This window comes from Astatotilapia calliptera, chromosome 7, assembly GCF_964374335.1.
Source record: "Astatotilapia calliptera chromosome 7, fAstCal68.1, whole genome shotgun sequence".
Taxonomy (NCBI): domain Eukaryota; kingdom Metazoa; phylum Chordata; class Actinopteri; order Cichliformes; family Cichlidae; genus Astatotilapia; species Astatotilapia calliptera.
The window spans coordinates 69,723,251-69,788,058 of NC_137428.1; the positions used below are offsets into that span (position 1 = coordinate 69,723,251).

The window sequence follows — 64,808 nt, forward strand, 5'->3', positions numbered from 1 at the left end:
TCAAATTCAATAGGTCAAAAGTTTGTGATTGGTGCAATTTCGTCCTACCGCATTGTTGCAATTGTTCGTGAGAGAAGAGCATCCTGCCCTTCTGAGCCAACTCGGAATGGCTGTGGTTCGGTTCAAAGGGAAAGGCTCGCGATCTTCCTCATCAGGAAGAGATCCAGGTCTCACGATCCCATAAAAAAAACCTAGCCTGTAAACAACAGGACTATTACTAATTCAGTTCACACTCTAATGATATACATGGCCATATGCAAATAATGTAAGTGCTATAACAAAACAAGCACAAAACATTAATTCTAATTTCTAACTATAGTATATACAGTGCATCTTAATCATGAATGCAATCTTTAAATCACAATCAGCTTATTCTATCATCAATGTGCACATTTCTATCAGAGATCAGAAATAAACCATAAACTATGGTAGATTTTTTTTTTTACAGCATTGCCCTTTAACTGAATTACAGGAGCCTTGCTTTACACTGCACATCAATGAAGCAATATATTATTTACACTCAATGTACAGAATAAAATTACCAAAAGAATATACAAAAACCCACAGGCTATAGTTTTACAGTATGTGGTAACATATCAGCACAGTAAGAATACACACGGACATCTATCCAGTGCCGCTCGAGCATCAAATGTAACAAAATAAAGTAGATTCATGACCTTTAAGATCAACATTAACTTATTCCATCATCTAATTCTAGTGCATTTAATATTCAACAAGTAATACTAGAACATCATCAGCACACAAGCTGAGTGCTCAAAATGGCTGAATTCCGTGAGAAACCCCGTGTGTTCTCCCACAGTGAAAACGTGGTCAGCTACAGCTGCAGCTATGAGCATTAGGCTAGTTAGCTTTTGAATTAGCCTGATTCGCCCAGCCCCAGTTTAACTCACCAGCACACTTCTAATGTTCAACTCTCAGAGAGGATCTTGTCCACTTCATCCGCTCCCGTGCAGATCTACAACATTGAAATTGGGCCATTATATTCCCCGTTAACTTCTTGTTAGCTTTTTAGCTTCAAGGTTAGCTTAACAGCTTCTGACTCACCGCGATGGTTTCAAGGTCCAAAATGTTCACAAATCAGGTCCGTTTCTCCAAGGTCCATGCAGATCTCCGGTATGGATATTCGCTCAATTTATCAAGTTAATAGTTATTTTCCAGCAAAAAGCTTGGCGGTGAAAATCAGCGATGGTCTCGTGCACCTCCGTCTGTCTCTGTGTCTGTGTCTGAGCACATATGACGGCACAGAGCAGGGGAAGGCGGGGATTGTTCCTTCCTAACCAGTAGGGGTGTTAAATATACTCTTTGGGGTTTTATTCTTATATTTATAGTATTTATCTTTTATTATTGATTTATTTTTTGATCAACTCAGTGATTAACAGAGTAATGATAAATCCCAATTAACAATAACATGTTGTAGTCAAAGGAGCTTGCAAAGAAAAGCGTCTGGACTTCTTTAAGTTGCTTGAAGACGTTTCACCTCTCATCCGAGAAGCTTCTTCAGTTCTAAGGTCAAATGGTGGAGAGTCCCAGATATAAACCTAGTGGGAGTAACCCCCCACAGAGGGACAAAAGGACCCCCTGATGATCCTCTAATCGCCTGAGCCAAGGTGTGAAACTGCGTGTGGCACAACACAGAAGAGCCACCTCCACAGGACAAGACTCAGCAGTCCATCTGCATCTTAAGGATAAAGGACACTCTTTCGAGGATGCCAATGTTCACATTTTGGACAGAGAGGACAGATGGAGAGGAGTGAAAGAAGCCATCTATGTCCACTGTGAGCGACCATCTTTGAACAGAGGCGGGGTTTACGACACCAACTCTCTGCCATCTATAATCCAGTTTTGAGATCCCTTCCCAGACGCCTTAACGCCCACTCACATCCTGGGCCATCTGACCTCAGGAATTCGCATGATAAGGTGGGGCCATGTTTCACGATGAACACACCCGAAACTCTGGCTGATTGGGACCCACACCCAGTTTCACATCTTGGCTCAGGCGATTAGAGGATCATCAGGGGGTCCTTTTGTCCCTCTGTGGGGGGTCACTCCCACTAGGTTTATATCTGGGACTCTCCACCATTTGACCTTAGAACTGAAGAAGCTTCTCGGATGAGAGGTGAAACGTCTTCAAGCAACTTAAAGAAGTCCAGACGCTTTTCTTTGCAAGCTCCTTTTACTACAATGACCTGGATGACTGAGAACCTTCACAGACAACATGTTGTAGTGCATTACTGAGTCGTGTAAACTCACTGGGTTACAGAAACATAATAACTCCTCAGGCACAAACCTTCTGGAACTCACATATAAATATAAAGATCAGTGTCTGATCAATGGGAGACACATTTCAGGCACTTTAAGTGCTCTGAGATTACCATCCCATTGCTAATTGGCACATCAAGCTACCATGCAACATCTGACCATTAAAAGTAACTTTGAGGTTCATAGCACGGAGTCAGACTTGCGGAAGCATAAAGACTTATATATAAGTTAGGATAATGAACAAAAAATACCTTCCATGGCACTAAAAATGTCTCTTTATGTGGTTTTAAAATGTACGTTAACATTAACATGAGAAAGTTAACTTTTGTAACAACTAATGACAAGTGTATGCTGTTACAGTAGATGTCAATTAATCAAAATTCGGGAGGTTATAAAACCATTAAACTCACATGGATTTACATTTCGCCCTATTTATAAGCAATGTAATTTTTCACATTTGGTAAATGAACTGATTCTTATGTAACGCTTTTCTACTCACTTCTACTTATACAATATGCCACATTCACAAGCGCTTTCTTCTGCGTTTTTCAGTGCTTCCTAACTAACATTCACCCACATCTGCACTCTAATGGATGCTCCAGAGAGCACCATGGGGTTAGTATCCTGCCCAAGGGTACTTGGCATGCAGACTAGGGGAGCCAGTTTCAATCAGTAAGGCAAGGCAAGTTTATTTGTATAGCACAATTCAACAACAAGGTGATTCAAAGTGCTTTACAGAGACATTAGAAACAAGAACAAATAAAAAGGATGATTTAAAATTGATTAAAACAAGCAAACAAACTAACTAATTAACAAACAAACAAAACGGTATATAAAATCAAAACAGATAAAATCAGAACAATAGATAAAATCAGTAGTTAAATGTAAGTTTTGAAATTTAAGCTTAAAAGTGTGGATTTGGTGCTTTATTCAAATGCAGCTGAGAATAGGTGAGTCTTCAACCTGGATTTAAATAAACTGAGTGTTTCAGCTGATCTGAAGCTTTCTGAGAGTTTGTTCCAGATATAAGGAGCATAAAAGCTGAATGCAGCTTCTCCGTGTCTGGTTCTGACTCTGGGAACTGATAAAAGACCGGATCCAGATGACCTGAGGGATCTGGAAGGTTCATACTGGGTCAGGAGGTCACTGATGTATTTTAAAGTCTATCCTCTGACGGACAGGCAGCCAGTGTAAAGACCTCAGAGCTGGACTGATGTGGTCCACTTTTTTGGTCTTAGTGAGGACTCGAGCAGCAGAGTTCTGAATGAGCTGTAGTTGTCTGACTGATTTTTTAGGTAGACCTGTAAAGATGCTGTTACAGTAATCAAGCCTACTAAAGATGAACGCATGGACTAGTTTTTCCAGGTCCTGTTGAGACATCAGATCTTTTATCCTTGAAATATTCTTGAGGTGATAGTAAGCTGACTTTGTTATTGTCTTAATGTGTTTTTCTAAGTTTAGGTCTGCATCCATCACTACACCCAAATTTCTCGCCTGGTTTGTGGTTTTTAGGTGTATAGATTGAAGTTGATTGATTGATTGATTGATTGATTGAATCTTTATTTTGAACATGTTGAAAAAGTATTAAAAAAATAGAATTAAAAGAGACAAATGAACAAAGCAAACAAAAGGAAAACGAGCAACCACAACTCCAAATAACGTCCATGTTCAAAAAGGAGCAGGAAGAAGCATAAGCCCCTTTTCCACTATCTAGTATCAATAGACTACAGAAATACCTCCTTGCAATTACATTATATGTTATGTGTAATTTTTTTTTTTTTTTTAAATATATACACATATATGTTTCTATCTATCCATACATACGTATATACACACATACGCACATATACACATTTTCAATAACCCCATTAACACCTCAAGGATACACAGCCTACAATTATATAAAAAAAAAAAAAAAAAACACCCAGCGCGCCCCTGCGGGCGGTTTATCCTTCAAGCTCGGGTCCTCTACCAGAGGCCTGGGAGCTTGAGGGTCCTGCGCAGTATCTTAGCTGTTCCCAGGACTGCGCTCTTCTGGACAGAGATCTCCGATGTTATTCCCGGGATCTGCTGGAGCCACTCGCCTAGCTTGGGAGTCACCGCACCTAGTGCTCCGATTACCACGGGGACCACCGTTACCTTCACCCTCCACATCCTCTCGAGCTCTTCTCTGAGCCCTTGGTATTTCTCCAGCTTCTCGTGTTCCTTCTTCCTGATATTGCTGTCATTCGGAACCGCTACATCGATCACTACGGCCGTCTTCTTCTGTTTGTCTACCACCACTATGTCCGGTTGGTTAGCCACCACCATTTTGTCCGTCTGTATCTGGAAGTCCCACAGGATCTTAGCTCGGTCATTCTCCACCACCCTTGGGGGCATCTCCCATTTTGACCTCGGGACTTCTAGGTTATACTCGGCACAGATGTTCCTGTACACTATGCCGGCCACTTGGTTATGGCGTTCCATGTATGCCTTGCCTGCTAGCATCTTGCACCCTGCTGTTATGTGCTGGATTGTCTCTGGGGCATCTTTACACAGCCTGCACCTGGGGTCTTGCCTGGTGTGATAGACCCCAGCCTCTATGGATCTTGTACTCAGAGCTTGTTCTTGTGCTGCCATGATTAGTGCCTCTGTGCTGTCTTTCAGTCCAGCTTTGTCCAGCCACTGGTAGGATTTCTGGATATCAGCCACCTCCTCTATCTGCCGGTGGTACATACCGTGCAGGGGCCTGTCCTTCCATGATGGTTCCTCGTCTCCCTCCTCTTTCTTGGGTTTCTGCTGCCTGAGGTATTCACTGAGCACTCGGTCAGTTGGGGCCATCTTCCCAATGTATTCTTGGATGTTCCTTGTCTCATCCTGGACTGTGGTGCTGACACTCACCAGTCCCCGGCCCCCTTCCTTCCGCTTAGCGTACAGCCTCAGGGTGCTGGACTTGGGGTGAAACCCTCCATGCATGGTCAGGAGCTTTCTTGTCTTTATGTCAGTGGCTTCTATCTCCTCCTTTGGCCAGCCTATTACCCCAGCAGGGTACCTGATCACGGGCAGGGCGTATGTGTTGATGGCCCGGATCTTGTTCTTACCATTCAGCTGACTCCTCAGGACTTGCCTGACCCTCTGCAGGTACTTGGTGGTTGCAGCCTTTCTAGCGGCCTCTTCATGGTTCCCATTTGCCTGCGGGATCCCCAGGTACTTGTAACTGTCCTCTATGTCTGCAATGTTGCCTTCTGGTAGTTCAATCCCCTCAGTTCTGACTACCTTCCCTCTCTTTGTTACCATCCGACTACACTTCTCCAGTCCGAACGACATTCCAATGTCATTGCTGTATAGCCTGGTAGTGTGGATCAGTGAATCGATGTCTCGTTCACTCTTGGCATACAGCTTGATGTCATCCATGTACAGGAGGTGGCTGACAACTGCTCCGTTCCGTAGTCGGTATCCGTAGCCAGTCTTGTTAATGATCTCACTGAGGGGGTTCAGGCCTATGCAGAACAGCAGTGGGGACAGAGCATCTCCTTGGTAGATCCCGCACTTGATGGTAACTTGTGCTATGGGCTTGGAGTTGGCCTCTAGTGTTGTACGCCACATCCCCATTGAGTTCCTGATGAAGGCTCTTAGGGTCCCATTGATCTTGTACAATTCTAGGCATTCCAGTATCCAGCTGTGGGGCATTGAGTCATAGGCCTTCTTGTAATCAATCCAGGCAGTGCACAGGTTGGTCAGTCTGGTCTTGCAGTCTCGGCTGATTGTTCTGTCTACCAGTAGCTGGTGTTTTGCACCTCTGGTATTCTTGCCAATTCCTTTCTGTGTCCCGCTCATGTATTGACCCATGTGCCTGTTCATCTTAGCCGATATGATGCCTGACAGGAGCTTCCATGTAGTACTGAGGCAGGTTATTGGTCGGTAGTTGGAGGGGACCGGTCCCTTCTTGGGGTCCTTGGGGATCAGGACCGTCCGCCCTTCAGTTAGCCATTCCGGGTGTCTCTCGTTAACTAGCAGCTGGTTCATTTGTGCTGCCAGACGCTCGTGGAGTGCAGTCAGCTTCTTCAGCCAGTAGGCGTGAACCATGTCGGGCCCTGGTGCTGTCCAACTCTTCATACTGGAGACCCTTTCTTGGATATCTGCCACTGTGATGGTTACTGGACCCTGTTCAGGGAGGTCGCTGTGGTCAGCCCTCAGATCCACTAGCCACTGAGCATTGCCGTTATGGGTTGCGTCCTTCTCCCATATGCTCTTCCAGTATTGCTCCGTCTCCAGCCTTGGTGGTGCTGTTCTCTTATTGTTCCCTTGCCACTGAGAGTACACCTTTGCTGGTTCTGTGGAGAACAGCTGGTTTATTCTCCTGCCTTCTATCTCTCTGGTGTACCTCCTCAAGCGGCTGGCCAAGGCTGTGAGTCTTTGCTTGGCAGTTTCCAAGGCCTCAGGTATGGACAGTTTGCTGTATTTCTTAGGCACCTTATTTGTCGCACCTTTCTGCAACTCTGTTAGTTGGCTAACCTCCCTCCGTGCTACTTTGATCTTGCCCTCTAGCCTCCTTCTCCATGGAGGGTACTGCCCCTTGTGGCTGTTCAACTTGTAGCCAAGCATCTCACTGATCACTGCTGCCGTATTGTAGATCAGCTTGTTAGTGTCGGTAATCGTGGTTGTAGGTATTGCCCGTAGTGCTGCATTAACATCATCTAGCAGACCTTCTGAGGGTACTTCACGTAATCTTGGTAACCGGCTACGGGGGATCCAGGTTTCAAGCTTGGCCATGATCCTATTTTTCAGGTCAGTTCCTCTCGCACTCAACGATCCTTCTCCTATCGCACTTGGGGCTATGTACCCAATCTCGGGTGGGGGTGATGATATCTCCCCCCTGACCTGGCGTCCTGACTCCTCCTTGCCGTAGCATTTGTGTTGTACCTCGTCAATCTCTAGCTGTGAGAGCAGTCCCTTCTTTCGAATGTTGGAACACTGAGCTACTAGTTGTTTCGCCGTCATTGTGGATGTTGGGTATCGAAGAATCCATAGGTCCCTCATCCTATTCATGTAGCCCCTTCCGCCGGGGTTACTTGCGTAGTAGCATTCCAACAACGCCCTGTTTTCGTCCCTTGCCCACCGATGCCTTCTTGTTCCAGTAGCCCACTTTTCGTCAGGGTGCCCTGGTTCCTCAACACCTGACGCGGACCTTGTTGATCCGGGCGACGTCCGAGCCGGCATGCCTTCATATTTATCTGTCTCGCTCATGTCTGCGGTAGGCTTGCTTAGCATAGGGGGTCTAGCCTTAGGACCCTTACTGGATACAGACGCCCCAGGCAGGAATCGAACTTGCGATCCTCTGTTCCAAAGGCGTGTATATATATATATATACCCATACCAACAAACCCGTGCATGCGCACACACATGAAAATATTAGACAAGAACACCCTATCAAATCTCTACCTTTTCCCTGTACCCTGTAAAAACCATATCCTTAAACCGCTTTTTAAACTGCGCCATGCTTGGACATTGCTTCATATCTTTACTTAGTCTGTTCCACAGCTTCACTCCACACACAGAGATGCAAAAACTTTTTAATGTTGTACGGATGCGAGGATGTTTTAAATTTAATTCCCCCCTCAAATTGTATCCCCGTTCCCTTTTAGAAAACATTTTTAGAATATTGTCAGGAAGCAGGTTATTTATTGCTTTATATATAATTTGTGCTGTGAGAAAATGAACCAGATCTGTGAATTTTAGAATTTTTGATTTTAAGAATAGTGGATTTGTATGATCTCTGTAACCAGTTTTATGGATTATCCTTATGGCCCTTTTTTGTAATATAAAGATTGATGATAGCGAACATTTGTAAGTATTGCCCCAAACCTCTGCACAGTAATTCAAATACGGTGCAATCAGGGAACAATAGAGAATGTGGAGTGTTTGTGGTCCAGAATGTGTTTTACTTTACTCAAGATTGAGACACTTCTTGAAATTTTGTTATGTATATGATTTATATGAGACTTCCAGTTTAATTTATCATCTATAATCACACCAAGAAACTTATGTTCAAGTACTCTTTCAATTTCCACACCATCTACATGAATCTGCACTTGTGCATTTCTAAGGGAATTCCCAAATAAGATAATTTTAGTTTTACTTAGATTTAGCGATAGTTTGTTCCTGTTAAACCATTTTTTAATTTTGCACATTTCTGAAGTAATTGTATCCAGCAGCTCCTTTAGATTCCCCCCAGAACAAAAAATATTTGTGTCATCTGCAAATAATACTAATTTTAATATATCAGATGCCTTACAAATATCATTTATATAAATAATAAATAATTTTGGACCCAGTACAGAGCCTTGTGGAACACCACAAGCAATGTCCAAGCATGATGAGGAATGGACACCCAGCTTCACAAATTGTTTCCGGTCACTTAAATAATTTTTCACCCATTGCAGTACAACCCCCCTAATCCCGTACCGTTCCAGTTTATTAATTAATATGTCATGATTGATTGTGTCGAATGCTTTCTTGAGATCCAGAAATACTCCAGCTGCATACTGTTTCTGATCTATAGCATTCGTAATCTCCTCAATTGATTCGATTAATGCCAGAGATGTTGATCTTTTTGATCTGAATCCATATTGACTGTCAGAGAGTAATTTATATTTATCTAAGAATTTGTCTAATCGTTTATTAAACAGGTTTTCTAGGATTTTGGAGAATTGTGGTAGTAAAGAAACAGGCCTGTAATTTGTGAAGTGGCGTCTATCCCCGGTTTTATACAGCGGCACAACTTTAGCTATTTTCATTTTGTTTGGCACTTTTCCCGTCTGAAATGATAAGTTGCAAATATATGTTAGAGGTCCTACAATTCCTTCAATGACCTTCATGACGATTTTCATGTCAATATCATTACAATCAGTAGATGTTTTATATTTACACATGTGTACAATGTCAATTATTTCTTTTTCCTCCACTGATGTGAGGAACATTGAGTTAGGGTTCCTATCAATCAGGTTTTCACTACATTCTACTGATGGCAGTGACTCAGGAATTTGTTCTGCCAGTTTTGGTCCAATATTTACAAAATAATGATTAAAGCTGTTGACCTTATCAGCAGTGTTTTCCATAATATTGCCATTATCGATAAAGTATTGTGGATAACTTTGTTGTCCAGAATTATTTTTAATGATACCGTTTAAAACATCCCATACTCCTTTCATATTATGTTTATTGTTGTTCAATATTTTACTATAATACTCCTTTCTACATACACGTATAATATTGGTCAACTTATTTTTGTATTTTTTATATTTATTTTCAGCATCTTTTGTTCTTTGTTTTAGGTATTCCCTATAGAGTGTATTTTTCTTTTTACATGCATTTTGTAAACCCTTAGTGAGCCATGGTCTATCTGAATATTTGTGCTTTCTGTTGTATTTTATTGTTGGACAGTTTTTATCGTACAACTCCATGAATATTCTTAAAAATATGCCATATGCAATATCAATATCAGCTTCTTTGTACACATTGTCCCAGTCCTGATTTAATAGATCGTTCTTAAATGCAGTCATAGTTTCTTCTGTCCTTACACGCCTGTATCTCAGTTGTTCTTCATGCTGATTTTTCTTATAATTAGTGTCATAAACTGCAAAAACTGGTAGGTGATCACTGATGTCATTAGTTAATATTCCGCTCACAATGTTGTTTTCCATATTGTTAGTGAAAATATTGTCAAGTAAGGTGGCACAATGTGGTGTAATTCTGCTGGGCCTGGTTATTTTAGGATGTAAACTCAAACTGTACATAGTGTTTAGGAATTCGTCGCTCATTTTATGCTTTTTTGGATTCAACAGGTCAATATTAAAATCACCACAGATAAACATAACTTTTTGATTTGTTTTAGAGAATATTTCCTCTATGAAGTCATTAAATACTTGAATACTAGAGCCAGGTGTTCTATATATACAGCTAATTATTACATTTTTTTCTTTTTCCTTATAAATTTCAATTGTTATACATTCTAGTAAATTATCAATTACAGTTGTCATACTTTCTACCACCTTGTAGTTTAGGTTTTTATCCACATACACAGCTACTCCCCCTCCACTCTTGTTCCTTCTATTTACAAAATTCACTTCATATCCCTCCAGTCCAAAGTCCATTCCTTTCTCCGCATTGATCCATGTTTCAGAAATGGCAATAATTCCAAATGGATTTGTCAACTCATTTAGATATTCCTTTATATTGTTGAAGTTGGCATACAGACTTCTGCTATTAAAATGGATTATTGATAATTTATTTTCCGTGTTGATGGTGTGCTTAAACTGTTCATCAGTGAAGTAGCAGCAGTTACAGCTGATGTTGTAGAAGAAATTATTTTCCGGGTCTATATCCTTTTCTAAGTCTAGAACATTATGGTCTGTGTATCGAAATGTTCTCAGTTCCAGATTATCATAAAGAGAATTCCAATGAGTTATGTTGATATTGTTGCCGGATGCAGATGAAGTTCTTTTGGACTGTGCCATGTGTTGTGTTGTGTGTCACGTCACATGTGTATTCATACCTCCAGAGTAAGTTAACCTCAGTATTTGTCCAGCTCTTCCATATTTCTGATGACCAACACTTTGGCTTGTTCCGGTGTTCCATTGAGTTTAATGAATACTTTGCAGTTGGTGGTCCATGTATTTTGAATTTTTCCCTGTTTCTTCAAGTAACGTGCTTTCCTGGCAATGTCCGCATTTCTTTTTATCAGATGTTCGTTCATGAAGACATTGGATCCTTTCAGTTTCTTTCCTTGTTTTAACAGTGCTGTTTTCTGTTTTCTGTTTGCAAATCTCACAATGATGGCTGGTTTGTCACTGTCATTTTTTCGGGGTAGAGGGTGGCAAGCCTCAATGTTGTTATAATCCACTTCCACACCTTTGGACCGTAGAAAGGTAACCACTTGATGCTCCGTGGAGTTGACATCTTCCTCTCCTGGCCCTCCTACATTGTCAGTGGCGACCGCCCGGGCGTATGACCGGGGTTTGATGCGAAGCCCCGTGATGATAACATCGTTCATCCGGGTGTACTGCTGCAAATCCGCCACTCTGTTCTCCAGGTACGCCAGCCGCCGATCCTTCTTGGCGTTCTGGATGCGGAGAGCCTTAACTTCAGCGACCAGGTCCAGGATGGCTTTCTGCTGCAGTTTGACAGTAGAAATCTCCTCTGTCATAAACTCCAGCGACTTCTTAATATCGTCTCCTTCCTCGGCTGACAGAACTTTTTTCGGGCCCATGCTGAGACGCTCTTGTAGCTTTGCCGTGACGACCGGCTAGCTAGTTGATGCTAGCGTCCTTCCTCTCACTCACCGCTACGGTTCAAAAACATCAACTTATGAGTTTTCGAGAGGTCGCAAATGACGAGCCACCACAGGTTTAGTACGCTGATCTTCAAAAAAGTCTCGAAAGTTAGAAAGACGTCAAATAGGTGTTGTAAAAATGCTTTATATCCTTCTAGTGCCGAGAGCTCGAAAAAACACTCCTCTTCACGCCGCCATGTTATTTTTTTTATTTATGTGGATGTTCTCTGGTGACCTGTAATCGTTTTTCTTTGGTGCCAAAGACTATTACCTCAGTTTTGTTTTTGTTTAGCTGGAGAAAATTGTGGCACAGCCAGTCATTAATTTCCTCAATGCATTTACCAAGAGCCTGTACAGGGCCTCGGTCTCCTGGTGACATTGTGATATATATTTGTGTGTCATCTGCATAGCTGTGGTAGTTTATTTTGTTGTTCTTTATAATCTGTGCCAGTGGGAGCATGTAAATGTTAAACAGAAGGGGTCCCAAGATGGAACCTTGGGGAACTCCACATGTGATACTTGTCTGCTCAGATGTGAAGTTACCTATTGATACAAAGTATTTCCTGTTTTCTAAGTATGTTTTGAACCAGTTTAGTACAGTTCCTGAAAGACCTGCCCAGTTCTCCAGTCGTTTGAGTAATATGTTGTGGTCAACTGTATCAAATGCTGCACTGAGATCCAGTAAAACTAAGACTGACATTGTTCCACTCCCTGTATTCAGACATATGTCATTGAACACTTTGGTCAGAGCGGTTTCAGTGCTGTGGTTCTGTCTAAAACCTGACTGGAAGGCATCGTAGCAGTTATTCTGTTTTAAGAAGTAACTGAGCTGTTGAGAAACTGCTTTTTCAATGATCTTACTTAAAAATGGGAGATTTGAGATCGTAGATGACCTGTTGTACCTCCTGAGCTACAGCCACCCTATTTCACATTATAATGACATTTCAAGTCATTATGGAGATGAAATAAAGAATAAATAAATCTTGTATGAATCAAGTGATCAGTTAAAAATAAATCAGTAAAATAAATACATATTTTGAAACACACTTTAGTGTCATAAACATGTATTTTTTATTAAGCATTTTTCATTAACCAAGATAAATCACAACAGCTTTTTTGATGGTTAGATGTAGAAAAGAAAACAAAGCATTCACCCGAGCTGCTGAGCACATGGAGCATAAAAGCCTTCGATGCTCTCCTGCCTAACTGCAGAGAAGCAAATCTCTACCACTAACATCATCACAAAAACTCTACACCTGGAGTTTTTAAGTGTAATATGTAGGTGACCTAGTGCTTCTGTCCCATATTTTGCATTATGACTATTTACTGTGATGTGAACACAGCTTATATATTACCCCTACTAACGCTTAGTCAGAGGTGCTCAGTGATGGTTATTGAAGATGTGTTTGTTTGCTTTCTTGCTGCTGTGATTTTGCTCTTCCAGAAACATCTCTAGCAACGGACTATTGTGTAGCACACCCAGCCTCTTTCCACTTAACATCCCTCTCCTCAATGCTGCATTTTGTGTGAAAAGCACGTTGGCACACCCGTGGCAGTCTTGACATGCGTAAATGTTCATGTTGCCAGTGTGTGTCATTACCTCTGTCCCTCTCCTTCTTTCTCTCTTTCTTTTTTTTTTTGTTGTTTTTGCAACTGCCCTCTGTTTTCTTCTGTCTTCCTTTGGCTCTGCATGCACCAACAGACAAACACACACAGACACACTTACGACCCCCCATGTCCCATGTGCTGGTCCTGGCTACAGCTCCAATTACCTGGTGGCTGCAGCAGTAGGCCCCTAAATAGATTGTAGCACCAAACAGGCATGTCTGCAAAGGATTGCTCAGTGGGAGACGAGGAGGAAGTGGTGGGGGAGGAGGAGCAGAGCGAGGGAGAGGAGGAAGAGGGGTTGCTGGGCTAGAAAGAAGCTGGAGGACGAAAAAGCAAGGGGAGAGTAAGCAAGAAAGTTGGGCTACAAACGAGGCGAGAGAGAGAAGAAAAAGAGGTTGTCTAAGCATTTGGACTGAACAGGGAGGAAATGTCCCTCATTGCAAAGTAAGTAAAGATCAAGAAAAGAAGGCACATTTATCTCCATTTTGCTAAATCCACTTGACATGTCATACAAATTTAAAGCCATAACTTGCAGGTACATGTTACATAGTTGATTTGTGAATCCGTTTCTCTCAATCTCTCTGTATTTTATGTCATCGTCATCATTCCCACTCTGTATTTTGCTCTCCCGTCTTTTACCGTAATACCCCTTTTCTCCTCTCATCCCTCCCGTCTCGTTTCAGCTCGTGAAGGATAAGAGGAGAGAATGAGGAGGAGGAGGAGACAGAGGAAAAGGAAAGCTAGCAGAATAAGGGCCACGAGTGGGTGAGAATAAAAGGTGGGTGAGAATGAAAGGAAGCTGTCATTTCCTACAGAGCTTAAGAAATGATCTTACTGAGCCTAATGCACGATACAATTTGTGTGATTTATACAAAATAGAAATAAAAGCAAATTGGCATTATTGATCTATTTTTGTATCCAAAAACAAAACTGCCACATTAAAGCAAAAAACATCATGAAAACCTGCTGGATACATTCAACAGTCTTAATAAAACTGCAGCGAAAGCTTTTTATTTTTATTTAAATCTCTATCTTTAGTAATGTGTTTCAAAAATTAATGGCCAATGTTACTACAATCAGAAGGAGAGTAGCTGTTCTGTCTCTTTATGTTGGCTTGAAATCACATAAAAATAGAAAATTATTTGTTATTGACACAACATTATTTGAACAGCAATACTGTCCTATTAAGCAAAATCAGCCTTGCATTTATTACACAAATGCAGGAACACTTTACTTTGAATCTTTAACATCACACAATCACATTGATAATTGTATATTAATACACATAGTGATATATATCAGTGTAGTGTGTCAACAGTCACACACTTTGTATTGTTATTACATTGTGTTTTTGACTACAAGCCACATTCGCCCATTTGTGTGCTTTCTGTCACACACGCTCGCACTCTAACGGACGCATCAGGGCAGTTTGGGGTTCAGTATCTTACCCACGGTCACCTCGACGTGGGGACTGGTTTAAACCACCAACCATCCTGTGGGAAGACTGCCTGCTTAAAGCCAGACTTCTCCAGCCACCACATTACACGCCATGAAAATTATATCTTTAAATATATTTACATCAATACATCATTAGATATAGTGTAATAATACATAAACATTATGAATATATGAAATGCCACATTAATGTCAACTCCATCCATTTTCTAGCACTCGGGGGAGTAGCAGTCTACAAAGAAATAGACTGGCATCCTCCCACGAGCCACCTCCTCTAGCTGTTCTGGGGGATACCAAGGATTTCCTTAGCTAGCCAATAGTAATAATGTCTTATCATAACTGCACTACTGTATAGCTCTGTGTAAATAATCATTCTGTACATACGATAATTTTTAACCCTACAACTGTTTACAACTTGCATAGTTCCCATTTCTGTATAGCTGTATATCCCAGGTTCTGTAAAGTTATTTATTTCATATTCTGTATAGTTTTTCATATTTATATCCTGTTCATAGCCTGTACATAGCTTGTACTCACTACAGCCTGTACATACTTATAGTTATAGAATATTCACAACATACTTCATACCGTGTACATTATAACATACCATAATAGACCCATTTCTGTAATATACTTACATATCTATACTATTGCTAATATATATTGTAATATATCTATATCACTAAAGCACTTCTGGATGGATGCAAACTGCATTTCGTTGCTCTGTACCTGTGCATGTGCAATGACAATAAAGTTGAATTCTATTCTATTCTATTCTATTCTTTTATTGAGCATGCCTCCTAGGTGAAACACCTCACCTAAGAGGCAACCAGGAGGAATCCTAGTCAAATGCCTAATGTATAGGAGCATCTGCTCTACTCTGATCTCCTCTTGAATGACGGAGTTCCTCTCCCTGTCTCTGATGGTGAGCCCAGATACCTAATGCCTTGATTATATTCTGATGGACACAAACAGCTGGAGACCTGACGGGTGAGCAGTCATTCTTCTTTGAAGCCCACTGCCAGAGGCCATTGTGTATAGTCGGTACACTGTTTCTCCGAAGACAAGTCTGCGAGGTTCCAAGAAAACAGGCAGGCACACTGACCTTCCCCGTCTGATGACATAATTGATGTCACTCAAAAAGTAGACCCTAGTGGAATCACAAAACATATAATTGAGACTTAATTAGGAAGCTGATTTTCCAAATTCCATTCGCAGTTTTATTCACAATCTGAGAATGTGGGCAAGAATGTTGATGAAGCAGTAAATTCAGCAGCTTTGACACTCACCTTTTTCTTACCACAACAGACTGTGGAGGCTATGCCAACCCATCTGTCAGTTTCCGTTCCAATATTAACCCCACTAGTGAATGAGAACCCAAGATACTTGAAAAACTGAAATATTTTCATTTTCCACTTTTTTCTGAAAACCATGTCCACGTCCTCGTGGTTCTCCTGCCACTACACATTTAGCTGCAGACTGCCCCACATCATTGTTCATTGAAGCTCACGTTGTAGCTTCAAATAAGCCAGAAAAATCAGAGACTTGATGTTAGGAGCACCGTCTGGCTCTTGGCTGTGCCTAGAAATTCTGACCGTAACAGTTATGAAGAGAGCTTGTGATGAAGGGCAACCTATATCTCGATATCCCATACTCCCCAAGCACCTCCAACAGCCCAAAATACACAGTTGAATGACTTCTTCTAGTCCAAAACCACACAAAGAATGGTTTTTGTCCCATGAACCCTCCTGTATCCTCCAGAGGATAAAGATCAAGTGTTTTAGGACCAGGACGAAAACCATAATATTATTCCTGAATTTGAGGTTAGCCTAACAGGCAGACAGTCATCTTCAATATCCTGGCATAGACCTTCTCAAGGTGGGTGCTGTTATCGTGTTAGTCATGTATTATCTGTTGTATAAATACATTAGACATACATTAGAATATCTGTGTGCTCTGGTACCTTTATTGATAGCCATATTATGTAATGCTCACACATGTCTGAAACATCCTGATGTTGACAACATCTGGTGTTGAAACTCCTCCTGTAACAAGCATGCTCTTCAGTTAAAGGTCTGTTCCCGTAGCTCCCATGGTCAGTTAAAATTTAGCTGTGACAACCAAAACACACTGAACTCATTCAAAGATTCAAATATTCAATTCGATTCAATTCAAGTTATTTATATAGCGCTCTTCACAGGATAAAATCCACAAAGTGCTTCACAGCAATATAAAAGCAGATATACAAAAAAAAACAGCACAATCAAGCATTCAGCACAAATCTAATTAAAAGCTAAATAAATGAGTCTTAAACTGCTTTTTAAAAGAATAAATACAATCAAGGCAACATAATGATGGAGGGAGAGCATTCCACAACCTGAGGGCCACCGCTCTAAAGATCTATCTCCTCTGGTCTTAAAACGTGTTCGTGAGACTACCAACAGCCTTTGATGAGATGATCTCAGGCTGCGAGAGGGAGCGCGGGGTTCTAAAAGATCAGAAATGTAGGCAGGGGCATCACAATTCAAAGCTTTAAAAGTCGGTACCAAGATTTTAAAATGAATTCTGAAATGTACTGGAAGCCAGTGTAATGAATGTAAAGCTGGTGTAATGTGCTCTCTTTTTCGTGTCTTAGTTAAAAGCCTTGCAGCAACATTCTGGACTAACTGGAGACGGTCAAGATTCCTTTTGCTCAAACAAAGATGACGACTGTTACAATAATCTAAGCGAGAAGAAATAAAAGCATGAATAACCATTTCTTTCTAACTCGGATTTTTTTTCTCATACTTTACTGTGTCGTTACTCATGAAGCGATGTAGCTTCATGTGCCTTTGTAAGCACTTTGTGTTTAACAGTCAACATTTATTCCCTGTCAGGTCTCACAAAGAGATAGTTGTTCATCTTTGTGGTGGTTTGTCATGTCATACATATATTGTATTTCTACATTTATTTATATAACATATTCTTATGAACTTTATTGTATCTCCTGTCTCCACCCTGAAAAGAATTTGAATGAATAATAAAGTATTATTTACTGGTGTCCTCAGCAGAAACTAGAGCCATATTGCTGTCAGATGTTTCTGTTATAGAATCGATGTTGTTTTGACGAACTCGGTCTTAGAAAATATTGATTTGTGTGTACATGTTTTTTACGTCACTACAATAGAAAGAGTAATATTAGTCCTATAATAACATTTAAGACCTGGAGCTGGACTTGTTTAGCATCAGGGTGTGAAAGAAGTCATTTCTGTTTATACTCCCACTGATGTGTTTTTTCCCCCTTGAACAAGTAAACATATAAGGCAGTGTAATGCTGAATAGATTATATAAAAGAGGATACTATGATTCACAATAATTACACTGTTCAACACTATGAGTCATAATAATTACACCATTCAGCACATTTTGTAGATGAGCAGGCTTCGTAGTGGAAAAGAGTCAGCAACACCTTTGTGGAAGACAAACAGCTCTCTGCCGAACTATTGCTTAAATAGATTACCAGCAAGATGCACAAAATCATACACAACAGCAGATGAAGTTAATACAGTTGTGAGTTTTCACTTGACTCTCTGGCATCTTGTATAAAAATAGCATGTAGATCCTCTTTTAGAAGCAATAACTTCTGTGAGATTTTTTATCAGTCTCTAATATCATTGTGGAAACATTATAGTCCACTCTTCTTTACAATATTGCTTTAAGTTCTTGGAGGTTGCGGACATTCATTCATAAACAGCTCTCGTTTGGGCTCGTGAGTCTATTTCAGTAAAGTTGAAGTCTGGACTTTGACTCGGACATTGCAACACTTCGATTATTTTCTCTTTCAGTCAGTCTGCTATAGACTTGCCGGTGTGCTTGGGATCATTGTCACATTGTGTGCCCCAGTGTCATCCAAGCTTTAGCTGTTGGACAGATGACCTCAGATGAACTCTTCTAGTTTACAGAAGAGTTTAAGGTTGACTCAGTGACTGCAAGGTGCTCAGGTCCTGTGGCTGCAAGCCCAAATCATCACCCCTCCACCACCATGCTTAACAACTGGCATTCAGTGTTTATGCTGATTGGCTGTGTTTGGTTTTCACCAAAGGTGGCTTTTAAGGACTTCCGGGCAAAAGCTCATTCTTTATAAAAAGAACATGGCAGCACAGCTTTGGTTTGCAAGCCATACTTGTTCATGTGTAATTTCTAGCTGAACTTTATCTCATTAGACATGCTTACTGTGGCTCAGAGTACGGGGTGGGGCATTATAACACATTTGATAGACCCAGACCAGCAAACTGCCAGAAGTTCTGCTTTTATAGAGGTGGCCACATGGTCTGATGATCAATAAGTACATTTGCAAAAAAGATGTTATTCAAGTCAAAGTCAAAAACCACATGTACAGATCATACACAGGAATTTGAAGTTGCAATGCTACCACAGCCCTCAGTGTACAATGAACAACTAAAAGATAAACAGATCAAAAATAAAATTAAAAAAAGTGAAAGTGTTAGAAAAATAAAAAGTGTTATTCATGGGTCTGCACAGAGTCATGTGAAAATGTTCTTTTTTGCATGACTGCAGCAGCATTCAGGCTTGACTATGCAAGCAATTTTGAATTCAACATTAAGTGTCTAATAATAAACATTAGATAAACAACTGGAGTTTACAATTTCTAATATAAACCCTAATTAAATGTCATTCATGTTATCCAAGTGTTTACCCAAAGCTGTTCAAATGAGATTAGATGTATATGAATTCCTGGAACTCTTACAACAGAGTAAAAGTTACTATCACTCCATTAAAGTAATAGTACTGCATTTAACAAAGTAAATAAGCTCTTTTTTTCTTCCACTTATAGTTAAAAATAGATTAATTTAATAAGTAAGTTTTACAAATATTACTATACTAAACAGTGTTTGGGCTGCTTGTTAAGACTGCCAGTGTTGATGCATTAACATATTTGCAGAATTTGAATCTTGCTGTAAGTCAAATTAGGGCAGTTTTAATGTGTCTGAGCCATATTTAATATTTTCATTCTATCTTTAGTAGTAGGTGCAACACGAAAAAGATAAAAATGCCCTAGCACACAACGTAAACACGCATTAAAGTGAATATTCATCATTCATTTTTATACATAGCCAGAACACAGTCTGCTTGGCTCAACTTGGCTAAAATAAATCTATATTTCTTTTTTCAGTCATTTTTCTTTAACCTATTAATAATGTGCTTTTTTAGAGTGCTTGCATTATTACTTAATTTGACTGAGATATACATATTTACACAGCACTGTTTGTACTCTACCTGCTGAGTGCAGCATGAATACTCTAAATATTATTATTAGAGTATTAAAGCCAAGATTAAATATCATCATGAGCTGGCACAGAAAACAACAAGGTTATTGAATGAAACTAATGAAAAAAAAAAAAACTAGTCAAGTTTGAGCTCGTCTGAAGAAAAGGTAAATCTGGGCATTGAGCTTTTGTTCTTGATAAATGTCCTTTTAATTTTAGGTTTGTTGTGCACAGATGCATTTTTAAAGGTTTAATCCATTACTTCTGGCACTCTGAATAATTTTGAAATTTTAAATAAGAGCTGGGGAAATAAATAGATGATTAAATAAATTATTTCTCTACCTTTTTCTTATACATATAGCACTTACAGCACCACACTGGCAAAAAATCTACAAGAAATATACAAGTAAATTTAACAGAATAACACAAAACAGTCATAAAATAATAATAGATTTAAATATAACATGTTAATAGATAAAAGGTGTCTTACAGCTCTGTTTAGAGCTCCAACTATAATGTCTTGGACAGTTTGCTCAAGGGACTATTGGCTATGTCCCCCAACAAATAAATAAGTAAAGAGAAAATAAACTCTATGCTTCTTCCTGCCCGTCACCAAACACTGCACACTTTTAACAAAGCATTTAGTAGCTAGTTAGCCAAAATAAGCCTAGTCCATGTCAGCTTTAAAGCTCCACCTGCTGTTTTTCCAGTAGCAGCAGACTTCTGCAGGTAAATCTGTTTATAGATAAGCTCTTGTTTCAATTAGTTTAAAAGCTGTGTGGTCTCCCTCTTTGTCTTGGTAGTGACATCAAATTCCACCAAATTGTTTGCAGCTTCTTTAAACTGAAACAAAGTCAGTGAGTGCAGAACATTTCAGTTGGACTAATGGCTACAAAGTCCCAGTATCAGTCGCTGGGTCTTCACAGCCCATCAGTGACTTTTACCCGGATTTACTTTTAATGTCAAAGGAAATGTCTCAGCCAGACATTTTTTAGATTTGAGATCAGTTCACAGGTCAGATTCCCTGGTTTACTCATTCACCAGTGTGTTTTGGTAAACGTCTCACCCTCTGTGGTACACAGGTCAACTAGAGAAGCGTGTTATTTATGCCTTTTTGTGGTCTCCATCAACTATACTTCTTCTGACTCTTAAAAGAAAAATGTCCTCTTTTTCTTTCCTCTGTCTTCTTACCCACAACCGAAGGAGCGTGAGCGTGTTTTTCCACATCTCCATATTTTCAGCGAGGATCTGTCGTGTTCTTCTTTAGCACGTGTGGGTGGGTGTCTCTGTCTGTGTGTGTTTGGGTGTGTGTCCAATGCCAGTCCCACATTCTGCATCATCATTCATCTCAATTTAACAGTGTTCAATGTGTGACTCCCTGCCTGTGTGTGTGTGTGTGTGTGTGTGTGTGTGTGTGTGTGTGTGTGTGTGTGTGTGTGTGTGTGTGTGTGTGTGTGGCCATCGGAGCCTGTAGATGTATAAATCATTGGTCGAGATTACGGCTGTTTTATTATTCATGATGCAGGCCTTTTATTGCCAGCGATATTTATCTCTTTGCTATCTCCCATGACCTGCAAGAGAAGGAGGGAGGAAAAGAGGAAGAGAAGGAAAGAGGGAGGGAAAAACTGTGTGTTTGTAGGGGGTGGGAGGCCTTAGCGAAGCTGTACATAAATACATTTGTTAGGTGGGCGGGTGTGGTTGAGTATTTGTGCGTGCATGTGTGTTTTGTGAGTGTTACCTTCGATTCTCCCACCATGAGGACTGTGTCCTACATAGCACGTTTTCCTCTCCTTCCCTTTTCTCAGTCCTTGTTATCACTCTTTTTATTATTGTAATAGTATGTTTTCTAAAGTCATATTAATGAAGCAAAAGATCACCACTTTATGACTTTCTTATTTACATAATGACATAACATCTATATTTTCAGTGACCGCATAGCCCAGGTCAGGAAAAATGTCTGTTTTAGTTTTTCATCTGATGTCAAAGTTTTACTTTTGACAGTTTGGGTGAAAAGTACTTATCGTAAATGTTTGTGATGTGTTGTCCTGAAGGGATATCGCATACCTTTTTTGTTCTAAGTTATGTATTTATGGTTGTATTTTCGTGCATTTCACATTATTACCGCAGCGTAGTGCAGGTAGATGTCCCTGTAATCTGTAATCACTGTAACCAGGTGAGTCATTAAGAATAATTTACAATGATGGGTTGGCAAAAGGCAAAGCTCAGAACAAAATGAGAGAAGCTGCAAAGGAATACCGAGTCAAATGCGGCAGGCCTCGGGAGAACGTCACAAGACACCCATGGGTAAAATACCGCCATCTTCTGGTAAAAGTTTTAGTCTAATTCTGTAGATGGTAATTGCAAAAACTGCATTATAGAGTAGCTTGCATACATGCCCATCTCCCATCCTCATTCCACACACTGCCTCCCCCTAAATATAGGGAACAATATTGGTAAGGACAAGTTTCCAATATGGACTGAATTTCTGAGGATTCTCAGCCATACTCATCTTCTGGGGAAGCTAATCCACTGCCTTTCTGGCCAGTGTGCCAATGTCCAGTGAACGTGCGAGCCAAGTTTTTTCACTCATCGCTCTTTCCTCTGTTCTCCCATCTTTACTCACTATTTCTATTTCTGTCAGAGCAGCTTGCATCTCTGAAGCATGCATATCACTTGTGAATGTTTGCTAATGGCTGGAGTTCTTGCCAGTTTTTTTAGAAACTCTTCCAGTCAGAGATGCTCAAATAACTAAGTCTTTGAGGAAGCTCTTAAAAAAGACTGAGCACAGGGAAGGGGAACTAATCCTCCCACAAAGAGCAACCTAATACCTCATGAAAATCTCATTAACTTCTGACCTTGGTGCAATGATGGAAAATTGTATTCTGTGAATCCTCTGTCACCATAGGTACAGTGGACCACACCCAGAAACGTTTAGACTTTCTGACTGCTGAAAAACTTTAGACAAACACAAAAAATCCTAAAATTACATATATTCAGGCTAAACAGTTCCTGAGTAACCAATGAGTAACTGCCCACTAAAATGCTCCTGCAAGACCTGTATACGTTCTTTCTCTGTGTGCATTTCCAATTCAGTTCACCTCGGTTTTATTTGTATAGTGCCAAATCACAACAACAGTTGCCTCCAGGCACGTGACAGTGTACTGTAAAGCTACAACCCTACAATAAAACACAGAAAACCTCAACAACCGAAACCAAAACTAACATGATGTATGAGCCAGCTAGTAGAAAGCACAGCCAAGCACAAGATGCATCTCACTTTCAAAAGAGGCTTCCTCCAGCAGATTGCAGCTCCTGTTTTAGCTGATGATGTCCTGGTCTTAGGCCAAGTGTAGTATCCAGTAAACCATATCAATTCACATCTGCTTTACTTACCTGATAGACCTATTTCAGCTTCATCACTTTCTCTGTGTGCTGATTCACTGCATACAGATGCCTGAGGAAGAAGCTTGAGAAAAATGCTACAAAACACATTTACATTTTGCTTTGAGATGCCAACGTTACGTCGTTCTGCCTTGGTCAGGTTTGTTTAATAAAGAATCTATTTCTCTGTATTTTTATCAGTTTTGTAGCCCTCTCGTCTCAGTTGTTTTTTGTCTGTTGACAGCGCTGCAACAATGCATACTTAGATTTAGCTCAGTCATCGTGCACACACACCACTCTGCACAAAAAAGGTTTTTTCATAAATTGCCAGGACTATGAAAAAATGCCCCCAAACTTTCAGTTTGATGGGTACTGTTACTGTTTTTTTTATAAAGCGATCAAATTTGCAAATAAGATAAGATAACCTTTATTAGTCCCACACGTGGGAAATTTGTTAATCATGAACGAAAACATACAAATTACCAAGTGCCCATTACACTTCCTGAAATAACGCTGTGCTTTATTTCCTGTTGGGCTCTTTTTCACAAATGTCAGTGTGAAAGGGACATTTGCATGCTAAAATTTCCCCCCAGCTGACATACTGTGCACACAACAAGGACAGGACAGCATGATGTATACTGTAATTAAAGTAAGTGCATCCAGAAGACCTTCATGACCACACTGATCATTAACCCTCTCGAGGCAGGCGCTGCCGATTTGCAACAGTTAAAAACTAACAACCTGATTACCCCACATACATGTTTTATGAGGGTTTTTTTACTCAGAAGTACTACTGCAGGACTTGGTTGTGCATTAGCAACAAAAAGTTTAATTTGAGCCTGAGAGGGTTAATGAACTACAAATGCGTTTGCTAAGAATACTGGAAAAGAGAGACATGATGGGGATGTTGAACTTGACTGCTTCACAGCCACACCTAGTGGACATGAGTGCTGAGCGTTTTTCTCATAACTAGATTCATACACAAGCCTCTGGGCACTCATTAATGCTCCTCTCTTGGGTTATTTCTTGCTTTTTGATTCATTTTCAAGTGCAACCAGAATCCAAGTAATTATTAATAAAGATCTAAGACCTAATTCTGCCTCATAGCCATTTGCTTGCATCTTCCTTTGGATACTCAGAGCATCACTGCAAAATTCAGCTCGTATGGGTTCTGCTGGGTGTTACACTGCACGTGGGGAGGCCATATTAAATAAAGGTTCCCCATAACGCTGTGGTCTGTCTCTGTTCCTCTCCATCTTTATCACACACACATAAAGTCAGGCAGAACTAAAGACGAGCATGTGTTCCAGGTCAGACTCCCTTTCACCTCACAGGTGGCAGGCGCAGCTGTTCACACACACATTTACACACACCCGCAAGTCTATAACCGGAGTATGGAGCCCCCTGGTGAAGCACCGATGCATGTCGCAAGGTTTCGATGGCAATACAGTTTTTATATTGTGAGGTTTTATTATTTGCACTGTTTTTATCATTGAAATTTAATAGATTTTGAGGATGTGAAATTTCCTTTACGCCCATTTCCTGATGTATGATGAATCATTACATTTTTGGGGTCATTTTTTGTGTCTACATCTGCAAAGTGGCTGATTAGAGTGTAATGTACTGTGTAACAACCCTTTCACAGACTTCCCACAACACTGCCACTATTACTGGCACCTCGGTCTCATTCTCCACATCTCCCTACATAACACAACACAATGAACTTTAATAAAGACAATATTCTTTTGTTGTGTGCGTGTAGACCTCAAATAATGAAAAATATTGATTTGGAACATCCTTAAGTCGATATTATTCTCTGTCACCAGGGAGCACAGGCAGACGAAAGCTTAGTGTAGAGCTGCCATTATGAAGCTTACATCACCATCTAGTGGCTGTTAGTGAAGCAAGCTCTAAACAAGATGAGTTTGTGGAAAAATAAACCTCTTTTGCTTGTGTTCTTGACTTTGTAGAAATTCATTATTGATTATTCATAATTTAGATAAAGAGCTGAAAATGTCTCAAACCTTAATTCCCCATCAGGCAAAGATCCTTTAGGACTTAAGTGCCACATTAGGCCTTGCAGGGATTTTTAAGGAAGGGAACCCATCCAGTTCAGCTCTTTTAGCTATGTAGGTTTATTAACTGGTCAAAGTACAAAACACCTAATTTTATTACTATACTTATCAACAATTATTTTTAAAATTACAGAAATACTGGCCACTCTATGTTGAACCTTCTTGTAAAACTCGAGGTCACAGAGACAATCTTGCAACCGCAGTCCTTAAGCTGTCATCAGATCACAGGAAACATGGGCAACAATTAATAAAATTTAAAGTTAGAACTATTATTCACACATTAAGAAGCAAATGTCCAAGGACTATGGGAAAATTCTAGAGTGTCTTTATATTAAATTGTTTTACTCTTTTTCCTTTGGGCACACCCAGTAAATAATAAAATAAATCAATAATAAGATTGCAGTAAACAGTATAGTGGTATAAAAAATTATTTCACTATCAGAGGTAATCCATAAAAATAAAATGAATGAAAAACTCATTTTACAAAGGTTTTCATATATAAAGGAAATGAACAATGAACTACAATTTCTACCTAGAGATAGTGACCTGCTATTTACTAGTAAAAGATTTGTGACCCCAATCTATACCCCTTTAATTTGTGTTTAATCCTTTTACCTAAAAATCTTAGCACAAAGTAACAAGTACGTGTATGACACAACAGCATGTATTTTGACTTGATGTTGATGGAAATTGTCATGACAAAAAATGTGAGGGAGAATTCAAAAGGACCTATGAGAGAGAAGTGCAGTGTCAGAAAATCCCACTGCTCTTAAACTAGACACTGGATACTGTGGTGGCTACTGCATAATTCGCTCACCCTCAATGAAAACAAAACAGAAATTATCGTCTTTGGTAGCCACATGCCGTTGAAACAGCTATCGGGGACCTTAGGTTCTTATGCCAGTCACCTATCGTCTACTGTCAGAAATCTTGGAGTAGTGCTGGACAGTTCCCTCAAATTGGATAAGCAAGTGGCTGCAGTGGTAAAAACCAGCTTCTACCAACTACGCCAAATTTCGAAGGCAATGCCTTACCTACGACACAAGGACCTTGAAAGGCTCATTCATGCTTTTATAACCTCTAGACTGGACTATTGTAATTCTCTTTACTTAGGCCTCCAACTCTCCCTCATCCAACGCCTACAATTAGTCCAGAATGCCGCAGCACGCCTTTTAAGCGGCACTAGAAGACAGGATCATATCACTCCTATTCTAGCTAACCTCCACTGGCTTCCTGTCAAATACCGTATTGTTTTTAAAATTCTTCTATACACTTTTAAAATCTTAAATAACTTGGCACCCAGTTATTTGATTGACCTTCTTAATTTATATATCCCTACAAGGGCACTCAGATCCTCTAATCAGGGGCTCCTAATGCAACCAATGTCTCGACTAAAGACGAAGGGGGATCGTGCCTTTGCTTTTGCTGCACCAAAACTCTGGAACAGCCTGCCGGTTGATGTCCGTGCGTCGGAAACTATTCAATCTTTCAAATCACGGTTAAAAACCCATTTGTTTAAGCTCGCCTTTCAAACTACTTAGCTTAATTTCTTCCCGGTTCGTGCTTGTTGCAATATTACCATCCTATAACTGTATTTCTTTGTTGTTAATTGTTTTCTTTTGCTGTAAACCTGCAAGTATGGCTCGTCTGTGAAGCACTTTGTTGTACCTGTGACTTTTAAATGTGCTATAGAAATAAAATTGAAATTGAAATTGAAATTGAAATTGCTGAAATGGGTCCGCTTTGCTTATACTACAGAATCCTGGAAATGGACTACGAAAGCTCAGCTGGTTAACAAAATTTGTTCTTACATGATAAACATGAAAAACCTACTTATAAAATACTACTACTATCGTTTCATTACCAAAAGGACAGTCACACTTGGAAGTGAGGTGCACTGCTGGTCAAATATTATGAAAATAATGCAAAAATGAGAAGACATTTTTAATATATTGGGGGGGTGGGGGTTGGTTTTACAAAAGTTAATTCTTTATTCAGCTCACTAACGTGATGGTTTCACTCCCTCCGTCAAGTTGTCAAACAGCTAACAGATCATCTGCAGAGGTTTATTTGAAGAGTTTCAGTCAGGTTTCAGAGCTCATCACAGCACAGAAACAGCTTTAGTGAAGGTTACAAATGATCTTCTTATGGCCTCTGACAGTGGACTCATCTCTGTGCTTGTCCTGCTAGACCTCAGTGCAGCGTTCGATACTGTCGACCATAATATCCTATTAGAGCGATTAGAACATGCTGTAGGTATTACAGGTACTGTGCTGCAGTGGTTTGTATCATATCTATCTATTCAACTCCAGTTTGTGCGACCGTGGCTCAGGGGGTTGGGAAGCGTATCTGTAACCGGAAGGTCGCCGGTTCGATCCCCAGGCTCTCTGTCCTGGTTGTTGTGTCCTTGGGCAAGACACTTCACCTACCGCCTACTGGTGGTGGCCAGAGGGGCCGATGGCGTGACATGGGAGCCTCGCTTCTGTCAGTCTGCCCCAGGGCAGCTGTGGCTACAACCGTAGCTGCCTCCACCAGTGTGTGAATGTGAGAGTGAATGAATAGTGGCATTGTAAAGCGCTTTGGGTGCCTTGAAAAGCGCTATATAAATCCAATCCATTATTATTATGTAAATGGAGAGTCCTCTTCACACACTGAGGTTAATTATGGAGTTCCACAGGGTTCAGTGCTAGGACCAATTCTGTTTACATTATACATGCTTTCCTTAGGCAGTATCATTAGAAGACATAGCATACATTTACACTGCTATGCAGATGACACCCAGCTCTATCTGTCCATGAAGCCAGATAACACACACCAATGAGTTAAACTGCAGGAATGTCTTAAAGACATAAAGACCTGGATGGCTGCTAACTTTCTGCTTCTTAATTCAGATCAAACTGAGGTTATTGTACTCGGCCCTGAAAATCTTAGAAATATGGTATCTAACCAGATTCTTACTCTGGATGGCATTACCTTGGCCTCCAGTAACACTGTGAGGAACCTTGGAGTCATTTTTGACCAGGACATGTCCTTCAATGCACATATTAAACAAATATGTAAGACTGCTTTCTTCCATTTGCGCAGCATCTCTAAAATTAGAAATATCCTGTCTCAGAGTGACGCTGAAAAACTAGTTCATGCATTTATTACTTCCAGGCTGGACGACTGTAATTCATTATTATCAGAAAGTCCTAAAAACTCCCTGAAAAGCCTTCAGCTAATCCAAAATGCTACAGCAAGAGTCCTGACAGGGACTAGAAAGAGAGAGCAAATTTCTCCTGTTTTGGCTTCCTGTTAAATCCAGAATTCAAAATCCTGCTCCTCACACACAAGGTCTTAAATAATCAGGCCCCATCTTATCTTAATGACCTTGTGGTACCATATCACCCTATTAGAGCACTTCGCTCTCACACTGCAGGCCTACTTGTTGTTCCTAGAGTATTTAAAAGTAGAATGGGAGGCAGAGCCTTCAGTTTTCAGGCCCCTCTTCTGTGGAACCAGCTTCCAGTTTGGATTCAGGAGACAGACACTATCTCTACTTTCAAGATTAGGCTTCAAACTTTCCTTTTTGCTAAAGCATATAGTTAGGGCTGGACCAGGTGAGCCTGAATCCTCCCTTAGTTATGCTGCAATAGACGTAGGCTGCCGGGGATTCCCATGATACATTGAGTTTTTCCTTTCCAGTCACCTTTCTCACTCACTATGTATTAACAGACCTCTCTGCATTGAATCATATCTGTTATTAATCTCTGTCTCTCTTCCACAGCATGTCTTTATCCTGTCTTCCTTCTCTCACCCCAACCAATCACAGCAGATGGCCCCGCCCCTCCCTGAGCCTGGTTCTGTTGGAGGTTTCTTCCTGTTAAAAGGGAGTTTTTCCTTCCCACACCAAAGTGCTTGCTCATAGGGGGTCATATGATTGTTGGGTTTTTCTCTGTATCTATGAAGCGCCTTGAGGCGACTTTTGTTGTGATTTAACGCTATATAAATAAAATTGAATTGAATTGAACTTAAATGAAGAAATTACACAAGATTTATTTTAGAAATGAGAAGTTATGAGAAAGAACACACACTTCCTCAATTCTGCACATTTAGTGGAAAAGATATATATTAGATCCCTATGATGTTTCACAATGTTAGGAAATGTTTGGTAAATACTCCTGTAACCGAAACTGTTGGTCTACTGAGTTTCGTGACCTCATTTTCTCTTTTACCGTCACAGTTCACCATTGACCAACTATAGGCACAGTAACTTCTCTTTAGTGAAGCTAACCCTGCAGCACTAATGCAAGAAACTAAAATCACATTGTTTCTTTGTAGAAGATTTATCACGTTACATTTAATGCCGAAATAATGACTTTTTGTATTTTATATTTTAACACTGAAGGGTACTGATCAAAATTCATGACAATTTGAACGTTAATGATCTTGAACTTGACCTCACAGCCCAGTGTTAGTCAGTTATAAGGTTGGGGAAGCCTGCAGTCAGCTGAGACTGAAGAAGACACCTGGATGAGTGACGAAACGTTTCTCCCACTGAAAACACTACGTCCAGATGAACAGCATCAACTTCCTGGGATTTTCCTATCTGGATGACTGTGCATGTATTAGGCATGGTTTTTATGGTTTACAGCATAGGCGGAGCGGGCGGGGGGGGGGGGCTCAAAATGACCCTTAAGCCCGGGTCATTTTTTTCAGAAGCCCAGGGTCTTTTGGAGTACAATTTGTTTCATAGTTAGATCCCTGACTGACAACTGTAAAACAAAAAACGACACACAAAATTCGAAGCACATAGCGCACAGTCGTAAATTCCCCCGTAATTTTGGTATGATCCGAGCTCAGGCACTATAGGCGACTGAGCACAGCGCTTACGCCTGTGAGCGAGGGGGGAGAAGCTGCTGCCTGCGAGTTTGCTGCAGACAGAGGAGAGCTTAAGTTTGACCAGGTACCAAAGCAAATCATTCGTACTGTACAAATAATGTAAATATGGTGGTGTATCACGAAAGATTGATATCAAACTGATCACTTAATCCATATTATGGGTTGTATGGAAGCCCCAAACGCAATTTCATTGTTCTTGACAATGACAATAAATAAATAAATACTAAATACTAAATACTAAAAAAAATTACGATATTTGCTCTTGCTGTTTTATTAGAGAGTCTTAGCTTACATGTGTTTATTTCATATTTTCAGTTGTTACCCTTCACGGCTAAATAAAGCACTCTAAACCAGTTATGTACTGATGAACACAACGATGTACATAAGGGGCTTCCTTCAAAGAAAAAACTCAGGTAGATGTTATTTTATATATTGTGCTTTGTATGTTGTTCAGTATATTTCTATGCAAAACAAGAGGAATTTCAATACACAGCAGTATATTCACAGTTGAAACCAGATATTTACACTTTAGGGGGAAAACACAAGAACTTTTTTTTTACTGTTGAACATCAATTTAGAGTAAACTTTTTTGTTTTAGATAAATAGATATTGAAATATGTTTTGAATTAGTTAAATGTCAGGATAAAGAGAGACAGAGCTTTCTATTTTTTTTATCACTTTCATCAAATGTAGGAGCACATATACTCTAAATTTATTGTTAATTAATAAGAAAACTCCAGACAATTCCATTCTGAGCTGAAGAAGCTTCTGATTGGTTAGTAAAGTCCATGTGAGTGAAGTGGTGGCACAGCTGTGGATGCATATAAGGCAAAACACAGAGCCTGTTTCTTTGAAATGGGAAAATCAAGAGATGTCAACCAAAACACCAGGAAAAGAACTGTGGAGCTCCATAAGTGAATACAATTTGGTGCCATTTACAATTAAGAAATACAGATAGTTTCTCTCTTTACTCTTAAAGTTAACAAATATGTTTTTTATATTTATCAATCTAAAAAAAATTAACATTTAGTCTGATTTGATGTTTTACAATTAAAAAATTGTTTTTATCTGAAGAGTAAATATCTGGTTTCAACTGTATATTTGATGATGTTGGTGTTTGGCTTGATTGTCAGCACAAAGAGGGAGAGAGAGGAACAGAGAGGGAGATAGAACAAGAGCCAGGTGAGACAGACGTGTTAGTTAAATAGTTGTTTGCCAAAACTCATTAATAACATGTATCTAGTACCTAGTATATCTTTTTAGGTTTGCTATTTTTCAAATTCTATATTTATTAAGTTATGCAGGCTTGTTTGCACAACAAGGCTAAATAGTTATCTAAACTTTTCTGAATCTAAATAGTGTACTTTGGTAGAAAAAATAAGTGTAGTGCAGGTCTGGTTCTGGTTCCATCTTGGTTAAGTCCTAAAGTAGTCTTGATTTTGAACAGTTCTGTTTTAATTCTGGATCAGTTCTGGGTTTGGTTGAATTGGGGTTTAGTCCCCGTGTCTTGATACAGGCCTGATTTTGTTCTGCCTTGCTGCTTAATTAAAAAAGTAGTTTAAGGTGTCCTGTATATATACATTTTTTTCCAACATGAAGTTAAACTTTTTTGAACAGAACTCAAAACACAGCCTAATAAATCTTTCAGTAATTTGTAACCCCCCCCCCCACACACACACACACACACCTTACATGCATACTACCCTTTAGGGCTAAGCCCCGGGTGGTATAAAATGTCTGGCTCTGCCTCCGGTTTGCAGTATAGAGTAAACTTCACTGATCAACTGTTGTTGATCTGGAAATAAATAAATCAGCGCATTCAACTTACACAATCCAAGTGTATGCTGAAGTGACTGTAAAGATGTAAGTCCTTTGTCTTCTTAACCAGCTCAAAGTCACACACAGTAACAACAGCCGTCTCCTTGTGTTCTTGTTTTCAGTGTATATTTCCCCTGTCAGTAATTTCCCTTGTGAATAGTGAGGAGCTTTTCTAATGCATTTGTCCTTATCAGATTTATGTCTCCTTTTCACATTGTTTCTCTTCAAATTTGTATTTTGAATGTTTATTGTAATGCAAAAGTGGCACATTGTTGCACAATCTGAGTGTCAGAGGAGAACTAACCTAACCTAACCCTAACCCTAACCTGTAGTTTGTTAAGTTCTTCTTAACTGTGGTCAGATTAATAATGCTGGAAAAGCATGTCACTTATCTAGATGCACAAAAGGAAGGGAGGAGGAAGTGACCAGTAGGTGGAGGGTGATTTACGTGTAGATGCTAAAGAATGACAAAAGGAAAAAGGTCAAGGGTGTGGTAGACAACACTGAGGTGACAAAAACAGGAAACTCTCCAGTTTACATCTGATTAATACGCTGACATGTAAACAGTTAGGTATTATGCTTAGATGTTGTTTCCTTGAGAGTGACGTATTAATTACTTACCACACAATGGGTTCAAAGAATAGCAAGTCTGTCTTGATAATCATCATCAATACACATCACATGTCCAGACTAGTCCCCATCCGAGAATTAGCTAAAGCTGTGTAATCACACCTCACACACCCAAAGTGTTTCAATTTTTTCCACAGGGCCTTTTTTTTCGTATAACAGTTACAATACATTAAAAAAAAACCATTTTAATGGCACATTTTTTGAAAAAATAATACCAAAGACATTTTTGAGTCTGAAAGGTACTTTATTCTTTTTTAAATGTAAAAGTTTTTCTAATATATTATTTTTAAAATTGTAATGACGCTGAACACGGGACAAAAAAAATGTGTAATTTTCAACTATTTTAGATTTTTAACAACTTTTCCACTGTTTTGTAGATATTTGAAAGCACACTTTTATGTGTGTTCCTATTTTGAAACACAAAGGGTAGGGATAGCTCAGTAGGTAGAGTCGTTGCTCCATGATCGGAAGGTCGGGGGTTTGATTCCACTGAACGGCTACCCCAAGGTATCCTTGAGCAAGGTACCGTCCCTACACATTGCTCCCTGGGTAACACATACACATTATTATTAATTGCATTAAGTAATTTCAAGCATGGAAAAACTTACACAAATTTATATCGGATGGCATTTATTACTTACAGTTCTTTTTGTATGTATTTTCTATGCATAATTGAGAGTTCATTAGAAGGCTAACTCCATATGAGTTTACAACACACTGAACAAAATCTTATATTAACACCTTATCTTATTCAAGTTTTATATCAAGAGAAATGAAGTGTAAGAGGATACTGAACAGAATAAACAAATTACTGGTCAGCCTGTACCTATGTGGTAGCTTGCAAAAAGCTGACATTTGACTACAGGTTGCAAGGAACAAGCTGCAAACAAAGAGTGTAGGCAAGGTGGAGGGAGTGGAGATGAGTGTCAGGGGGATTTGACACAGGGAAAAGGAAGGGGAGGTCTAGAAAATGTAGTGGTTAGAAAATGTAGGGCGACCGTGGCTCAGGAGTTGGGAGTAGTTGGGAGTTCGCCTTGTAATTGGAAGGGTGCCGGTTCGAGCCCCGACTCCGACAGTCTCGGTCGTTGTGTCCTTGGGCAAGACACTTCACCCGTTGCCTACTGGTGGTGGTCAGAGGGCCCGGTGGCGCCAGTGTCCGGCAGCCTCGTCTCTGTCAGTGCGCCCCAGGGTGGCTGTGCCTACAATGTAGCTGCCATCACCAATGTGTGTGTGGATGACTGAATGTGTAAAGGGCTTTGGGGTCCTTAGGCTAGTAAAGCGCTATACAAATATAGGCCATTTACCATTTAAACCTGTTGTGATGTATGCTTTGGACATGGTGGCAAAGCTGGACGTGGCAGATTTGAAGATGTTAAGATTCTCATTGCAATGAAAGGGAGAGCTTAGGCTGAGTTGTTTGGACTCAAAGCTAGAAGACGAGACAAAAAATAGTCTGAACATGTCCAGAGGTGCTATAGTGTATATATTAGGCAAAGGATGTTGAACATAAATCTGCCTACAACAGGAAAAGAGGAAGACACCAGAGCTTCATAAATGTGGTCAAGGAAGACATGCAGAAGGTTGGTGTGACAGAGGACCCCAGAAGGTGGTAAATGATTTATTATTATTATTATTATTATTACATGGATTCATTATTTTATTTTATGTTTACATGGCCTCCCTACAAGTCGAGCAATTACGTCTCACGACCACAAGAGGGCAACGTTGGACGTTTGTTCTGCTGTGGCGTTTTTGCTCGTTGGCCTGTGTAGACCCGCAGGTGTGCTGCAAATTACCTAACAAAGCAAAACTCAGGCGCTCACACACACGCCACCAAAGCACTGACGGGTGGTGACAGTCTCATCTCACAGGATCTCCATCTACGGTGTGAAAGTCGTAAGGATGTAGGTCACTCTGCGTCTTGTTTTGATATCTCGTTTCAAGCGATAACCATCTTTGAGCTCGCACCATCAAGCACACTTGACTGTCGTATTTTGATGACGCCATCACTGGGACTTTCCGGATACGTCACTAGGGGCTTCCGAGTTATTTAGCTAGCTCTGCCGCTGTGTTCATGTCGTTTAGCCGTGTAAACGTCGCTGCGTCGGTCTGGAGTACACAGCAAGAAGAACATGAACACCCCGAAGGCTCCTAAGAGCCACAAAGAGTGTGACTGTTGAGACTTCGTCGCCAGGAACGACGGTGTGAGAGAGGCAGAATGTCAACAACGCGGCCCCTCCTCGGAATGAGACGAGTCACCGAGCTAACGTGCCCGGAGCAGCCTGGCAGCAGGCTGCCTGCGTCCGCCGGCAAGCAGCAGCAAGAGAGCCCCACCGTGGACGAGTTTACGGTGCTGGAGGATAAAGAAGATGAGCTTAAATGCGCCAAACCGAGAGTGGAGCAGGTTTTTAAAGTAGCGTTCACCATTATCGGCTTGCTGGACCACACAGGACAGTCGCACGGCAACAAAACATTACGGCAGATATGGCTGCAGCTCAGAGGCAACAGAGAAGACGTGTCGAAGGCAAAGGTAGGATCTTAAAAACGCTTTCGCTTGCATTTCTGTGGCGAAGCCAGCAGACCAGTCTGAGAACAAGGCTGTAATTATTATTTTAAGAGCCGTCAGCTGCTGTCATTATTATTTTTAAATCAAACACAGTTCTGACTGTGCCCCTCAGTGTTGGTGCAGCTCAGAAACACGTCTGAGTTGTACAATCTTATATTTGGCAGATCACATATTAGGGTTTAAATATATTCTTCAGGTGTGCAGATGGATAGGTAGTTTAAAGTCGTAATAGTGAGCGATGTAAAAGACAACATTTATGGCATCTCATCCTTTCATCACAGAAAATATGAATGATGAAATATGACCTATTCATTTTGCCCAGATAGCTAATGAAAGTAACACTACTCATAACGCTCATAAGATGATATCGCAATATTTACGCAGTGGTATCTTGTCAAATGTCATGACATTTGCTTTCATTAGTTTATTGTTGGACTGTGGAGTAGACAGCCACAAGCAGTTGGCCACACTGTCTGTCAGATATGTTAAACAGGCCATCTCGGTTTCACAATGATTTTTAGGTGTGGTTGGATACAATGGTTGTTAACTAGTTGCTATTTGTTTTAACCAAAACAAAGGCTGAAGACTCCCTTTCATGTGTCTGTACAGCCATGAGAAAAAAATACTAAGCTATTACCAAACGTGTTATTAAGGGTGGAGTCTGAAGGTTATATAAAAATACAGTACAATCACAATAGAGTTACTGTACAGGCAAGTGTGTGGGCGTCTACCTTACTACACAACCTGAAGGACAACAGGCAAAATATGTTAGATGTTAATGGGCTGCTGCTGAGAGCTCAAAGGTGTAAGACGGTGTTTTATTTACAAGTCAAACATGAACAGCCACAACTGCAGCAGAATATCATTAGTTTAGCATTTAGTTGTTTAACGCCTGAGGCTGAGTAAACATACATAATAGTTGTTTTTTTTCTCCATCACTATTATTATTATTTATTCCTGTAGTTGTATGTCTAGCTTCAGAACTTTAAATATTTATTTTCAAATTGTTGTTAGTTTGAGATATATATATATATATATATATATATATATATATATATATATATATATATATATATATATATATATATATATATATATTAGAGCTGGGCGATAGAACGATAACGATATGTATCGCGATATAACTTTTACTCAATAGAGAAATTAAACTATCGCGATAGACTTCACCGCTCTTGTCCTCTTAAAAAAAAAAGAAAAAAAAAAAAGAAAAGGTCAGCCAATCCAAATTAAGTAGCGCAGAGCCGAACCAATCACAGCCGCAGCGTCACGTCGCGTGACTTGTAACTTACAGCACAAGTGCCAAGCCGCACGTGTGTTTGTTTGGGAAGCAGCCAGCGGGTAATGGAGCCAGCGCGTAATGGAGGAAATGAGTGTGCCGACTAGAAAAATCAACCGAGCGTGACCGAAGAGAAAACAGATGATGGTTCCAACGCCGGAGAGATTGTCGAACGGAAGAGCCATAGAAGCTCCGTAGTGTGAAGGTATTTCAGCTATTTCAAGTCTGACAAAAAACAGAGTAGCGTGCACTGTAAATTGTGCCGAAAGCAAGTCTGGAAATACAATAAACTGGTGCATGCGTCACACTGTGCGCCACGTTATTGTTTCGGTGAAATGAATTTCTACAATACTGTTAATGCTACTCTCTGCAGTGTTTAAATGCTTACATATACACACAGTTACTGTCCGTCCACACATACGACTCGGTTCTGCTTCTATGCCCCAGCTTTTACTTTTTCCCACCTAGGCTTCTAGACTTCTGATTGGCCAACATTTCTGCACGGTTAGGAATCTAGCGCCACCTGCTGCTTTGGCATGTTCATAGCAGCGTTTTCCTTCATTTCTGCCTTTATGTGTGGACGGGATTATTTTTTAAAACGAAAACGGAAAATCTCAGTTTTCAAATATATCCGTGTACGCGTGGACGTAGCCTCAGTCTCTGACTGGAAGCGCTAATTCGTCATTCGGCTTTTGTCAGACTAAAGTAACTGTTAAAACTGTTTGAAAAGCTAAGCTATACAACAAGGAGAGATTGAGAATTTCCTTTTAGTTCTCAGTTTATTTGATATTGACAAAAGTTAGTCAGTTTTGTCTGTTCTTCTGTAAAACAAACTAAGATTTATTTTTAGAATTAATATTTTGTTTCTAAGTGGAATTGACAATTTAGTAGTCTGTTTCGTTTGTTCTATTTTGAAACTTAAACGCTTTAGCGGCTGCCTTTTGTGTAGTTTGCAATATTTGCCTTTATTTATCTGAAAAAGTCTCATGTTCCTTAAGTACATCTACCCTGTTGAACTTATTATGGGAAATAAATATTTAAATAAAAACAAGCTGCTGATTATTTCACATTTTACTTGTGAGCAACGGCACATTTAAATCTTACAAATATAGTTATTTGGCTTATATCGTGATAGATATCGTTATCGCCTGAAATGAAAAAAACATATCGTGATATGAAAAAATCTCGTATCGCCCAGCTCTAATATATATATATATATATATACTAGGGGTGCAACGATACACAAAATTCACGGTTCGGTTCGATACTTTGGTGTCACGGTTCGATATTTTTTCGATACAAAAAAATGTTCATGCATTTTTAATTTGTCATTTATTAAAATTATAAATATATATTTTAACTCAAAAGTACAGTTTTTAAATTTAACCCTAACCCTTGTGCGTGTTTTTTATTTTGACAGCGAATGCGCACCTGCGGACCACTTATGTGCAGCCCTGGTTATTTAGCTCGTCATATTGCAGCCACAGAAATTCTTTTGTCCATGAAACCATAAAGCTGCACTTTCTTTTTGCCTTATAGTCTGATTTGTCATAACTTCTCCGTTTTGTGGTAAGCTTTTCTTTGGCTGTCACTTCTTCACCCTGACCTGTCTTATTTGGCTCAGCAGAACTGAAATGCTTTTACACGCTCACTCACATAAGCTCAGCGATTCTCTGCACGATCAACCTCTCACATGTTTAAGCTGCGGGAGATTTCACTTGTCATGTTTGCATAGTAAGCTAACGATTAATAAGACGATGTCAGAGGAATTGGTGCACAAATTATCATCACTCACAGATCAGTGCTGTCGCTCTCTATACACAGTTTGCACGATTGCAAAGTGAAAGCAAAAAAACAAGCGCAAATTCAAACGCGATTTCAATATGTCACATATTGACAGTGGCTCACCGATGCCAATGACATAATTACCCAGCTACATTTCCGAAAGAATGCAAAAGCATTGACATATATTTTTCCTACAATAGCCCGACGGGCAGGGCAGAGATAGATTTTGGTAGCCCGACTGAAAAAATCGCTAGCTCCGGGACGTCGGGCTAGCTAGAGAAATGTCTCTTTCCAAAATAAAAGGTATACTATCCGCTTCTTCTGGGCTATATTCTCAGCAGCATAAGGAGAATCATGTGCTAACAGCTGTCTAAATGACTCGGCTAAAGTTAGTAGCATGCTTGCTTTTTTTTGTCTGCTTCCACTTGTCTTTGCACTACGATGATGTCGGCGTAAATGTGCAGTCATATTCGTTGTGTTCCCGCTAGTGCTTTCAGGTTAATCTAGTTGAAATTACCTTAACGCCACAACACGGCAAATCTCCGTTAACGAGCTACCGCCGATCACTCCGTGCATGGGGCTAGACGGCCAACACGTTAACGAGCTAACTGCGCTAACACACTAGTTCACACCAATGTAATTGAGCATTGCATGGCACATCCAACATACTGTTTTACTTTAGTCCATGACTCGCTTACCTTCAGGGTCATACGTCACATGAAAACCAAAATAATTCCAAACGCCAGATCTGAATGACGTTCAATTTGCCTGTTGCAAGTAGAGCTTAACTTCTGTCTCGCTAGCTTGCCCTGCGCTCTTCCTTCTGACTATGCTGTCTGTGTTGAGCGCTCAGTGAATCTGTGTTCGACTACTCCGCCTAGGCTGCACTGTCGAGCGCAGATCCACTGAGCGCTCAACACAGACAGCATCGTCAGAAGGAAAATTGATAAAATAAATTACAAATGTTGTATTGTTCGATACATATGCGTACCGAACCGAAAGCACTGTATCGAACGGTTCAATATCGATACGAATATCGTTGCACCCCTAATATATATATATATATATATATATATATATATATATATATATATATATATATATATATACATATATACATACATACATACATACATACATACATACATACATACATTTATCTTTATTGTGATTCTCCTACTTCCAAATACTCCAGTTTTTGGCTAGGCATTGGCATGCCTGGGAATCTCCATAAAGGAAGTTATGTTATTACAGTTTTTTTTAAATTCAGCTCCCTAAACAGTTTGCAAAGTTTGAAATTAGCACCTAATAAACTAAGTGCCAGTATAGTCTTTTCCCTAACGAAAAGAGAATAGACGCCTTTATTCTGCATTTGCAAGTATGGTATTTGTAGATATAATTTTAATGAGGCAGACGGCTAAATTAGCAAAACAAAACAAGAAATAACTTGCAAAAACTGGTTAAAGTCATGGATAATAACAGAGTAAAATAGCAGTTTTTAGGTTTTTAAACACTGTACATGTGAAGTTCTTGTGTGCTTGTGGGACCATTGTGATTGTAAAATTGTAATATGTATGTAATGATCTGCTTTTTAAATGACCGTCTCATTAAGTGTCAGCTTTTTTTGGATAAAAATTTAGAGTTTGTTAAAAGTTATTATAAAAAATCAATAATAATAATTGAAAGAGCAGCGCTCTTTAGCACCACTGCTGGAGAGAGATTACTCATTGTGACTGATTTACCTCACCTGAAACCAAAGAGCTTGTTACACAGCCATCAATTTAAAAGTCATGTGATGTGTTTCTAGAGGTTTTACGGTACAATTAGTCATGCAAGGGATCTGTAAACATCTGAATCTTGATCTCAATCAGATCACTTTTTGTGTGATTTCCCGGAGCATCGCTCACACTTCTGCATCTTGTGTCATGCAGCTCTTTCTTTTTGGCACACTGTAACCAGCTGCTCCGAGCTCTGCCAGTCAACCGAGAAATGAATGTGGAAATGGTAATTTCACTGTGAGCCTGTTGAACTCATGATAAGAATGATGTGCAAGTCGTCAGTGGCGTCCCGCTTAACTATATTAGGTTGATGCTGGCATTTCCTCCAGTTTGGGAAATCACTACTGTTTTTCCTATGACTGCATCTCTTTTTTTCCCTTCCATAGTCCAAACATGTGATTCTGACCAGGCGTACTAGAGTCTTAGACGTCTTGTATGATTGACGTAATGTAACACACGATACTTTACCACTACTGAATGTAGAGAAAGTTAGGATCTTGGGCTTATGTTCTCTAGGAATCGACTAAGGAGCGAATGACACACAGCTAAAAGAACAGTAAACATTTATTCAAAAACAAAAACAGTCATTCAACAGTTCACAACAGTTCCAATAGTCCATATTTGTCAGTCTGTGTATTCAGTTTTAGAGTTCAGAGTTCTTTTCAGTCTTTTCAGTTCAGGTGTGTGTGTATAGTGTTAATGTTAGTAGTACTACCCGGGTAGTGTATTGTTCTGAGATTTCATAAGCTTATCTGTCAAGAAGTAACCCAGTTGTCACTTCTAAGTAGGCTGGAAACCTTTCCTGCATCGCAGCTGGGGATCTGGAATCCTGGCTCGCAACTTTAGACTCCAACAAAAAAAAAAACAACCTGCACAGGGCAGTGAACATATTTTACATGAATATCATATAACAACTTAATTAACACTAGTGACCAAAGGCCCCTCACTCTTTGTATATAACGACTTAATGCAATCAATAATAAAATTAATCAAAGAACCTTGAAACAATTACTACATCATACAAATTTAACTCAAATCTCATATTTTGTGAACAGCAGTCACATCAATCCAATGAATTGAGAGAATGTACATTACTGATGCACGAGGAAAGTGCAAAACGTGGTCGCAGTACTATTTAGCCAAAGACTGCTCATATTTATCATCTCATTACAATAAATAAAACTTAACTACTAGCTTCCAAAGAAATATTTCCAATTGGTTTAAAACATTCACAAGTGAAGAAATAAAAGGATAATACAGCACTTAAAGGGAACACATGAAATTTACATTACACTAAGCTAATTATTAGCTAACGATTAGCTTGCTATGCTAGCGCAGTTAGTCAGCTCACCGGAAATGAATAAAAACCACAAAAACAGAGGTACATCGGCATCAACAAAAAGTGTTTCCCAACAAGCTGAAGAGTAAAATCCAATTTGTCTTCACACATAACCTTTTTCTTGAGCAAGAATTAAAGAAAAACTCGGTGAGTAGCTCCGACCAACATACGTAGCCTTAGCGCTATTCTCCTTCTCTATCTACTCAAGTTCACAAGCACTAAACAATCTCATAGTGCCAGCTATTGACATTCTTTGGGAACAGCAGTTAGTTTTCTTTTTTTTAAATTATATTTTTATTGAAGAAAAAAAAAGGGACTTGTTACAATAAAGTGCATTGACATTATTTAGTCAAAAAAAGAGAAAAGAAAAAAAAAACCTTTTTCTTAGTCCTTTTGTTTTACATTCTGATAGCAAAAAAAAATAAAATTAACTCATTGGCTTCACAATATGTTACATAATGCAACATGTTTAACTTATTTACAAAGAATACATTAGGTACATATTATGAAGTTGAGGGTCAACCTGACATGGTACGATACATGGGAGATACACCAAGATACACCAATTCAGGGCTGGTCTTACCTAAATTCAGGGCGGATGGGGGACACAAAGCTAATCCATTTATTCCATATTTTGTAGAATTTGTCTTTCCGAATTTTTAAAAAGAATGCCAATTTTTCCATTTTAAATATTTCGAAAACCACATTAAACCAATCCTCAAGTGTTGGCGGAGTTGGATTTAACCACTTTCTGGTTATTGAGTTTTTGCTGGCCGCTAATAGCGCTTGTAAGATTTCTGTGTCCCCTCCCAGGACCGAGCCAGCAACCAAGCCCAAGTACAAATTTATAAAATTGATGTCAAATTTTATCTTAAAAACCTCACACAAAGTTTTATGAATTCCCAGCCAGTAATTTTTTAAGTTAGGGCAGTCCCAAAAGATATGATAATGATGTGCCTCTTCTGATCCACATCTTCTCCAGCATTCTGCTGTCCGATTTTTATATTTAGTTTGATGAGGGGTTTTGAAAAATCTAATAATGTTCTTCCAACAGTGGTCTCTCCAAGATAAAGAACTTGTTGAGTACCAATGAAAATTACAAATCCTCTCCCAGTTCTCGTTTGTTATACCCATCCCCGATTCCAATTCCCATTTAATCTTAACATTTTGAGTAGTATCCTTCCTTGCTTGAAGGAGCACATCATATAGTTTGGAAATTGCCTTTCTCAGAGAACTATCATATGCTAATTTAACTATCTTAAAAATTTCTGACTCAACCATATTTGGGTTTGGGATATTGCAGTGTTTATTAAAGTAATCCCTTATTTGAAGAAACCTGAAGAAATCTACTTGTCTTAAGCCATTTCTTATTTGTAAAGACTGGAAACTCTGTAGTGTCCCTTTATGTGTGAAGGAATGGAATGTTGTTAGTCCACTCTCTATCCAGGACTGAAATCTATTATCACTTTCATTTGGTTCAAAATCTGTGTCATAAGCACACCATCTAAATACTTTTAGTATACGTTCACTGCCACATATTTTAGTCACTTTATTCCATATTTTTAAAGTGTGGCTAATCCATGGTCCTTTATCTTCTAAACAGTCTGCCAATTTTTTATCCGCAATTGAGGCTTGTAGTTGGAATTTAGGGGTTGTATTGAATTCTATGGATTTCCACTTAGCTTTCAAGTTCGGGTTACACCATTGCAGCAGGGGGATGACCTGAGATGCATAATAGTAGTATTGTAAGCATGGGAGCATTGCCTTGTTTAACTGTAAAGATCTAAATTTAATTCTTGGTTTTTTCCCATGCCAAATAAAGCGCGAAATCCATTTGTCCCATTCCCCAAACTGTGTTTGACTTACTTCAACAGGCAAAGTTCTAAATGAATAGAGGAGTCTTGGGAGTACGTTCATTTTCACTGCTAATATCCTTGAATTTAAATTTAAGAAAGGCACCAGTGCAGTTCATTTTCATGAGGCAAATTTTAGGTGGCTTACAGTAACTTTTTTTTTTTTTTTTGTACAGATGCCACATTTTCTCTTTATCTTTGCAATGAGCAGATGGGAATGTTTATTCCACTGTTTGTTTGGACTCTTTCGCTAGTAAAAATATCTATCCTCCAGTACCACCAGGACTGTGGTAACTGGTGTGCATAATTATTAGGCAACGTCCTTTCCTTTGGCAAAATGGGTCAAAAGAAGGACTTGACAGGCTCAGAAAAGTCAAAAATAGTGAGATATCTTGCAGAGGGATGCAGCAGTCTCAAAATTGCAAAGCTTCTGAAGCGTGATCATCGAACAATCAAGCGTTTCATTCAAAATAGTCAACAGGGTCGCAAGAAGCGTGTGGAAAAACCAAGGCGCAAAATAACTGCCCATGAACTGAGAAAAGTCAAGCGTGCAGCTGCCAAGATGCCACTTGCCACCAGTTTGGCCATATTTCAGAGCTGCAACATCACTGGAGTGCCCAAAAGCACAAGGTGTGCAATACTCAGAGACATGGCCAAGGTAAGAAAGGCTGAAAGATGACCACCACTGAACAAGACACACAAGCTGAAACGTCAAGACTGGGCCAAGGAATATCTCAAGACTGGTTTTTCTAAGGTTTTATGGACTGATGAAATGAGAGTGAGTCTTGATGGGCCAGATGGATGGGCCCGTGGCTGGATTGGTAAAGGGCAGAGAGCTCCAGTCCGACTCAGACGCCAGCAAGGTGGAGGTGGAGTACTGGTTTGGGCTGGTATCATCAAAGATGAGCTTGTGGGGCCTTTTCGGGTTGAGGATGGAGTCAAGATCAACTCCCAGTCCTACTGCCAGTTTCTGGAAGACACCTTCTTCAAGCAGTGGTACAGGAAGAAGTCTGCATCCTTCAAGAAAAACATGATTTTCATGCAGGACAATGCTCCATCACACGCGTCCAAGTACTCCACAGCGTGGCTGGCAGGAAAGGGTATAAAAGAAGAGAAACTAATGACATGGCCTCCTTGTTCACCTGATCTGAACCCCATTGAGAACCTGTGGTCCATCATCAAATGTGAGATTTACAAGGAGGGAAAACAGTACACCTCTCTGAACAGTGTCTGGGAGGCTGTGGTTGCTGCTGCACGCAATGTTGATGGTGAACAGATCAAAACACTGACAGAATCCATGGATGGCAGGCTTTTGAGTGTCCTTGCAAAGAAAGGTGGCTATATTGGTCGCTGATTTGTTTTTGTTTTGTTTTTGAATGTCAGAAATGTATATTTGTGAATGTGGAGATGTTATATTGGTGTCACTGGTAAAAATAAATAATTGAAATGGGTATATATTTGTTTTTTGTTAAATTGCCTAATAATTATGCACAGTAATAGTCACCTGCACACACGGGTATCCCCCTAAAATAGCTAAAACTAAAAACAAACTAAAAACTACTTCCAAAAACATTCAGCTTTGATATTAATGAGTTTTTTGGGTTCATTGAGAACATGGTTGTTGTTCAATAATAACATTATTCCTCAAAAATACAACTTGCCTAATAATTCTGCACTCCCTGTATAGCATATGCAATAATACTTCATATTTTAAAAGGTTTGTTTGGGTTGGTCACTCATGTTTAGATTCTGTGATTGGGTTACCAGTGGACAGCCTTACTTATTTTGCTTTGGCCAGTTTTGCTTATCTTGTTTTTTTTTTTGTTTTGTTTTTTTTGCTTTGGCCCTACCTTCATGTGTTTTAACTACCAGCTGGCCTGGTTCTTATTGTCCTTGACCCTTGTCCTGGATTGCTGTTGACTGATTTCGAGATTTACTCACCGTTGGAGTGCAACTCCAACCAGGACTTAGAGCAGATAGAAAAGTGCTAAAGCTCTCTGAGACTGCAGAACAAGGAGCTGCAGTCCAAGCTTCCTGGAGATGGGGCTTGTATTGATTCATTATGTGTAAACAAAAATACATTAAATGAATAAAAAAATGCTCAAATCTATGCAGAAACATTTATTTCTTCATTTGAGAAAACGTGCGCTTCCTTACGCAGCACAGGCAAACACTTGTACCCTGACAGTCTCCTTTATAAATACAATCATTATTTCTACTTGTTAAAAATCTAACGTATAAGCAGCAGTGATCTCTCAGCCTGTATAGTTTGTACACAGGGCCAAAGGAAACTCATTTTATTGGTTATTTTATTTTAAGACGCCACACCCACATATTTATAGCCGTGCTCACGTTCAAATCTCACACCCTTTCTGTCTCTCCCACCGCATCACTGAGTCATCATACATTGCTCGTGCTGAGTCACTTCTTATCGGCAGAGAAACACAAAAAAATGCGAAACACTATCTGTAAGAAAGTTACCGTACCCACCTGCGCTGATTCATCCAAACAGTTGCCACAGCCAGGAGATTCCCTAAAACAGTGAGTAGAGTTTGGTTTCATCACGTGTCACCTTAAATACCTTACAGGTGTGTGGGCACGTCAAGCACGAGACAACACTTACTGTGTGACATATTTATATTCTTTTTTTTTTTTTTTTTTTTTGCTAAATATGTTAAATTAGGTCATTCTGATTGGTTCCTTTTTCTTTTTTTTTTTCTTTTTTCTTTCTTTCCTAGATGGATGATATTTTGTGTTCTCCTTGTTGTGCAGGAATATGTTCGAGGACTGTGCGACCCAGAACTGCAGAAAGAAGAGCGGTACCCGGTAGATATGCACTGTATCTTTGCTGGCGCCAGGGGCCTTTTTTTGGACAGGCTCATACGGGACACGAGCGCTGAAGTTCTGGTGCAAGAGCCGGGCTGCCTGCGGCTGTTGGGTCGGGCTGAGCCCGTGGTGATGGCTCAAAGCAGAGTTCAGCAGTTTGTAGCACTGTTCCAAGTACGAGTCTTGTTATCAGACATAGTTTCATTCTGATTCTGTAGTAGTTACGTGACTCCAGGGGGGTCATTTATATTGTGGAAAGCTGATGAATAGTTGTAAATAAAATGTGAAGATTTAACAGTCATTTGAAATTATTTAAGAAGGAGTAGTCTACAGCATGTCATACCACACGCTCAAGTGTTTTTGTGTTTTGTCCAGGAGAAGCGAAGTCTACCATGTGACACAGAACCAACAGTAAAACGAGCATTCAAGTCCTTCGTGGAGGAAAGGGATGACAAGTACACTATGGAGCTCTTGCTGCTTCCCAGTGCGCTGAAGGAGGAGTTGCTGGGACTTGTTCACACCCCTACAAACACAAACACCTCTTCTCTGGTTAGTGTGAACATTTTCTGGCAGCACGTAGAGCATGACCACTGTGACCAAAGAGTTTTTGATGACAACTGCAAATTTCAAAGAGAATAAGCTGCTGTGGGTAGTTGAGATTGTAGCCTTGTGCTATAAGATTTAATACTAAGATTTTAAAAAGTTTTTCTGATGCATGACTGGTATTATTTTGTGTTCAACCACACCTCGACCCAAAAATATACCTCTGCATTCATTGTTTTGGTGTAAGCAGCTTAAGTTTACAAACTGGTCTGAAAGTCAAGTTGGGAAGGTATGGTCAATAAGAAGAAAGTTAACTTTAAGGTCATGTGTAATAAAAGGCGTTTTTATAGTGGTATTATATTTTTATAAACTGTGTAGAATTAGCTGTTAATATCTGCTGACATTCTTCTATGTCCCAGCAACAAGATGCTTCCCAGCTTTACAAGTCAGTAAGAATTTCCCCCCGTTTTTACTTAGAAAACTGGTAAGCTATAGGCATTGAGCTAAAATCAGTCTCACCCCCTCACTGCTCACTTCCATTGTGAGTGTGAAGGGGAGATTTACTAACACAGATGCTAAACATACTGCCAGCCCTGGCTTTGGGTGGGTGGGTTATTCAAAGTGTTTTTGAGGGATAGGATCATTGTGAATCATGCATAGTAGTCCCCCATTAACCATGTCTCTTTGATATGTTTAGAGAGCATAACTGGTGCTCTTAAACTTTCGTGATCATGCTGCAGAATTACAAATTTGGATCTGCCACCAAAATGTTGAATTAGTTATTATTTTATATGAAGCTTGTTTTAGTTTTAAAAAATATGACTTCAGTGTGAATTATTTATTTATCAACAAGTTAAGAGCTTCATTGTACTTTTAGGTATTTAGAAATCATGTTTTACCAACGTATGAAGTAAGAGAGAAGTTGAAGAACAAGTTGAATGTTTTTGAAAGTCACACACTAAGTACAATCGAAGACGTCATTTCTGGCATCGGGAAGAAGAACCACGTAAAGCACACTGGAAAGTACAATAGGAACGTTGGCTATGGCAAGCATTCCAGTTTGAGAGGAACTTTTATTGTAGTTTCCTAACTGAGGCAACAACCACTGTGTTTCCTTCCCCAGACTCAGCTCAACCAGATGCTCCATCCAAGCATGTCGGAGGTTGACCAGGACCGCTCACAGAGCAGCACCCCTGTGACGGAGCTCTCCAACCGCATCCTGGACACTAGTTTTGAGGAGCGAGGGACCACGCCATCATCTCTTGGCGGAGGCAGTAAACCAGCAGGTGGAATCGGTTTAGGTCCCGAGGCAGTCCTGCATAACAGCAATCGGCCCACGCACAAGCGGCGTTCATCAGGCAGTGAGACGCGGGATACAAAGAGACAGTACTCTCTGGAGCGGAGGGAAGAGTCGCCGGAGAGAGCAAGAGAAAGGGAGCGACAGAGGGACAGAGAGGGCCGGGGGGGCGGTAGCAGCTGTAGATCCAAAACCCCCTCTGCTTCGTCGTCCCTCTCCTCCTCAGCGAAGGCAAATACCGTATCTGGGCCCATCATGCTGGACTCTGCTGAGGGTGTCTCGGATGAGGGAGAGGCAGTCAGCCCAGAAACCAACCTCCGCTGCTTGGTCAATTTTTTCAGGTAAAGTTCACACTAGTCAAATGTTTCCAAATGAATTCCTTGGATTTATATTAGAACTGTTTGGAATTATGGTGGTCATCTTTGGGGTCTAAAGACGACCACCATAATTTGAAACGTGGTCAGTTTTTATTTGTTTTACATTACAGTAAGTCGAATATTACCTGGAATGAAGGATATTGTGATGGTTTTGTTTTATTGATTAAATTAACACACTCGTTGGAAGAATTATTGCTTATGAATATAATAATTAGTTGAAATCTTAATGAAGAATAGATTTTGTATTTGAACAGAGCTCACATATGCTTATGTACATATAAGAGACCTGCTGGTTGTTGTCCTGGTTGATGAAACATTAGGTCATGACCGTACGCATACAGTACAAAAATACATGTGGATGTTCAAATTAAAGTAATACAAAGGTTCAGTGATCCAGTTGAATCAGATCGAGTGGCTAACTGTTGAGTTTCACTGTGCAGTGTTCCTTAGTCATTTGTGGTGAGATCATAATCGACAATGACAATAAATAAATACTTGACTACTTGACTTGATAACAGAACGAGTCAACCTCACGTACCCTTTTCAGACACGCCCCCCTTTTCATTGATCTCTTAATGACTCCTGTCTGAATGTGCAATCCAGTCAGCTTTCCCTTAAAGCCGTGATGACTAGGTGGGACATAACATTTATACGTTACGTTCAACTCCATAATGTTTGAATGAAGAGAGGCAGACAGCATGTCTGGGACGAGGTCACGTTTAATGAGCCAATTTGGAAAGTTGTAGCTGAAAAGTTGATTCTGTTCACCTGGACGTTTTCAGTGGGAGAAACGTTTTGTCATCATCAGGTGACTTCTTCAGTCTCAGCTGACTGCAGGTTCCAATCTTATAAACAGTACATTTGCACAATGGCTGAAACCAGCCCACTGAAGGAACAAAGGGCTGGGAGGTCAGTTCCTTGATCATTAATATGCAAATTCTCATAACCATTGATCAACAACCACTGATCAAAGCTCATCCTGGGTGACTGAGCATGCATCAAGATGTATTACATGGCACTGGATTAGATTCAGGTGGGTAAGTTATCTTACCTCAGTAGACTCAGTAGGGTAGGGTAGAGGTCAGGGGTTCAAATACACCAAACAGCTACCCTGAGGCACCCCTGAGCAAGGTACCATCCCTACACACTGTTCCCTCGGCACTGGATTGGCTGCCCAGTGCTTCACTGAGTGAATGGGTTAAATACAGGGAGTAATTTCCGTACAGGAGATTAATAAAGTATACAAAACAAAAAAAAAAACTCTACTGCTGAGCGGTTCGTCAGTATGAGCTGTGACAAGCATCGACAGAAAGGTGAGCCGTGTCTGAACGACACAATGAACCCAGTAATGTTACTTGATTTGTTTGAGTTTCTCTTGAACTGGAATTGAATGGCTCTCTTTACAGCCATTAAAGACAAGCGGATGCATTATAGCCACCAGTAATGTAACATGCTACAAAATCACATTTTCCCCAGAACCATGGGTTACCAGCAGGAAGTGGTGGAACGTGTTGTCAAGGGAACAGGACAGACGGAAGATACCTTCCTCGTCCTTGAGAAAATTGTGGAGGAAACTAAGCGTTGTGAAGAGAGCTTGAAAGGAGGGGAAAAAGAAAGAAGACTAAACTCTGTGCGTACCTCAGACGCTCGCTCTTCATCGTCATCCGTCTCTACAGCCTCCTGCTTCAGAGAGGAGCTCGAGCTGAGCAGGCTGTCGGCGGACCCAGGGAGATCTAAAGAGAACATCAAGCCCAACCAGTATGGAAGCAGCAGTAATGGGCTTGGGCACAGGAGGCAGTGCAGCGGCAGCGAAACAAGCACTCAGCAGGTACTTGACAACTTACAATAACTCACTTCAGCTTTACTTCTTTGTCTCACAGAGACAGACATAGAGCCAAAGGTCTAGCTGTAGCGTGCGATCCTGTCTTCACATGTACATCTTCTATATTATTCTCTCTGCTTCTTATTATCTTTCATCTTGTTCTCTGATACCTTCACCTGAGATAACCTCTGATATCTTATCAGATACGATGCCTTTTTTAACCGTGGCGAGGCGTTGTACACGTGCTAAACTTTGATTCGAACCTCATTTCAGGCGATCACTATTAAGAGGAGCTCGAGCGCTCAAGGAGGAGCAGGAAACTATGAGGTTATTACCATTGATGACGATGAAGACATCATCCCCACTGATACCAAAGCGGCAGACAGAATGTCTCGGATGATCACGGTGGCGCACCTCAACGCACAGTCGGGTTCCAGAACCGACTATTTGGCACGAGGAGGCGGAGGCATCCCGCAGAGGGACTACTTGTCCCGAGGTGGGACTCAGACTTTGGGGGGATCGGTGAAGGTCGAGACCGTAACGGCACTGCGCAGCACGCCTCAGTGGCTGACTGCCACCACTGCATCCCTGGCTTCAACCACCAGTGTAGGTATTGCCCCAGTGTTCAGTCAAAAATGGTGTGTGTGAAGTTTTCTGTGTAACAGGTGGCACTTTGAGGTAGCATTTTGTGCAGTGTCTGTTGTCTTTTCACACACACGACAAAGCTGGGAATGAGCAGTTATTTTAAACGCAGCACGCGCCCGGACAGCTGCGTCTGGTGGATTTATAACATCAGTGACATCACGGTCTCTTTGTCTCGTCCTCGTCAGTCAGCTCAGCCCATCGCCCGACCCTCAGCCTCTTCCTATCAGACAATCAGCCACACGGGGTTCCACGGGGCAGCAGCACGGACGCCTCCCACAAATGACCCGCCGGCCCCACCAGTAACTGGCTTGGCTCGTTTCCATCAGTCGCTGAGGACTCCCTACAAACTGAACCTGCCAAACGAGCCGGGACGCCCAGACCTCAGACACATCATCATAGACGGCAGCAACGTGGCTATGGCGTGAGTGTAAAAAGAAATTTATACTGAAAAGTCTGGCCTTTTCATACCAAGTAAGATATTCACATTCAGTAAAAACTTTATATAAGAAAACTACTGTTATAGTTTCAGATCCCTCTCATCTGTCGGAGAGTTATTATAAAAGGCACAAAGCTCTTCAGCTAACATTGTTTAAATATAGGTTGTATAAAATGTCTTTTTTTTTCCAAGGTTAGTTAACAAATTGGATGTTTTTTATGTGTTGATGCGTACACCTGAGCTCCAAGCGGGGTATTTAAAAAAAACCACCGTGTCCGTTTTTCACAGGACGCCTCACCATCCTGTGACAAACACGTTTCAGCAGTTTGTAGCTTGTTGTCTTTAGCAGCAGTTCAGCTCAGTCAGGTTTGTGCTCATTTTTTCATGCACCGCTCTCTTAAGATCCCACAAACAGCCGTTTTCTGGTTCGGCTTTGCTGCTGTGCTTGAGATCAGTGTCCTGTTGCGTGACATTTCAGCAAAGCGTTGGCTGTTGCCCAGATGGCTTCACTCTATATACTTTGGTATATAGAGGAGTTCATGGTCAAGTGCAATAAGGTTTCCAGGTGCTGTGGCAGCAAAGCAAACCTGATTATCAGCCCTCCACCGCTTTTCTTAGCTGTTGCTGTGAGGTGTTTGTGCTAATTTGCAGCTTTTGGTTTTCTCCAAACGTGGTGCTGTGCATCATCTCCACTTTAGTCTCATGTGTCCAATGGACTTTGTTCCTGACATCTTGGTAATCATGTTGGTTCAGCTTAGATGATGCAGAATATGAGCTTGAATATGAAAAAAAGACAAATATACATATTTGTATGCCAGGATTATCCACAAGGTACCATCAAGTACAAAGCTGTGCATGACTCGGGGAATCAGAAGATTTACCAGATGCTTCTTGTTGTAGCTGCAGCATTTTCAGGGCTGTCTGTCTGAATCCCCATCTGCTCCTCTGACCATTATAAATAAGAGATGAGAGCAGAGTGTTAGTCATTTCTTTCAGAGCGAGCATTTCTTAATCATGGCTGTAAGGACAGGATGTTGTAAGTCGCTTGATGACAAATATAATATGTGTTTTGATTGGTGTCACTTCCCGCGCCTGATTTTCTCGTACCACATTTTTCCTTTTTACTAACGAAGCTATCCACCTTCCCATCATCATCATCATCAGTTAAGGTCACACCATCTCTGTCACACAATACCATCTGTTGAAGCGCGTAGGTCGCAGCTACAACTGTTGTGTAGGTGCACCAAAACCTTGCCCACGCAGTCACATACTGTTATTAGTCATCATATTTGCGAGTGATTTCACGTGTGTGTGTGTGTGATTGACGGAGCGAAAGCACGTGTAACGGCACAATATTGATGATGTGTGGGGGTGAAACCGTGGGGGTGTTTTTGAGAAGAAAGGCCCTTTCTAGTAAAAAATCTGTATGTTTCTTTCTGATTATTGGATAGGACATTCTTTATGTGTGTAACACAAATTATTGTCTTTCCTCTGTGCTCGCACTCTTCCACCCAGATGACCCTCTCCTGCCCTCTCATTTTTGCAGCTACTTCCTTTGATGTTCTTACTTCATCGTCCCTCCTTACCAGAAGTATGTCTAAAGGAAACACACAAGTCAGCACTGTGACTCAGTTTTGATCATTATTGTATCTACACAACGCAAAGTGAGCCAAAATCAATGCAGTCGCTTTCCTGTACAGACACAGGAAGAGATTTTCTTGTATATTTATTGAAATAATAACACCTGCCTTAAATGACTGCAGTAATTTGAGTTTCAGGGATGAAGGCAATGATCCTGAAGGAGGTTATTGGGTTATGTAAAGTTTTGAAATGTGTTCCCTTGTCAGGTTTGCTCGGTGATTTTTAGATTGCATAAGCTCTTCCTGCTGTGTTCTCATTCATCACTTTCTCTATCAGCGGCGAGTGGAACTCCCCCTGACTTTGCACTTTAGGCTCTGACCACAAGCTGAAGTTTATCTTGTTGTGCAGTGTCCGTGTGCGCTCTCTGCCTCGACTCTGTGCATCTGCAAGACGTCTGAGTCGATGGGTTTATCAGCTTTGAGCGTCCGCCCGAGTATGACGAGCCATGTTGTGAAATACGGGGCACTTTCTCACAGCGTTATTACAAGAATGATATTACTGAGATATTAATAAGAATATTATAATGGCACCATTACATTAAGAATTCAGGTAGACATCAAATTTCATAGTGAAAAGTTTCCATTTCACAGTTCTCGTGTTTTAAGGAACTCGCTCTGTGAAGTCTCTACAGTCAAAGATGAATTATCACGTCGATGTTAAAAACAGTTCTGCTTGGTTTTTGGCAGAGTGTATACAGACGGATGTCGTTGCCACTTTCTACCTTTAGCTTGTTGCATCATTATTTTATCTGTTTATTTATTTTTGGTCAGACTTGTGTCACTTTTCCATGTGTGAAGCACTTTAAGGAACTGCTAAGGTTTTAAACGCTGTATGAAGAGTGTGGAGCAGCTGACCAGGATGTGAGCTGGTCATCTCTGCTTTAACTGCAGCACATGTAAGACTAGATTTTTGAACACCATAGTAACTCCGTATACAGGGAAGTAGGCAGGGCAGACAAAACCGGAATTCACATGATGGGGAAAAAAAAAAGAATGAACAGAAGCTTCATTCATAAAGCAGCATTTAATTATTTCCTCAAGAACATCAGCTTTCCAAAACAGAAATCTGCAGTTCCAGTCTAGTTTTCCCTGTTTCGTAGTTTATTAGCTGCCGTTTTAGTTGTACATTCAGTTCTTAGTGAAGAAAAGGGGAACTTGTGCCGGTCTGTTTTTGTATATCAAACAGGGGTCACAGAAGCCTTAAAATCTTACAGTAGTAGTGTATAACATTTCCTCTGAAAATAACCATGTGCACAAGATTTCCCCCAAACATAAAAATCCATTGAAGGGCTGTCAGCGTTGGCGTGTGTGCCGTTTCTCCTGAGGTGGTGATTGTTGAGGTGTATGAATGACGCAGGATTAGATTTCACTCAGAAACCTGAGACCACTGAACAAAGTGCCAATAAGGCCAAATACTTAAAAATACCTCCGTGGCTGATAAGATTTTTGTGTCTGTGGATTTCAGCGAGAGAAGCCAACTTCCTGCTGCTGTCAGGGAGTTTCTCATGTCTGCTGCCGTGCGCTGCTTTTGTTGTTCTGTGGTTTTCTGCGTCCTAGCGACCGATGTTGTATTACAGCTATCTGACGTGCGCATATGGAGGTCGTGCACGTCATCGACAACAATCTGGGTCAGCTGACGTTGCGCCCTGTATCGTGTATTTGTTTGGTTTATTAACGAACTCCCGGGTTTTGCCCACACATCACGTTGAATGTGTTTACATGTGTTCAGTGTTTGTGCTTATTGCCTTATTTTTTGGGGGGGGGTTCTGAAGTGTTTCCAAGGTTCCCGTTCCTTTAGTTGACTCTAGATCCTAGTCCTGTGCACATGTTCACTCTTATTTTTCTCTGTGCTTTCAATCCATTTTTTGAATGCTCGTGGAGGGAACAAGGAGCATCTGTAGTTTAATTTGTGGCACTTCCTCACAAGTGGACAGCCTTATCCCTGAGCCTTATTACTGTCCATTACTTCTGTTTTTATGGGTTTTTAGGAGTTGTCTTCTCCAGTTAACTGTGTCCTCCTTCTTCTCGTCCTCACTTCTGCAGTCATGGCCTTCATCGGTTCTTCTCCTGCCGTGGTATAGCACTAGCAGTGGAGACATTTTGGAAGAGAGGACACAGGGAAATCACAGTCTTTGTCCCCCAGTGGCGTCAAAAGAGGGATCGACTAACAACAGGTACGACAGGTCTATACAGGCCAGTCTTCATATGTGTATTAAAATATTTTAACGGAGTGTCTGTTTGTCTTTCCTTTGGTCCTTTGTTGTCTTGGAGACACAGCCACAAAAAAGCATCAGCAGGCTTGTGATTGTTCCCGTGGGTATTTGATTTATTTACAGTTCATTCACTTGTGATAAATCAATTATTCAAACGGGTTGCTTTAGTATCAATCGCCTCCGCCCTTTGCTCACTCCTCATGCCACTGCCATTCTCGTCCATACTCTTGTTATCTCTCGAATTGATTACTGTAACTCACTATTATTTGGCCTTACACAAAAATCCATTAACAAGCTGCAACGTGTCCTGAATTCTGGTGCCCGTATTATTACTAGGACTTCCTCTACCCACCACATCTCCCCAATCCTGAAGCAGCTTCACTGGCTCCCGGTTAAATTTCGCATCCATTTTAAAATAATCCTCTATACATTTAAGGCTATTCATTCTCTCTCTCCACCGTACCTCTCCGATTTAGTACAGATGAACTTCCCATCCCGGTGCCTCAGATCTTCATCTTCTCTTTCTCTCTCTGTTACTTCCTGTCTGGTTACAATGGGGGGGCGGGGCTTTTAGTTGCTCTGCCCCTCGACTCTGAAATTCCTTACCCCCTGACCTCAGAAATATTAGTTCATTCCCTCTTTTTAAGTCCACCCTCAAAACTCATCTGTTTAAAATTGCTTATGTTTAAACCTCTGTATGCTCTTAACTTTCATCTGTTGTGTATATTTCCAGTTTTTGTGTTTTTATCTGTTGTACAGTGTCCTTGGGTGCTTTGAAAGGCGCTATTTTTAAATAAAATGTATTATTAGTAGTAGTAGTAGAAACACAAACATTTTTTTCTGCTGAAACTCTGTACTTAACACAGCTGAAGGTCATATCAGCAGCAGTACTTCTGGAGCAGCTGTTTGGGTTTTTGTCTTGCGGGTCATTGTGTACGGGAACCAAACAAACCTGTTTAGTACACGTGTGTGTGTGTTCACTTTGTCGTCATTGTTTTTACTGACACAGCCGGCGGTGTTTTCTTACAGAGCAACATTTTCTAAACCAGCTAGAAGACCTGAGGCTGCTCTCTTTCACCCCCTCCAGGGAAGTCTGTGGCCAGAGGATATCTTCACACGATGACAGGTACACCCTGAAAACACTTCATATCTAAGGGCACAGAGACTGATGGACAAAGACCGAATAACTGAATCGCTCAGTTGTTGAAGGTTCCCTTGTGTGTGTTCGCTCCCAGACTCACCCTGCTGACCTTCATCTGTACTGTATCTTTCTAATAGATGACTAGAAGATACATATGCAGATATATGATGATTCTATGATGATGTTTTGAAGCCCAGATCATTCATCATAAAACTGACCAGCACCTTCTCCACATACAATATTTTTGAACACGAGGAAAATCCTGAGTGTCCTTTTTTTTTCTCCCCGTCAGATTCATGCTCCACCTAGCAGAAAAAACAGACGGGATCATTGTAACCAATGACAACCTGAGGGATTTCGTCGACACCTCGGACACCTGGCGTAGGATCATTAGAGAGAGGTGATTGTTGTGTATACAGCTCAGTGAGTCATTCACTTACGTGCTGCATTACCTAACATGGCACTGGAAAGTCCACACAGGAGCAATGTTAAGATTGAAGTTCTATTTAAAACCATTTTATTTACAATCAGCGAGTCCTTTATAGGAAAAGGAACCTGAGAATTCATGTGTGTGCAGGAAACTAAACAGGTACAGCATTTTTAAGTGTGTCACCAATCAAAAGATCCAGTTTTGGTGACTAATAGTGAATAATGCATTTTATTACTCCTTAATGAGAATTTCATATTGCTACATCAGTTAAAGCAACATATTTAATTTGGCTAAGAGATGTCTTTAAATGATTTTTGAACACCCACATCGTGTCCTTCACATGTTTTTTGACACGCAGGAGAACCGTTGAAAAAGTATTGAGGAAAATAAATCCGTTGATATCAACCATTCATACTCTGCTGTATCTGCAGGGAGTGTTGTAAACCACTCAGACTTACTTATATGGTGATGAATACAGAAATTACTCTCAGCGCATCTAGTATGCCGATATATTTACAGTTAAGGCTACAATAAAATAAATGCAAACTGAATAAATATATTGAAACTTTATATACATCGCTGATGACAAAGAGTGTTTGTATTGAAAGTAGCTGTGTAACATTTTCCATGACTTCTATCATACGGTGCTCCACCAGAGCCCATATGAAGGGCTAAATGTATGAGACTGTGGGATTGTGTCGCCCCCTGTTGGTCAGTGTCTCAGATAAAGACCCCCTTTGCACAGGAAACCACTGTGCAAGTTGGTCTGACGCCATCCGGTGCTGCTGTCATGGGTTAATTCCTGGTTGTGACTGCTTTACACAGAGAGCGGCGTTCCCCCGTACACAAACTGTTTATTTAAGGCTGCTTTGTTCAGGCTGACTAGTTCAGCCTTCACCAGGGGTAAAATTAGCTTAGCTTATAATTCCATGACAACAATCTCGCATACTGTAAAGTTTTTATTTTTTTTTATCTCAAACTGGTTTAATAAACATGGTACTGGAGGGAGAGACTCATCACTGACTCTAACCAAATTTCTCATTTCCACATACCTGTAAACATACTGTGACTCAGTGTGGCATATTTCTTCATCAACAAACAACAAAGCTCTTAACATTTTTAAATAATTTTCACAGACTAATTCTTTTTAAAACTTTTTTTTATTGGGGGAAAAACAGACATTTGTACCCAAATCAGTAGACTTTCATGGAAAATGCTGTTAATTTGTCAGCAACAATATTAAGTCATTTCTAGGAAGGTTTGAGCAAAGAACCTGAAAGCGTGTCTTCTTTTGTATTGTTCTGCATCGCCTGGATCTCCTGGTGCGTTGATGATCTTAACTCCAGAGTACTTTCCAGCTTTTGTAGTGATGTTAAAATTTCAAGAATAAAATGTAGTTATTCGAAATCAGCAATTGAACATGTAATATGTCAACAGTAAGAATGTAAAAGCCGCAGAAAAAACAACACAGTGTGGGTTCAGAAAGTGCCCACTAGAGTTTAAGAACAGTTGCTTGGACGTTACAGTTTGTGAATTTGTCCACTTTGACCAGCAGATTGCTTCAGTTTACTTTTGTGGAGGACCACTTCATGATCCCCGATGACCCCCTGGGAAAGAACGGACCTCACCTTGACATCTTCCTCCGTAAAGAAAGCTGGTGTGTGATGAAATACTGAGGCCTTGTCGGGTCAGTGTTGGTTATTGTGCTGTGCACTGCTCCTTCTTACACCCTCTCTTTCTCTTCCTGTCAGGAGAGCTCCGGGCACGCCTCCGCCTCTCAGACCCCCGGACCTCCGGCCTCCCTCACAGCAGCAGCCAGTTTACGTGCAAGCTGTTCACTCTGCCCCGCGGACCCCCACCTCCCTGACGGCCCACACCACTGCGCACTGGCCCCACTCTGGGCCCCCAGAATGGCACCCACCTCGCCGTTCTCCCTCACCCTCTCCCTCACCTCCGCCCCAGCGGTCGCCGGGGGAGACGTCAGAGCTGAAGAGAAAACTGTACGACATCTTCCCCGACCAGAAGCAGCGGATCGACCGCATCCTCAGCGACAACCCGTACATGAGAGACCTGAACGCCCTTTCTGGGTTGCTGCTCGGATAAAGAACTATCTCAGTTAAGACGATCAGCAGATATACACGCAGTGCATACACACGCAAGGATATATATAAAAATAATTTATTTTACCATCTCTTCCAGCTTGGAGGACTTTTTCTTTAATTGTTTTTATTTTTCATCGAGACTGATCGTCAAACTAGCTGCTACTGTTGAAACCCATCGTTTGGGACGATCTACTTTTTCTCTCCTTCACTTTCAGGTCGATAAAGATCGGACAGCACCGGTGTCTGCGTCACCAAAATATTAAAAGTTACCACATTCGTCAAACAAGAAAAGTCTCTAGGTAATCATTTCTTTGTTTCTCGACAACAGTCCAGAGATTCCATGAATGTGGGACCAGCACTGGGCGCGCTCTTTTTGGACCGTGGCACCAGCTCAGCGCACGACCGGTTTCCTCTCCTGAACTTTGCTGACTTCTTAATACAGACTCTCAGCTTGTTCTCCAGCTTTATGTTGAGACACATGTGACGCTGGCAGGTTTTTGCATGTTTTGAAACTTTCAGCAAAGCATTTTTGTTCTTTTTCCACTGTCAAGCAGTACCAGGCTACAAAACCCAACATCGGTTTGTGCAGTTCGGAGTCGTTCAATATTAACATGGGAAGTTTAAAAGAACACTTTGTTTTCGTTTGCAGTGCATCTGTTGGAATTGCGTTTTAATTGAGACAGCAAGAATTTCAGGAAGCATGATGAGATCAGTCGGATGAAAGTATAAACAGTGAATAGAAATCCCCAAAAGCAGTAGCTGGTCAAAAGTTAAGCAGGAAATTACATCAAAGCTTCTGTTTTGGCAGCTGAGCACATCAAAGAAACACCCTTAGGCGTGCTCGTGGCCAACATTTAGAGGCTGTTGTTCACAAGCCGTTTCTCCGAGTTACGATACGTGTGCATATTCAAGCTGAATTTAAACAACTACCAAAAAACGTTTCTAGTTAATTTAACCAGCCCCTCCCAACTCTACCTTCCCAAACCCAGTTTTAGATGCTTTCCCCCTTCAAAGGTAGACCATTATAAACTGTTTTATGTAATCTCATTGGTGATTTTTCTTTTTCATATGATATTTGCAGAAAGTCCCTTCTCTCATAGTTCTGTGTTCTTTCTCAAAGCTGCACTTTATAAATGATCTCTGAAGAAAACCTGAATTTGCTGCTCTGATGATCTCTTCAAAGTGACGTTACTTCCCAAACTGATCCGCTCTGGGTTAAAAGTTTCTGTCTGCAGCCGACACGTGTCAGTTGTCTGACCTTGAATGGAAACAAACACTAAAACAGTTTAAACTTACCCTTTGAAAATTAATTTGCATTTAAAATGACGGATCATAAGTTTGCTCACAAACAGTGTTAAGAAGTTTAAGTTACAGATGTACCGCAATGAAGGCTGCAGCGGTTTCACCCTTACACACCCGGAACATACAAACACTTCATCTTGTGAGAAAAGAATCTCTGCACAAAAACTTCACAAGGTGTCAAAAATAACTTTTGTTTGTACTTGCCATGTTGTTATCGTAAGGATTACTGAAGGATTTCTTTTCTCTTGTATTATAATTCTTTTGTGTATATTGATTTCACTTTTGTAAATATGCACATTTTTGGCTACAGTGCACATATGGTTCTATGTATGTGGAAGAAGAATAAAATGCAGCATTCTCCATAGAAAAATGGGCAAACTCTGTTTTTCATCACGGGTTAAATTAAAGATGAACTCTTATGTCTGCTTACTTTAAATGTCTTAAATATTGTACAAGAAGGCTCATCGCCTCAAACACACTAGGAATGTGAGAAGTTTTTGAGAGATCTCTTTCAGGGTGATAACAGAGCGAAACCTAAACCCAGGTTGAAAATATTGTTTCAGTTGCTTTTAATGTATTTCAATTATGATATTTACGTACTAAGAAAATTAAAAACGATTCTTTTTCTATAGCAACCACCCTGAGGAGGCACTGATTCTATTGCTTTTAAGACTGGGACAAATACCATATTTTTGTTACCTATCTATTCAGCCAATCATATGGCAACAATTCAATGCATTTAGGTATAGTCAGGATGGCCTGCTGAAGTTCCAACTGAGCATCAGAATGGGGAAGAACTGTGATTTTAAGCTGCTTTGTGGCATGGTTGTTGGTGCTAGACCGCCTGACCTTAATATTTTTCCTGTCTCACTGAGAATCGTCCGTAAGAAGAGAAATTATCCAGTCAGCGGGACAACGTCACACAGGGGGCCACTCTTGTCAGCTAAGAACAGGAAACTGATGAGAGAGAACAGGCCAATTCTGACTTGTATCAGCGGTTCAGGCTGGTGGTGTAATTATTCTTCTTTTGGCTGCTCACTCTAGGAGTCGTCACGTCACAACCCTATTCCTTGTATCATTTTCTGGCTCAGATGTAGTGGGTCGTCTGCCAATTGGAAAATCAGTGATGCGCTCCCCAGCTTCTCCAGTCTGTCAAGATACTGAGTTGCCCTTAAGTGTGAGCTTGTGCTTCTGGGCATGCTCCTGATGAGATGCAGGCTGGTGTTCCCTCCCAGACCTGCATCAGACCATCCTACTCCTACAGTCTTCTGTGCTACTTGACAGCATCCATTGTACCAACAGCTTGTACTCCTGCAGCTGCACAGAACTATTCCTGTTTCTTACTGACCTACCTGTCTGACCTCAAAGGCTGCCCTACATCCACAAACCCACTTAACAATGAGAAACTAAGGAGGAGGCCACCAGATGCATTAAGGGCAGTATCACAGGGCTGTACTAGACCTTTTTTTTTTTTTTTTTTAAATTCCACCACTCAGATGTTTAAATATCTGAGTGGCAACAGATTTTTTTCTCCATTAAATGGCATTGTGTTTGAAGATCTTGCATTGAATTATAAATCACATCAGTGCATATGTTAAACATGTTACCCTAAGCCCACTGTCATGATCTTCCATTGCCTCCACTGTCTGGCACAAAGCTCCGTGTTTGCTGTAAGCTTTGCATTTCCCTACTTTTCTGGCTAACATCTGTCACAGCTGGTTTACTCCCAGGGGAACAGTGATGCCTGCCTGGGGTGCAGACGTGGCTTGGAGGGCTTTCACGCCAATTGGCCGTCTCTCTCTCTCCAGTAGGTCTTTCTGTTTCACGATTCAGCATCGTGGGGGCGATAGCTAAACAATGTGCTGCCAAGGCTCTTACCTGTATTTCTTCCTGCTTTATGACCACTCCTAACAGTTATGAGACACCTGTAATGACAACATAGACCTGTTACAAGATGGCGCGGCCACGTCCAGACGCCTTCCTGACCGCTCCGCTCCGACTATCCACTTTTTTTGTTTTTTACCTATTTTTTGCTCTGGTTTACATCCCAAAATCCTCTAGTCTTATAGTATACGACAGCGGATCACTTGTAAACATCGGTGCCAAGGTTGCACATCTAATCTTGGACACTTTTAAACCTGACCCTTCCTGGCCGCCAGAGATTCTACGCGGCGCGGAGAACAACAAAGGACGGGCCGCTCATCCGAGGCACAGAACAAAGAAGCGCCGGGGAAAACGCGCTGGTATTAGGAACAGACTGAGACAGCAGGCGCATCGCGCACCACTGCCCAGTATCCTACTGGCCAATGTACAATCCATGGAGAACAAGCTCGATGACCTAAGAGCAAGGGTCACCTTCAAAGTCAAGTCAAAGTCAAAGTCAACTTTATTTGTCGATTCTGCCACATGTACAGGACATACAGAGAATAGAAATTGCGTTGCTCTCAATCCCTAGATAAATAGCAAATGAACATTTAAATATATTTAAATATAAAAGTGATTAAAAATGCAAGTAAAATAATTAAAAAGTAAAAATTTTAATAAATACAATTTTACATATAACAAGAAAGCTATACAATATACAATATAATGGGTAAGTGACATTGAGTGTGAACCAGGCAGAGTAGTGCAAATAGGCAAATAGTGCAAATGGAGATTTAGTAGTGTACGGTAAGAGAAAGTGTAACAACAAAGTCTTGTGAGGTAATGGCAGTCCAATGCTCCACAAAGTGACTGGTAACTGGTGCAGGCCAGTGAGTGAGTCAGAGAGTGTGTGTGTTTGTGTGTGTGTGACAGAGTTCAGTGAGACCGTGGAGGAGAGAGGGGAGAGGGGGCAGAATCGGGAGGGAGTTAAGCTTCCTGACAGCCTGATGGATGAAGCTGTCCTTCAGCCTGCTGGTCCTGGCCTGGAGACTCCGCAGTCTCCTCCCCGACGGCAGCAGCTTGAAGAAGCTTTGCATTGGGTGCGTGGGATCAGCCGCTATGCAAAGGGCTTTTTTAGTGAGACGGGTGCTGTAAATGTCCTGGAGGGAGGGGAGAGAGACACCAATGATCCTCTCTGCAGCTCTCACCTTCCAACGTGACATGAGGGACTGCAACATTCTGTGCTTCACGGAGACATGGCTGACCCCCACCGTGCCGGACCAGGCCGTAACTCCGTCGGATTCATTCTTTGTGCTCCGCGCGGACAGAACGGCAGAGTCGAACAAAACCAAAGGTGGGGGAGTGTGTTTCATGATAAACAAAGTGGTGTGATGCCAGGAGCATTTCTACTCTCTCCAGCGGCTGCTCGCCACATCTGGAGTTCCTGAGCATTAAGTGCCGCCCTTTCTATCTGCCCCGTGAGTTCACCTCAGTCATCGCCACGGCGGTCTACATCCCACCCCAAGCGGACACAGGTATGGCTTTGTCCGAATTACATGATGTGCTGAGCTCGCTTCAAAACAAGGACCCGGGAGCAGCCCTCATTGTAGCAGGAGACTTTAACAAAGCGAACCTCAGACAAGTCATGCCAAACTTTTACCAGCATGTCTCGTGTCCAACGAGAGGGGATCGGATTTTGGATCACTGCTACACGCCATACAAGCAGGGCTACAAAGCTGTCTCACACCCGGCTTTTGGGAAGTCTGACCACAACGCCATCTTCCTCATTCCCCAGTATAAACAAAGCATACGGAGGGAAGACGTGACCAAGAGGGAGGTAAAACGGTGGACTGCCCAATCAGAAGCTACGCTACAGGACGCACTCAACGACGTGGACTGGGACATGTTCAGAGCATGCGCAGTCGACATCAACGAGTTTACGGAAGTAGCAGTATGCTTTGTCAATGTCACTACCCGATCCGTACCGGAAACCCGATCGGTACCCCGCATGCGCAAATCTTACGTCACTTCCTCTCTTTGCGACATGCAATATATTTGAATGATGCGGTTAGCGCCCAGTTAGCTCCTAGCATTTCTCAACAGCTCTGCCTTCTGAGGGGGAGAGAAAGATGGCGGAATAAGCGGTTGTACAATCTGCGGGTCTGATTAAGAAACGTGATTTTGATGTCCTGTAAAATACTTTACTGACAAACTGTTACTCCAAAGGAAGTAGAACGCAAGCGAAACCCCCTGGAAGTTACTTTGACAGACCTTCAGGCAGACACAAAGATAAACTTAGAGCGATAAAAATGGCTAACCCCAAGCTAACAGGTAGCCTCTCCGACCATGATTACAACCTTGCTGCTATGCGAGAAGCATGTGAGGATGAAGATATAGAAGAGATGGAACTTCAGAAAGAGATCGGAAGACCCATAGGTGACCACACTCCGTTACCAAGTCCCAATCCCAAAAAAATGAAAAGCAAAATAACTGAGAAGCAGGTGAGCATCAAGAATGTATATGAAGTTTTACTTGGCTTCACAAAGAGATGCGAGGAAAGGTTTGATTCGCTTGAAAAGAAGTTGGAAGCCTTCGAACAACGCATTGAAGTAAATACACAGGCGACCCAAAAAAACAGAGAGGAAATTGACAAGCTGACGACGAAGGTGGAGTCGCTGGTGAAGGAAAACAAAGAATTAAAGGAGAGCTGTCGGGAGAGTGCACGTTACCGCAGAAGATGGGACCTCAGAATTTTGGGTCTGACAGAGAAGGACAACGAGAATACACGTGAAACAGTGATCGGCATTCTAACAAGAATGGTTCCTGTATCAGTGGAAAAACTGCAGCTCAT

The 64,808-nt window shown here is 40.9% G+C and overlaps 1 protein-coding gene and 2 long non-coding RNA genes across 4 annotated transcripts; 2 read left to right on the forward strand and 1 right to left on the reverse strand.

Annotated features, from left to right (window-relative positions):
- The first annotated feature begins 13,477 nt into the window (after positions 1–13,477).
- On the forward strand, positions 13,478–15,422 carry LOC145429887 (uncharacterized). The gene is made up of 3 exons (XR_013910218.1): positions 13,478–13,642; positions 13,882–13,976; positions 14,867–15,422. It is a non-coding gene; the product is annotated as an uncharacterized LOC145429887 (long non-coding RNA).
- Positions 15,423–34,297: 18,875 nt separating this feature from the next.
- On the forward strand, positions 34,298–60,464 carry n4bp1 (nedd4 binding protein 1). Of its 2 annotated transcripts, none has more exons than XM_080304004.1 (12): positions 34,298–35,235; positions 46,093–46,320; positions 46,522–46,695; positions 47,813–48,327; positions 49,840–50,191; positions 50,459–50,791; positions 51,016–51,251; positions 54,950–55,080; positions 56,149–56,245; positions 56,553–56,660; positions 58,243–58,347; positions 58,442–60,464. In XM_080304004.1, the coding sequence occupies exons 1-12, from the start codon at positions 34,924–34,926 to the stop codon at positions 58,791–58,793; spliced, it is 2,943 nt and encodes a 980-aa protein (XP_080160130.1). In that variant the 5' UTR covers positions 34,298–34,923; the 3' UTR covers positions 58,794–60,464. The 2 variants fall into 2 exon arrangements, with proteins under 2 accessions (XP_080160130.1, XP_026032605.1); XM_026176820.2 differs by having other exon boundaries at positions 58,246–58,347.
- LOC145429844 (uncharacterized) lies at positions 51,253–52,276 on the reverse strand. Its single transcript, XR_013910173.1, has 2 exons — positions 52,148–52,276; positions 51,253–52,041 (listed from the first exon to the last, which is right to left on the reverse strand). It is a non-coding gene; the product is annotated as an uncharacterized LOC145429844 (long non-coding RNA).
- Positions 60,465–64,808: the final 4,344 nt, after the last annotated feature.

Coding starts and splice junctions, on each gene's coding strand:
- n4bp1 (XM_080304004.1), top strand. CDS start 34,924: ATGTCAACAACGCGGCCCCTCCTCGGAATGAGACGAGTCACCGAGCTA. Junction 50,192..50,458: donor GCGAAACAAGCACTCAGCAG/GTACTTGACAAC, acceptor ACCTCATTTCAG/GCGATCACTATTAAGAGGAG. Junction 56,246..56,552: donor ATATCTTCACACGATGACAG/GTACACCCTGAA, acceptor TCTCCCCGTCAG/ATTCATGCTCCACCTAGCAG.